The sequence below is a fragment of the Lycium barbarum genome, chromosome 7 (assembly GCF_019175385.1).
Source record: "Lycium barbarum isolate Lr01 chromosome 7, ASM1917538v2, whole genome shotgun sequence".
Taxonomy (NCBI): domain Eukaryota; kingdom Viridiplantae; phylum Streptophyta; class Magnoliopsida; order Solanales; family Solanaceae; genus Lycium; species Lycium barbarum.
In genome coordinates, this window is record NC_083343.1 from 124,629,383 (window position 1) to 124,701,471 (window position 72,089).

The 72,089-nt window shown below is 34.0% G+C and overlaps 3 protein-coding genes and 1 pseudogene across 4 annotated transcripts; 1 reads left to right on the plus strand and 3 right to left on the minus strand.

Annotated features, from left to right (window-relative positions):
- Positions 1-3,282: 3,282 nt before the first annotated feature.
- On the minus strand, positions 3,283-9,330 carry LOC132604172 (enoyl-CoA hydratase 2, peroxisomal). Of its 2 annotated transcripts, XM_060317543.1 has the most exons (12): positions 9,220-9,303; positions 9,012-9,079; positions 8,899-8,921; positions 7,679-7,784; positions 6,919-6,989; positions 6,613-6,685; positions 5,787-5,826; positions 5,376-5,448; positions 5,150-5,300; positions 4,878-4,948; positions 3,642-3,815; positions 3,283-3,559 (listed from the first exon to the last, which is right to left on the minus strand). In XM_060317543.1, exons 2-12 carry the CDS (start codon positions 9,072-9,074, stop codon positions 3,472-3,474), a joined length of 933 nt encoding a protein of 310 aa, XP_060173526.1. In that variant the 5' UTR covers positions 9,075-9,079; positions 9,220-9,303; the 3' UTR covers positions 3,283-3,471. The 2 variants fall into 2 exon arrangements, with proteins under 2 accessions (XP_060173526.1, XP_060173525.1); XM_060317542.1 differs by having other exon boundaries at positions 9,012-9,330.
- Positions 9,331-12,904: 3,574 nt separating this feature from the next.
- Positions 12,905-18,127, minus strand: LOC132604173 (L-ascorbate oxidase homolog). The gene is made up of 8 exons (XM_060317544.1): positions 17,721-18,127; positions 17,475-17,584; positions 15,299-15,569; positions 14,643-14,754; positions 14,183-14,528; positions 13,715-14,077; positions 13,397-13,475; positions 12,905-13,299 (listed from the first exon to the last, which is right to left on the minus strand). Exons 1-8 carry the CDS (start codon positions 17,853-17,855, stop codon positions 13,087-13,089), a joined length of 1,629 nt encoding a protein of 542 aa, XP_060173527.1. The 5' UTR covers positions 17,856-18,127; the 3' UTR covers positions 12,905-13,086.
- A 19,920-nt stretch (positions 18,128-38,047) lies between these two features.
- On the plus strand, positions 38,048-44,383 carry LOC132602579 (L-ascorbate oxidase homolog). The gene is made up of 8 exons (XM_060315399.1): positions 38,048-38,206; positions 38,487-38,596; positions 40,350-40,620; positions 42,453-42,555; positions 42,658-43,003; positions 43,095-43,457; positions 43,558-43,636; positions 43,956-44,383. The coding sequence occupies exons 1-8, from the start codon at positions 38,075-38,077 to the stop codon at positions 44,166-44,168; spliced, it is 1,617 nt and encodes a 538-aa protein (XP_060171382.1). The 5' UTR covers positions 38,048-38,074; the 3' UTR covers positions 44,169-44,383.
- A 2,435-nt stretch (positions 44,384-46,818) lies between these two features.
- LOC132601889 (L-ascorbate oxidase homolog) lies at positions 46,819-50,277 on the minus strand (annotated as a pseudogene).
- Positions 50,278-72,089: the final 21,812 nt, after the last annotated feature.

A 72,089-nucleotide genomic window follows, 5' to 3' on the forward strand; every position in this document is an offset into this window, starting at 1 on the left:
GTAATTCATTTAAAGCGATGATGGGTGGTAGCTGAGAAAAATAAAATATGCATGATTTCGCAAAGTTTAGGAGCATGGATCATTTCACAAAGTTTAAGGGCAAATTTGAAACCTTTTCTCTTTAAAAATGAGCCACGTGTTTGGAAAAATTTTCACCCTTAGTAAATAAAGACATATTTGAACCAATCTTGTAATGGGAGCATATTTTTTACCCCAATAATTGACTCTCAGAGTTCAGTTACATATTTAGACCCTTTTCCTTGGTTTTAATAACAATAACTAATAAAATGATCTCAACCATTAAAATAACTTGGACACATCGCATAAACTACACTTAGGATTCCAGAATATTGGACATACTATTAGTACTGGAACATAACCTCACCCTATGGGTCAAGCCCCGTTTTTGGAAGTGCAAGACTTTGAGCACACTTGCCGCAGGTGAGTGATTTCACATTACACACAGTATATGAAGATTGCAGAGAGTGTAAGTGAAAAAAAAGTAGGCTCATGATTGATATTTGTCATTTCCAATAAAGTATAATGGCTTTTGTTCTTGGTCTACGTTCCCATTAAAGCAGACCAGATTAAATGCATTACTAGTAGTAGTAGTAGTCATGCTATGTGATGATTAGTATGAGAAGAGACGAGTTATAATACTTCTTCTGTTTTAATTTATTTGAATTTATTTTCTTTTTAGTTCGTGTCAAAATAATAATCTCTTTTCTAGTTTGGACTACATAAATTTTTAAAGCTTATTTTGAACTACAAGTTTTAAAAATCTTTTTTTTTTTTAAATGTCATGTCCAGTCAAATAAATTCGTATAAATTAAAACGGAGGGAGTAACTAATAAGGGCCTGCCTACCAAATTGTACCCAACATTCTTAATGCATATAACATGAGAAAAGGTTGAAAAATTCAAGTTAAAGGACTGGTTGGTATCTCCCTATGACCTGTCTCGTTGATTTTTAGGTTGGTATCTCGTTGGTTTTTCTGATGAGATGAATATTACTTTAATATTTTCTTATAGTACATAACTACCAGCACAACCACCTGCTCTAGACAAAGCTTGAACCTTGGTATTTATACCTTTCTGTCCCTACAATGTTTATTATTTTTATATTTGACTTTAAGTTGTACGTCTGGCAGTATAAATGTTACATTAGTGTAGTTTAAATTATTGTAATAGGTCAGTTACCATTTTTATCAAATTACCAATGTAATTAACTAAAGCTTATTGTAGAAATTTAGATGTAATTACATAATTACTAGTAGTAGTGAATTGTGCAAATGTTTTTTTTTTTTTTTAATCTATTGAGTACTTTAGTGTACGTAAGCTACTATTGAGTAGTACTCTAGTAAATATATAATCTACAGCTTTTTATCTATTTTATGGTTGTTGCTCAAACGATGGCTTAAAATATGATTGAAATCCAAATGAAATTTCAACAACTCCGGAGGCCATACATTGAAGATTCTATATGTATGAACTGAATGAAGTAATGCCTCTTTGATTTCAGTCAAATTCTTTTTTCCTTGTTATTATAGAAGATTTTGTTTTCAAACTTCAAATCAGTTTTAATGAAATTCAAGTTCCCTAAGTCATGACGACCCACCTGGTCAAATGATGCAACTGTTACATGTTCGAACGTTTTTACTCTGCCCAACATATGGTAATGATGCTTATCTAACCTCCTTCTTGGTCTCCAACTCAAGACTTAAAAAGATTTAAGTATTTAGTAGGTGTTTGGACATGCGATGTTATCTCATGAGATGAAATCCCAAATCATCCAAAAAGGCATGATTTGGGATTTAAAATCATGATTTCAAAAAATATAAATGTAAAAGTTGACTTATAAGTTTATATTTTGTAAAAATAAATTCATAAGTTGATAGATATATTTATCAATCATTTTTGTCAACCATTTATATCAAATATTAAAAGATCTACAAGTTGGTAGTATAGTTATAACAAATTTACTCTTATCAATCATGTGGGAGGATTATATTAAAGATTAGTTACACTATAACTCATGTTCAAATTTTCATTTTATTAAACTAAAGTTTGATCGATTAATGTGTATTTTTTAAAAAGGCTTTCTAGTAGCGCATTAATTTGTTATGAACTATGATTTGTTCATTTGGTAAGATTGTATACGAATTGGAAAAATTTTGATGGCTTTCACAACTTGGTGGGATTTTTATGTCCACAAGAAAAAATACAACTTCAAAAATTCAAATTGCATGTCCAAATATGATTTCATCTCGTGATTTCATCTCATGATTTCAAATCATGTCCAAACGGCTCCTTAAAATCAAGGCCCTTTTTCTATTGGTTGCAAATAAAGAGTCATTATTAAGTAGAAGTTGTAAATTTGATAAAGTAGTATAAATGTAAATTACAAAGTCAAGCCAATTGAGTGAATTAAATATCAAAGACCTTTAGATACGGAAGTACTAGAACTTTGAGAATTTTAGGAATTTGAATTCCGATAATTTTAAGGTTTTGCATTTTATTTTTTATTTCGGAGAAATCTTCTGGCCTTTTGACAGACTCCAGTTAAGAAGAATATGGACTCCTCCTATCTTCCCTCCCACTTGAACAGCAAACTTTATTTATTGTAGTGTTTGTGCCTCCCCACTTGAATAAAACAAATTTTATTTATGGCAGGGTTTGAATCCATAAAAGCGAGAGTGCATGGTCAAACACACACCTAAGACGCCACCTAAAGCACCTCCATTCCACTTGCAGCCAATACAATGACAACCTAAGTTGGGTATTGGGCTCACCTACTATGAAAAGCTCCTTCGTTTTTATGAATTGGCACCTTAGGAACTGAGCTGCTATCCAATACGTCAAACTTCAGCCCCTTCGAGTTGGATACGAGGTAACAAACTCTGACGCCCCACACCATTGTGACAAGAGGGGGCTCGCCCTACTTTGCCAGGAAGTGGCAGGAGGGCAACGACCTTAGCCCAAACCTGTGTTTAACTCACACATCACAAGGATGCGCCCAAACTTCTTACCTCCTTATCATGCAACTTTTGACTATTGTAGATTCTATCACTAAAATGCATACTTATTGGGCAATTCATGAGGTGTGTGTAACTAATGATGATGTATTATCTCATTCTTGACATTCTGGACACAATTTCTAGACAAATAACCGTGTCCTTTAGGCAGACGGATGTATGCCTGCCCAAAAGAGCTTTTACCAACATCACATTTGTCGAATGATATTGAAGGTCAAAGTTACTGAGAAAGATAGAACACAGGAATAGAAATTTAAACTTTTAGCATAAGGGAATGGTAATTTAGATTATTGCACAATAAGCTCTCTCCTTAGTAATGTACCAGGAGAACTCAGCAATGATCAAGATTTAAAGATCCAGAATGTATAAATAGATATAAAGTACGAATAAAAGTTATTATACAAAACATTATTTCCTGGTGAGCGCACCATGAACAATCACAGAGATGAACTTAAACGATCAAGATCCACAAATCCAGAAAGCACTGCCCTGTTACGTTCCTTAACCTTCACTTGATATATGACTCTGTGCATGACAAACACCTTTTAGTCCGCTAAACACCAAATAGACAGATTGAATTCCGTAATAAAAGACTAATTCAACATACCTCAACCCTTCCAACCACATTTCTGTAATTAAAGTTTCTCCTGGATAGACATGAAGCAGAAATCTACCAGATATGCTCTTTATTATGTTCTGATCACCTCCGCAAATACATTTAATGATAGCCCTAACTGCAAAGCCCAGTGAGCACAACCCGTGCAGTATTGGACGAGAAAATCTAGGCAATGTACATCGAAAGAAATTAGATTGCTGTGAGATATTGGTAAATGCATGACAACAGATTAATTAAAAAAGGATATTAAAGTGATATTGCTCCGCTAGAACTAGGAATATAATGAAGGTAACACAAATTCAACTTCAGCACTGAAGAAGCAAATCAATCCTTCAGCTGATGCGCTTAACAAAGAGTTAATTGACGCTTCAAGTAAGACACAAAAGTTTAAATAAAAGAAACACCTTTCTGGATCAGGGTATAGCCTTAAAGTTACACAGACTATTCCAACCAAGGGCATTGTACAAACTCCACTTGATAAAACGATGAATATTAGGGGATGGACGGTAATATGGTTGTTGAAATTAATAAGCCATGTACAATTATGTATAAGCATCATGTCCAAGTTCAAATTTCAAATTCTTACAAAGTTTTTAGTTTCTGCACTTATTTTCCGACATGCATTTCAGTGATAGGACTCATCTTCCAGGGGTATGTCCCAGAAGAAAAACAAACTCAAAAGATGGTGAGGAGGAAATCAGGAGTACGTTCTTTTACCCTCTACAGTTGTAAGAAGAAATTGTTATTGGGGCAAGGGGCGTCAGGCCTAAGACATTGGGGAACAACATTATCATGAAATATAGCAGTTGGAAACTCCTAAATCTTTCCTTTACATGGGCAAAGTCGAAGGGCCGAAAATCTTACTTGCCTTAAACAATTTACCAACTGTAAAACTTAATCAATACTGCCAGTTAAGAAAACTTGTTTAAGTTGATATTTCTTTCAAAAAGTGTGGGGAAAATAGGAAAACCAGAACATTTCCCACATGATATCTTCACACCCTCTAGTTTGCCAAATGAATTCTTCCTATTTTGTGCAAACAATGGGTTTTCCATGTCTACATCACACAATTTTCACAAGCATCAACAACTGGCAAACATTGACTACGAAGTAGCCCAAGGATAACAGAACATAAAAGTTAATTGGAAAATAGTAGAACAAGTTACTCATAAGATATAGTTACAACAATATATAGAGAGTTACGTAGAGTTGCTCTTAGTAGATTACCCTGCAATTTCTGCAACCATCGGATCTGAATGCAATGGATTGTAATCACCAGATAGCCTATACAGCAAAGCCTGCATTACCACATTAGAAAAAGTTCAAAAATCCAACAAAAACAAGTATGACAAAATTTTAAGCCCTCAAAAGAGGATGTAAGTAGGAGAAATAACATGCCTTTGAGATGTATGGTATTACACAACTCAAATAAATACAAGCACGCTTATATTTGTGTAATAACTGACCATAAAAAACACTAGAAAACTCATGTGGCCTACCTGTGATGCATGCGTACATTCTTCAAATACAGCAAAAGGTTGACTTTTGGGAATTTTAGGAAAGGCAGACTGATTACTATGATTGCTCGAGTAAGAGTAAGGCTGAGATGACTTCGAGAATCCACCAGCACCCCTCAAGTAAACGGCCAACCTGCAATCAATATGTGGTGTTTACTGTTAGCTTCAGCATAATAGCTCTAGGCATATCAGTTAAACTAAAACTTACCGGTTCATGCATAGCCGATCACCAGATTCTTTCTCGTAACTCACAATTTCTATTTCAAGAACAGTTGCTTTACCTGTTACAAATCAAAAATTCATTACTTACATGTCATCTCTTCTCAATGCTGCATCTCAAGCAAGCAATGACAGAACATCATTTTGATTTCTGTTAATCTGTTTCCAACCCTAGCTATCAAAATGAAGTTTTAAAATTATATCCACTCAACTATTCCCACCAACTACCTAACTGAGAAATGTTTCTGCACAACAATGGGAGACTTGCTATAAACCATTTGCCTCAAACTCAGATGCCTTCAAATGTAGCTGTCCAAATTTTTCTTCAATTGTCCAATTTGATATTATACAACTTATTTAAGTTGCTTAACTTATCTCTCATTACTATTTGAAATCATACCTTTATCATGCAATCCAGCAATACTCGCTTTATTTAGTATCTGCAACAATAAGATCAAGGAAATAACTTATACCGCATTCGTAAAGACAAGGGGAAAAAGATGATAAGAGTCCATATTCTTTCAACACAATTATAAAATGGTTTTGGTGTATGTATAAATATACAAGAAGTGAACTAAACGCCGCCATTGCAAAGTTGGGCATGAAAGCAGAGGATATAAGATATGTATAAGCTCAATAAACATACAAACATATGAACTTTGGGAATGAAAGCAGAGGTTTGTAGAACGAATTTTGGTATTACATATAGAACATCAATGCAAGAAAAATCGCTATGTCCAACCAGGGGCGAATTTATGTAGAGAAAATGGGTCACGTGAACCCATGGTCACCCGACTAAACTCGGTATATTATGTATATAATTCTTAAAATATATCTAATATTAACTGAATGAACACATAGTCAAACAAGACCGTGTGGAGCACTGGTTAAGTGTTGGGTTTAATACCTTAAGGTCAGGGGATCGAATCCTACTAAATGCACTTTTGTGTCCTTTTTTTCTTTTAAATTTCTAAGCAACTTTTAACGTTTTGCTCGCCAAGTTGATGTCACTATAAAATTTATATCTTATCTTAAAAGCAATGGTGAACCCATCCTCTTGAAATCCTGCACTCGCCTCTCTGTGCAACTACATGTTATAACTAGTTGCGTGAGAAAAAATTACTCCCATATTACTTCATTCATTGCAGAACACCTTCTGCACGTAAATTTAAGAGATAAATAAACGTTGTTGCTAGATAATTTAAGGCACGTAGCCAGGCACTTACGCAGCCATGTGAAGGAAGTGGCTTATAGATTTCAATGTATTGTTGGCCGTGCAGTAGAAGACGTGGATCAAATCTAGCAAAACGAAAGCAGAAACAATTTTCTTAAGATAATATTTAGCAGTGTAGATAAATTACATTCTATTCTAGTCATAAGAACAAGCAACTTTTCTTTCTTTATCACTTCATCAAATATATGGAGAAACAAAAGCAACAGTATTGCATCTTTAAGGAAAACTGGATACACATAGAAAAGGAAATGACCCCTGTGCCCCCAACAAAAACTAGTAAAGGATGTGTTCTACTCACTGCAAGCCTGGAAGCTGGTCAATTTGCGGCAAAACTCCAAGAGAGAACAAAGTAGAAAAAGTTGGCAAGACCTACAAAGATAAAAGGCCACAAGCAAAAAATGCAAATCAATTACAGTAACGAATTACATCTCAATTCTCATCTCTTAAAACCTTTGCAGTTCTGGAAAGTATAGTCTAGTGATTAATTTTTCACTTTTCCCGGAATAGTTTTTCACTTCATTTCAAAATTAGTGTTTGGTTATAAAATTTCCATATCCAAATTGAAGTTAGATTCCAAATTTGAAAAAGTACTCCAAATTTGTTTTCCCACTCCATCTTCACAAAATCCAAATAAAGTGCTCTCTTATCACCTTTGCAAAAAGTATAACCAAACACAACTCCAGCTTCATAAATTCCAAACAAAGTGAAAAATATTTGGAATCTATGGCCAAACGCCTACTAATTATTAGGCCAATAAGATGAGCACGTTCCTTTCTTTTATGTGCAAGTACAGCAAGGGCATTAAGGATGAAGAACTACTCAAAGTATGCCCTTTCGATGTTGACTACACATAGTAAATCGTTTAGCAACAGACACATTCGAGTTAAATGTACCTAAGCCTTTCCAGAGATTTAAAAAAAAATTAAAAAAATCACCTTTGCCATCACTAAATCTAACAGGAGAAAATACAACTGAAGAAGATAAAACTGCAGATAGGACTACGACGTAAATCATATTCTACTAAACGAAAATTCATTACTTCCTGTCATTAACAATACCTGGATGAATTCCTGACCATCTTGATGATAAACATATTTAAGCTCTTTATCATCAATAGCATCTTTTGCACATGCTCCTACACCAAGAGCATAAAGAGCAGCATCCCTATATCATAATTAACGAAGAACATCATAGAAAAAAAAAATCCAAAATTGATCAACACAACCTGAATTCAAGTACACCCATTTGCATGAATCAATGAAATTAACACGAATCGAGCTAAATTAATATATACTCCCTCTGTTTCAATTTGTTTGTCTGGTTTTGACTTGGCACGGAGAGAGTACTTTTGAATCTTGTGGTATTAAACTAAAGATAGGTAAAATATACCAAAATGTCATTTAGAGCCTGTTTGGATTGGCTTATTTTAGGTGTTTTTAAGCCAAAATAGTTTTAAGCATTTTTGTAGTGTTTGGATAAGATTAAAAAAAAAAAATTTAAGCTATGTTACTCGGACTCTCCGAAAATGCTGCTTCACCCGTGTCCGATTCTCCAAAAAACACTTTTTTTGGATATGCATCCGACAAACACCCGTTGGTATTTTTGAAAAGTCCGAGCAACATAGAGCCTGTTTGGATGGACTTATGCCTATAAGCTGTTTGCAGCTTATAAGCTAAAAAAAATAAGTTGGGGTAGTCTAACTTATTTTTTTTGGCTTATAAGTTGTTTTCAGCTTATAAGATGCTTTAGATAAGCTAAGTCAAATGGGCCCAATTATTTTTTTGAGCTTATTTTAAGCACAAAATGACTTTAAGCTGGCCAGCCAAACACTCAAAAAAACTGAAAACAGCTTATAAGCAACTTTATAAGCCAATCCAAACGGGCTCATAGCTTTTAAACACTTGTTTTTAAGCTAAAATAACAAAAATAAGCCAAAGTCATAAGCCCATCCAAATGAGCTCTTAGTCTTATGGTCTTAAACTAAATATATGTGCAATTTACCAAAATACCCTTTAATCTTATGATCTTAAATGATGCGAAAAGTCGAAAATAAAGAGTTTCAAAAAAAGCAAATATACATTCTTTTTCAAACCGACTAAAAAGGAACCTACAAATTTAAACAGACGGAATATAAAAGATTCATACAGCTTATCCCAATTAGTATACTATTGAATTATAGCTGATTGATGATATAAAAGATTCATCAATCATTAAACAAAAAAGAACACCCAAGAAATAAAAATCCACCTAGCCTAATTTTACCAGTATGTAGTTGTACCTTTCAGTGTAAGTATATAAACTCTGCAAATACCAAATAAACCAAGATTAATAACAGATTAAGCAAAATTGAAACAAATTAAAGAACCCCAAAAAGAAAAAAGAATAAAATACCTCAGGGAATTTGTGTGAAATGACTAATTCAGGATTAAAGTCAGAATTTCCATAGCTTGCCATTAAATCTTTTATGGAAAAAAAAAAAAAAGAGAAGAGAATTCTTAATTTATATGTGACAAGACAAACTTTTTAAAGTTGTTTTTTTAAGGACAAAAAATTGGTCATGGGTTTGGCACGAAGATCGAGGTGGATAGATAATGCTTACAGAATCAGATTATTGAGTACTTTCAAGACTTTGATTTTTCAACTGAATCAGATTATGACGATTCTTGTTTGAGGAAATGACAAAAATGATACTTTATGGTTGAAGGTAGATTCAAAATAGTACCTTTTAAGTATGTATTGAATAAGTTTTGGTCCTTTTAAGTTTGTTAGAAGTTGACACTTTAGTCTTTATTAAATATTTATCGAACTTTTTGAGTTAGATTTGAGGGAAATTATGAAGAAAAAAGAAATAAGCGGGAACTCATATTTAGAGGTATAATTTTGTAATTTCTGCTATTTTTAACTCACTTTTAGAATTCGATGCAGTTTTTTTTAGGTGTAATTACTATTTTTTGTTATATATTTTTAGCGTCTAGTAAAACTTTTTAATATTGCAGTCGAAAAGAAAAGCCTACATTTTTATTTTATTAATAAGGTATAGATTGGTTGGGAAAAACTCCAAAATTGTGGTTCCAAAAAGCTTACGTCATTGAAAAGTTTGAGAATGTCATAAAGGAACTGTTTGACAACCTTACTACTCCACCCATTCAAATTATTTATCGCTTTTTTATTTTACACGCCCTTTACGAAATACTCTTTCCGTTCCAAATTAAGTATCACCTTAGCAAAAATCACGTCCATTAAGAAATCAATAAATATAATATAGAGTTTACTAAACTACTCTTATTTATTAGATGATTTTTAGAATTGCATAATATTAAAGAGGATTACTTCTTTAATGCTAAAGGCATAATTGGAATCATATGTCAGTTTTTGTCTTGAATTCCTAAGATTATACTTATTTTGCGACAATTTTTTTTGCTAAGGTAACACTTATTTTGGGACGGAGGGAGTACTAATTTTTCTCAAAATTAGTACTCCCTCCGTCCCAAAATAAGTGTTACCTTAGGATGGGGGGAGTACTAATTAGGATGGATATTTGACCTACTTCACCCTTATTTATGTCTAAGTTATAATCTCCCGTCATTAAATGTATACTCTATTTATTTGTCATCTCCATTAATGACAAAACTCTACTAAGGGAAAAATGAAGAAAAATAATAATTAATTGTGTCTTGAACTTCTAAATCGATAAATAATTTGAGATAACTATTTCTAGTAATCACGACAAATAATTTAAGATAACTATTTTTAGTAACCACAACAAATAGTTTGAGACGGAGGGAGTAATAGAAAGGGATGTGAAGAAAGCTCAAAGCTTAAAAATAACCTTAGAACATGAGTTCAAGGGGTTCAGAAGGAAATTTGCTTTGCATTTTAAGCATTGCTTGGGATGAGTCAAGTATGGGTATCTAGTGATTTATAAGCACCCTTACTGCACACTTTCTATTTCTACTATTATAGAAGAGTAGGTTGGGCATGAGATCATCGTCCACCCACTCTTCTATAATAGTTAATAAATAAAAAATAAAATAAGATGGGGTCCAGGTGAAGAAGTAGGAGACAATTACAAAAAAAAAAATGAAAAGAACATTTAAATAATGATAATAAGTCCAGAAAATGGTAAAGGTACCCTTAAAGAAAATTCAAAGAAGATAAATTCGAGAAAAAAGAAATAACGATTTAAATTGAACACAAAAACCGCTAAAGAAGTCATAAAACCAAAAGATTTAAAACTTATACCTTTGGATAAGGATAAAAACGTACTAATTTTAGACACATACATCTCACACAAATAATGAAGAATAATATCAAGAAGACGAAATATAAACGGTCAAGAAACGTGTACACATATTTTCTTAAAATGATGAAGTTGGTTTATACTTAAAAATTTAAGACTACAACAGATGCTAACGCATGAAAGCACCTTTTCAGTGTTGTTGAGTAGAAAGAGATGATGGCATGAAACTCGGTAGGAGAAGGTGTATTACAAATCTTTCAATTGAAGAACCAAACCAGGAAAGTCATATATGAAAGAAGCGGACTACATATATGAAAGAAGCAGACTAAGTAAAATAATTTATTGATATTTTCAATTAATTGAATTATATTACTTTCTATCAAAAAAAGAAAAAAGAAAAAAAAGGACATTCAAAGTAATGATAATAAGTTCAGAAAATGGTAAAGGTGCGCTTAGAGAAAATTTAAAGAAGAGAAATTCAGGAAAAAAAATAACGATTTAAATTGAACACAAAAAACCGCTAAAGAAGTCATAAAACCAAAAGATTTAAAACTTATACCTTTGGGTAAGGATAAAAATGCACTAATTTTAGACACATACGTCTCACACAAATGAGGAATAACATCAAGAAGACGAAATATAAACGTCAAGAAACGTATACACATATTTTCCTAAAATGATGAAGTTGGTCTATACTTAAAAATTTAAGACTACAACAAATGCTAACGCATGAAAGCGCTTTTCAGTGTTGTTGAGTAGAAAGAGATGATGGCATGAAACTCGGTAGAAGAAGGTGTATTTCAAATCTTTCAATTGGAGAACCAAACCAGGAAAGTCATCTATGGAAGAAACAGACTACGTAAAATAATTTATTGATATTTTCAATTAATTGAATTATAATACTTTCTATAATAAAAATTCCATTATTATATTACTAAAAGGTACTCTCTCTGTCCAAATTTTATGTGACATAGTTTGATTAGGCACGAAGTTTAAAAAAGAAAGGAAAAATCTTTGAAACTTGTGGTCTAAAACAAGTCATAAATATTTGTGTGGATTTAAATCATTTCAACAAAGGTAAAAGGGAAAGTTTCAAGTTAAATGATTTCTAAACATAACAATATATCATTCTTTTTTAGACAGACTAAAAAAAAAGTGTGATACTATTTTTTGTGTTGGGCCCATGCTTGCACGGGCTTTCATCATCTAGTATATATGGAAAAACCGGTTCGACAATAACGAAACAATGGACTATGCTCCATGGGTTTTTCCCGTGGTTGCTATTATAAGATAAGCAAGGGGACTTAAAACTACAATACAAAGTTACAAACACCCTGCATTTGGTTTCAAAACAAAAATGTTATAGAGTCGTGTGATTCGTTGCAGCCATTTGAGTTCGCTGAAGTTCTGCAGTTTGCATTGCTGTTATCGCAAAATAGTTTTCCAATATATCCTTGGAGGAATTAATCCATTAACCTTGACAACTGTGAGGGAATTAGATCTTAAGGACATACAAGAAACTTGTGGGCTCGAAAATTTCTGTTCCATCTACTTTTTGTCCTTAACATTTTTCCTGTCTTTTAGATTCTTAAAATAGAAACTGGTTTTGTTAAAATACTGCTTTGAACACAGAAAGATAACATATATGAAGTCAGATGTGGACATGTCTCATATTTTCATTCTTTTTATGACTACATTTTATCAGTTTCCAATCTAGGACTTATAGGAAGTGAAAATTACTTTGTGATGTAAAAAAGCATAAATTTTCTGTTCATATATATCTCTTAGTATGTTTTATTACGTACCCTCAATTTTCTGACTCTAATAACTCTGTGAACGATATGTTAGCATAACTTCTGGTCATAAAAATAAAGGTGGTAAATGTAAAAAAGAATGCAGGGTGCAGGGAAACAAAGAACATAAGAAAGCATGAATTTGTGCTCATAGATATGATCATTGATGTGAAAATATCAATGCAATTATCGTTATTTAAGACAATTAAAACAATGAAGATAGAACCGAATACAATGTTTTGTGAAACGAAGAAAAAATTAATGGGACCTTGAGTTAAGGTCATTCAAACTAGCTTGTGGTAAACTAATAGTAGCAGTAATAAGCTATTACTTCAATCCTAATAACTTTGCTCTTTGAGGCTGTGTATGTAAGTCAAACTCTTCTCGTAATTTTCACTTTGGCCTATGATTTTCATGAGTATTGCAGCTTAGCTTACAGCGGTCTTTTATGCCTACCAGCCACTTTGCCACATAAAAGAGCATTAATTGGAATGGGATATTCGTCGCGCCAAGAGGTCGATGTCGTGAATACCCTCATGTATAACTGCTGTCCGAGATACTGTCGTGCCCAAAACTCAGTCCTTAGGTTCCACATTCCCACATTGTCCAATGCAATGTATATTGCTGTCCATGACTTGGGATACACCTGCATTTTCCAACATTTTTCTCGTGTTAATTTTTGTTTTCATTAGTGTTGGAACAGAGTAACATCAAAATTTGTTCCTCCGTTCTTTCAATCTAACCTGAGTTGTGATTCTTGAAACTGCATCGCGGAGATTGTATTGGTCCCTACTAGCCGGAGTCCATTTTCCTCCATCCATGCTGCATTAACAATATCAATAGAAGTGAATTAAGAATGAATACATAATTACATACAACTGCATAACATTAGGAACGACTTGTGTAATTTTTTTTTTTAACGAGCGCTAGCCAAAATATACAAAATCTATACATTGATTGTGTATATTATATGTATATTTATACTTAAGATATAAACTATATGCATTTGCGGGCTATTATGATTCCGAAAATGAAAAAGCCCTTTTTCTTCATAGACTTACCCTACTACCCAGAAGGCATAGCCGTTAAGATGCCAACTTTGCATGATTCCCTCCTTGTTCTCGAATACAATCTCAATGAATGTCCTGTAATCAGTTTGCAAAACAGACGTGTCGAGGTGAATTCCTCCGCCGGGTGGGGCATCAGGAATGTTTCCGGGGGTGAATCCACCAATCTTGAAGTAGTCAGCAAGCTTGAGGGGAGTATCAGTGGGCACAAAGGACACACTGTTGATAGCATATCTCTGTTTGCCATTGACTTGTCCAGCGGAGTTTGCGAGCCTGATGGTTCTAGTCGTGTTGATCATACCATAATGGTATGATCCTTGTGGGTTTGGCCTTGGTCCACTTGCGGACAAGTTGGTCCTAAAAATGAGTACTGAGTTAGAAGCATATACAATATGATCGACGTACTAAAAAATGATTGTTTTGATATAAAAAACGATCAAATATCAAGTGCAACTGTCTTACCTAATAGAACGGGCCTGGTTAAGAGACCAACCAATTTCAGTGGTTGGACCACCAGGGGGCGGGCCAGTGAATTCCTGGTTAGAGTTGCTGTAGCGAAGTACACCGGTAGTAGTAAGGAGAATAGACGAGAAACGATTCGAAACAACAATGTAGTAATCCTTAGGAGCTTGGTCAGCTGTGATGAGGACAGAGTAGGTTTGTCCAACATGAACATCAAGAGAGGAATATGTCTCTTGCATTGTGTGTGTCCCCTCTACTTCCACCAATGTCATTTTGTGTCCTTCAATACGGAAGTTGAGTGAATGTTCCAATCCAACATTGGATATCCTTAGTCTATAAGTTTTCCCTGTACTCATATATAAAGATACTCATTGTTAGATTATCAGAATGAGCTACTTGTCAAGAGTAAAATGTGTCTTTTCAGATTTGTTATAATAATAAAAAATGTTGTTGTTTTTACCTTGATCAACTGTGAAAGAAGCACGATTAGGGCCTTGAGGCCCATGACCATTGATATGAATGGCATCAACAAAAGGCAACTTGTGGTTTCTGTCAAGAATTGATTTCAGGTACTGCATAGATGGAAGTTTAAATCTAGTAAGTATTAGAACAAATCATCAACAAATATAAATCTCATGGTGTTTATAGGTTCTATTTCATATTATTGATGACCTATTAGATTTTCCACAATTAAGCATCTCGTTTTCTTGTTAGTCAATCTCAAAATAACAACTCTTTAATCTGAAGTATATAAGCTCATTTAACATGAGACCTATTTTCACCTTTGTCCTAAAAAATATTTGGTAAAGTTTGTTTAGTTAATGTTTTTCCAGATATTCAAAGATTTTCTCCACAAATGATTTTCTCTAAAATGTGCAAAAATATTTGTACTAAAACTTTTCCCCGGTAGTCCAGTATTATAAAAGTGTAGGGACACAGGGTCAAGAGGCTGGAATACATACAAGGGGATTCAAATAAATACTAGAACATCACACGTAGAATTTGAACCCACTAACCTGAAACGATTTGGAACCTTTTACAACTACACTAGAATTTTACCTTATTTCGAGAAGATTCAACAGTTTATATATAACAAAAAAAGTTAAGTAATAGTACCGTGTGATTGCTCTTGTACCAATCTCCAATAAGGACGGTATGATCGCCAGCCGGTTCATCGAAAGGAACAGGAATGCCGGGCCTGCTGAGGATCCTGAAGCCTCCAAAACCACCAGCAGCTTTGTGGAAAGCAGTAGAAGGGAAATAGTAGAAGCTCCCTATTTGATCCTTCACTTGCAAAATGTATGTGAAATTCTTCCCCGGTGGTATCGGGCATGTCGTTCCCCAAACTCCGTCTTCGAATGAGTTTCTCCTATTTTGTATTCCATTCCTATATACATATTTTACAACATATTAAGTAGCAGTTATGTTTGACTAATCAATTTGAAAAACACTTTCGTCAATACTATAACAGCAAACTGTTCAATCCTGAATTTTACCATTGTAAATGTCATCATGAGAGAATAGGTATTTGGGGTAGAAAGAAAATAACTAGCATAGGATAAGAAATCCTTGTAAATCGTTCTGTCCCTTGCTCGACGAACCAACTTCAAGCATTGATTCATTCTCCGAAAGGAAGGAATGAGTTAATTCCCGATTTGTGTTTGATCAAGGTTTCTAAAAGTGCTTTTGGTAGAAGCTACTAGTTTTACCTTTAAAAAAACAGCTTCGGCTACTTCTTGAAATACACTTATATTTTTTCTAAAAGCTTGGTCAAACACCTCAATTCTCTAAAATAAGTATTTTTTGAAAAAGTATTTTTGACTTCTCAAAAGTTTGGTCAACCACGCCATAAGCATCAAACGTATTCTCCAAAAATATGAGCGAAACAAGAAAAAAAAAGAAAGAAATTAAATGAAGGGAAAATGCCTAAATTTATGTTTTGATTATTCGAAATTGCTTATTTTTACTCTGCGTTGTACTTTTAATTTGTTTATGTACGTGTTGTTAGCAAATTATTTCATATTTGTCCTTATCATTAATAGATCTAGAATGAAATGAGTGACATCTATATATCCGAATTCTTCGATAAATAAGATTTATATTTACTCTTCTACTTTGCTTTTATTTAATAATATATTAACTATCATTGAGGAAAAATATGTCGAGGGACATTGGTAGTGCTATTAGCTAAATTTAAAACTAAATATTGTGGACTAAAAAGGGCATACTGAAAATGTCGACACTTTTTGCCTTCGGCTCTTCTAATTATGTTGTTCACATGCCCTTCACATGATCACCTACTCTTGTCTAGTTTTTCACATTTAAACATTCGTACAACAGACTAAGAGGAACCACGTGACTTGCACAAATTAGAAATGATTCAAGTATTGTTCAACTTTTCCTATCATGTGATCCGAGGCGGATGTAGTTAATATTCTACGGGTTTAAGTGAACTATTTTCGACATAGAATATGTTTAAAAGTTACTAGAATTTCAACTAATATTAAATTTGAACCTATAATTTAAAGTAAAATGGGTTTAATACAACAAAATTTAAAAATTGAACTCATCAAGTTCAAATTTTGAACCCTTTATATGTGGAATCAAAAGAATACTCTTGATTAAATGTTATCTATGCGAGTAATTGGAAAATAAGTTGATATATAGGCTCAAAACTAGTCAAAAAAATACTCCCTCCGTCTCATAATAAGTGTGACCTTAGACAAAAACATTCATATTAAGAAATCAATCAAGCAATGTAAATTTTACTAAGCTAACCCTATATAATAAAAATAAATTACTTTTACCTTTTGATTAGAGCATGCACAAGAAGTAAAATTTTTGACATTGAGAATCCAACAATACCAAGTTACTATGTAGCTTTTCCAATCATCATTTAGATGTTACTTTATTGTCTAAGGGTAGAATTAGAAAAAATTATTCAATTTATATCTTGGTTTCCTAAGGTGACACTTACTATAGAATAAAAAAAATTGGCTAAGGTGACACTTGTTATGAGACGGAAGGAGTAATAGATAAGCGAGCTTAAGTTAATTAACCTGACGTAAAAAAGCTCTAACTTGTGTGTAGCGTATAAAGTGAATGTCACTTTTATCAAATTATCAATTACAACAAACTTATGTTGGCTGTGACATCAATGTCTCACGGAGCCCAACCGAAACATGGCAATTCATGTTCATGTTTTTGCGAGACATCGTGACATTAGTGATGTCACAGCCAAATGAGGAACAGAGAAAGGAAAGAGAGAGAGAAAGTCGAAGAGGCAAATTACCAGGAAAGAAGAAAAGGCTCATCCAAATTGTTGAAGACGTTGATAATAACATTGTCATTGGTGACAGATACAATGTCAGGACCAGGGAATTGCCCATTGATAAGAATTCCCTATACATACAAAAACGCTGAGTACTATAAGATCATCACAAATACAAAAACCCAACAAAGCGAAATCTCAAAATAATTACAAGGACATTTTTTTTCCACATATTACTTGAAATAACATGTAGTCAAAGAAACCAACCTCTTGAGGAAGACCTAGAGGCCAAATGGTGCCATAAGTAACATTCCATTCAAAGAATCTGTAAGGACTCTCTGCAACTACGTTCACAACTAGTAGTGCCACTAAAAACACTACTACCGCTTGTTTTAGCGGCATTTTTTCCTGTTTTAGTTCTACAGGAAAAAATCCTCGATTTTTGAAAGGAAATGATATTGCTAGTGGGTTAAGAGTAGGAGGGCATTAAAGTGAACATGAAGATGAAGGCACATGTGTATTTATAAGTGGTGTACAAACTAGTAAAAGTTAAGTGGGTAACTAGTGAGCAAGTGGCCCTCAGTTACAGTTAGTCATTTAGCTGTGAAAAAAATTAAGGGAGGGAAAGATTTTTGAGAGGTGTTAAATTTTAAAATGGAGAAGTAGAAGTGGCAAAGAGAATAAAGAAAAAGGAGTTGGCCCTTGGGACTTGTCAGTGGGTATATAGCGGATCTAGTCTAGAAAGAAAACAAAGATTATTCAAATGTTGTGTTCATACCAAATTAAATTAACCTAACCCTAAGAAGAAAACATCAATTAGAAAATGAGACATTACTAAGTAGTCTAAATCATATGGTGAATGTACTTTTTTTCTCTTTTTATGTTTAATCATTTGGTATCTGAAATTCACTGGTTCACGTAATTTAAATTCGCGCAGTACTAAGAAGCTCGTTGAAGGACTTTTAACATTCCCTATAAAAAAAAAATTCATTCTCTTGAACTCAAACTTTTAATCAAGGATAAAGAAATATTTACCATTCCGCCACATCCGTTGATGATAATAAGTTCATATGTTAACATTGATATTTAACTAAGGTTAGTTATTTTTCAGAATTCATAGTTTCAACTAATACACAAACGTCTAAATCTTGACTTCGTTCACTAATCATGTGGCTTCCTCACATGCCTGTTGTTTTCTTCTGCTTGATTGGTGTCTTTGGCGCATTACCTAAAAGAAAACACAGGAGAAGTGGCGCTAATATTGCAAATTAATCATCTCTCTCAACCAATTTATGTGACGGTATTTGATTTTGGAGTGAAATTTAAGAAAAAATAATACTTGAAATTTATGGTCTAAAACAAGATATAAATATTTATGTGGCGATAAATCATCTGATTAAGAATAAAATAAAAAAATCTAAAATTAAAGTATTGAAATAGACTTAAAAAAAAAGGTGTATCAACATAAATATTGGAACATATACAGGGTATACAGATTATGTGATGACCATGGGATAGGAGAGTGCATGTGATTAAACCCCTAATACCATTTTCCTTGATGGTGATTGGTAATTCCCAAAGCTCAAAGCTTAGAGTTGAGTCAACAATTATATATCAAATCCAAACCAACTTGAATGGCAACTAGGATTTTAAAATTCGTATTTTCTTGAAAAGTCTTCCCTGTGTAGATCTGATTTGCATTCTCATTGTGATGTCTGTTAATGTGTATTATTCAATAATATTTTCTTTCACTAAATAATATTTCTATTTTTTTCCATATAATATATTATTATCACACTTCCCTGATAAAACTTAATTAATATTTATTTGATAATTAATTTATTAACCAAATAAAAGATACAAACTTTAGTACTAATACAAGAATGGCCCCCGAATTTATGATAAATCTCTCTTTCGAATTCCTATAGTGGGATTAGGGTGTTTAATACGGAGTATATGCTTCCCTTTCAAAGTTAATTGCATATGATGTTGGTAGAATATGTTAATATATAGTAGTACTATAAGAGTCAGAGCCTGAAAGAGGAATTTGATAATTCCATTCACGTGCTGGATGTATCTGAAGATCACATGAAAATGGATTTATCTTTATATACATTCAGCCAAATCACATGACACACACAGGTACGTACCCCTCCCCCTCCAAAGTACCCCTAAATAAGATATTAAAAAAGTCATAGTCTAAACTTGAATTGCAGCTTAAGAAAAGTTTTAAATTATATACATATTAAATCATCTTTGCTTGTTGCACTTGTAACAGACAATATGTCTTATTTCAAGATTATAAATCTCATACCATTTTAAAGGAACTTACCTATGAATATCTTGCGAGTGACTAATGGTATAGAAAAAAAAATTATACTGACAATGTATATAACTTAAACTCTTAAAATAAAATAACTTAAACTCTTAAAATAAAATACTTAAAAGTGCACGTCTTATTGCTCGTTCGTTGCACAACTACTTTACTTTAGCCAAGTTTTAGTACCATAATAGGACAAGTGGACTAAAAGTTCAAGTCTTACAAATAGAAAGGGAATCGAGGAGTGGGGGGAGAATTTTTTACATAAAAAGAAAAAATCATTTAATTTAAGATAAACTCTAACCAACAAAAACACCTAAGGAGATGCGGGGATCATAATCCACATCATTTGTCACTAATTTAGCATACAAAGTGGAAAATTAGTTTATGATTTGAATTTAAATTAAAGGAGGCACTTTGTTTCTTTTCTTTAATTTTCTTTTAGTGGCGGGGAAGATGAGAGTTAAAAGAACATTGTGGCATATTGATCATGATCAGATTGTCTCCTTGGGTACAAGCACTCCATTTGAGACTGGGAAATTAGGAAGTTTGTGATAGAAATACATGCATCAAATACTTAATATTATGGAGAAGGCATAAGTGGCATTCTCTTCTTGATGATTCGAAGCACAAAGACATGCAAGGGAAAAGAATGTCTAAGTTTCTTTAATTGCAAGAGGAAGAACATGACATGTTTGGGAAATCGATTTTATGGCTCTTTACAAAATATTAATTTAGTTATACGTCTTTGTCATGTGAGATCGATAAAACGTAGTAGCAGAGGAGATAGGTAAAACACATAAGATGTTTATAAGTTCATTTCTTCTATTCATCTGTAACTGATCATAGGAGATCATTTCTTTGAACGTTCTATTTTTTAAATAACGTCCGAGGTACGGAAGCATCCTAGATGGATCTCAAGCCTACGTAAAGTAGTGTCCCTTCATAAATTGTACAATAGCCTCCCAATTGCATGTGCCATAATTGTAGACACAATCATATGATATATTTTTTTATTGATTTTTTAGTTATCCCATCTGGAACGTGGACTTTGATGCATTTACATCGATGATCCAGAAATAACTTCAACAACACTGCAAAACAATTCCAAAATGAGTTTTAAAAAAGTATGGTTTTAACGCGGTTCAAACTAATACCATGAGAGCTACCAGAATAACTAAAGAATAAATTAAAGGGTTATAACATGTTCACTTTGCGGTTACGCCAACAAGTAGGACATAGTCCTGAACGCAAAAAACAACTAGGACATAGAAATTGTAACACATTAAAGCCACAGCTATCAAGTCCAATCCAACATGGCGCAATCAGTGGCAATTTAATGGCATTTGCGTATGAAAATGAACTGGAAAGTGATGTATTATTCTGTTATCTGCAAATTAATGATTTGCAGTATTAAGTCAAATATCAAAATTTACATTATGGAAACTACATCAGAAGTACAATATATTACTCTCTCAGTATGTTTTCACTTGTCTATGTTTGACTTGACACACTCTTAAAAACCATTATAATTAAATGATAAGTTTATTATATAACCCTTTGAATATAAATTCAATTTGTTGGTGGGACGCCATATTAGATATATGAAGTCAAGGAGTTATAAGTCTTTCCTGACTATATTGAAAAATGCATTAGGAAATAATTATAGTTAATAATAAGGGTATATTAGAAACTAAGTGATAAATTCTGTCTTGGTTTTTCAAACTGGACAAGTAAAGTCGACATGTATTTTTAGTATAGTGAACAAGTAAAAATGGACGGAGAGAGTATTAGATTTCATGGTAAAAGAAATTGAGAGTTGCTAAATGACCACACCAATTTGACCCAAATTTGGCCACACTTATCACCACAATCTCTATTGTACAATTTTAAATTAAGATAAACTTTGAGAAAAAAAATATAGAAATGACATAAGTAAGCATAAATTATTAAATTTGTCCTAGATAATCATATGAATTTACCTCATTTGGATCATTGTGACCAAAATAGTGTGGCCAAAAGACCTTTTCGAAAGAAATTAACTGATCAAATAGTTATTCTGCCATATGATTGGTATCCAAATTCACATGCTGGCATTGGCATTTGAACTAGAAAGAGAGAGAACAAAATAGTTCTTGGAATTGACTTTTTCTCGTTAACTGCTCCAAAGCCAAGATCTAAACCATCTGACAGTAAACTAAAAGAATTCTGCAGGGAGTAATCAGTAAAGGACAAGTGACGCAAAGTTATATTCATCCCTGTACTTTATTCCACTTAAATACCTAACTTTTATCTACAGAAAAATCCGGACCTGTGACATGTACATACTCAAGCTCTTACCACTAGATCAAGAGAGTAAATGACAGTTGTTATTCTGTTCCTGCATCGAAGTTGTTCTATATCCTTCGAATCTCGAAATCCTTTTTTCTGATTTCGATCTTTCCAAATATGAATGTGCAACCATAACTTCGCTTAACAATTTGAAGAAAACAAAAGTAGGGGAAGGGGAGTGGCGTTCACAAAATTACGAAATATAATCAAACTCAATGAAAACAGGAAAGTGGCAGGTTATTGTCAAGTAGATGAAGTACATGTCAAGATCTCGTGATTGGGAATTGATGGTCAATTCTGCCTGTGATAAAGATAGAACGTGCATCCAGACAGGAATTCAACCAAGTTCGAGTTCAAATTAGTTATAATTAATACAGCTGTAATAAGTTCATAGAGTAAAAAAAGGCAACTTAAAAAGGATTGTACAATAACAATTTCATAGTAAAAACCAACAGAGAAGTGGAATATAGAGGCCAGCACCGAGTGAAAGAAACTTGAAACATAACAGAAACTTAAGTTTGAACTGTTATTCACCTAGCAATAATGTAATACATCATCTCGAGAACCGAATATTTCAGCTCAGTCAGCTATATGTAAATTGTTTCAACTTTTTAGCAAAGCATTGTCTGCATCCTCTCTATCCAGGTACGCCCTTAAAATGTTTAGTTCATTTGACAAAAAGAAACACAATGTTCTTTTAATGTCCTTCAAGAGACTTGCAACAAAATTGAGCATACCAAATTGCAAATATCATGGACCCCTATCACTCATTCACTGGTCCTTTACTAAGAATACCTCCAAAGAATATCCCAGATCATTTTTATAGACAATTTCCTGCATATCGAGCTTCAACTGGGTTTTCAGGCAAAGCTACTTTTGAACTCCCAATACTCTGTGCAGTGTTGTCAAAAGCAAAAAAGCGCAACATAACTCAAGGTCAGTTGGGGCTTTAAGCGCAAATCTTCTTCAATGAACAAAGGCACAAATGGAGAAAGAATACAAATATATGTACAGTCCAAGACAAATAATTATAAGTACGAATAACGCATGTATGGACGAAGAAATGGAAAAAAATTAGGATAAGGTGAAATATAAATATCAATTGTTTAATGTCGCATCTTCATCTTTATGATTACGCTCATTGGCAAGTGACATCAAAGCGCCAAGTAAGCGAGGAGAAATACTCAACATGTTTTACACCTCGCTTCAGGGCTTAAGCACAATTCAAGCACGCCTTTGACAATACTAACTCTGAGACACATACATCCTCTACCCACTCAAAGTAACTGGTAAAAAGTATATTCAAATGGTTCTTCTAGACATTAGGCAAGTGGCATAAATCCAGCAAGCTTAAGGGGCCGCTTGTGCCTTCAAACTACTAATGTTTCATTATCCAGCCACTGAGTATGTAAAAGCCCAGCTCTTTTCAAAACAAACTTAGGCCCATCTATGTTTCAAACCCAGATATGGGCATCATAGGCTTTAAGTAATTAAGTAACAGTACGGAACAGACCATAGCAACTCCAAGTCCAAAAATATCATAGCTTCTTACTTTCTGATACCTATTTCATTTGTGCAGAAAATAACCGATTCCACGCATACAAGATAACCTAAAAGGCAACATCATCTACATTCAATTATTGTATGGAACGAGACAGTACATCAGGATAATCGTAAGCTAACGGTACTTCATCCAAGAAAGAAAAAAAGATAGTCGTAAAGCTAATGGTTGAGCTAAGAGAAGATATATTACTCAAGCTCTTCATGGTTTACATAAGAGGAACTCTCACACTATAAAGCATGCCTTCTCTTTTCTTTTTCATTTTGGGATTTATAAGCAATTTTTTTTTTTTTTGGTAAATAAAGGATTTTATTAATACCAAAAGTGAATAGTTACAATGCGCTGTTTAACCAAAATCATCTCGTCAGCTTTTAGAGTCATCCCGGGATCTTTGGCTTAACAGGGCTGACCACCTATTTCTCAAAACAAAAGACAATGCAGACTTACAAAGGAGCCTAAAGCTCATTTACTAGGGACTAAGTAAAAACAGACCACTCTACACTAGCACTAAACTAAACTCTTCAACAAAAACAGCAAAACACCTCTAACACAGGAGTACAGACAACCAGCTAAAATTCCAGTAACAAGACACAGTCTTCAGCAGCAGCATCAAGGATAGTGCAGTAGCTGGGAGCAAAAATATTTCATTACTATTAATGAAACAAGCACTAAGATGGTGCTGGGAATTTCAATTACCTTTCTCTCAAAAAAGATGATGCTGGGCATTAAAAACAGCTATTCATAGATTACAATGTCTCAATCTTCTGTAAGCTGCTAATGAACTCAATCACCTTTTCAACATTGAATGCATCAGTCAAATTACACCAGAATGCTAAATTACATAAACTTCTATGTTTTAAAACACTACAAAGCATGACTAGTTTTTCACATCAGGGTGTTGGGACCAGTTACAGTGACATAACTTTAATATAATTATGGCAGATATATAACATAAGCTTTTTGATCAGAACTATAAATTGTTAAATAAGCTTGATGTCTTAGAACTTATGAAGTTGCACCACAGAAGTGCTCTGAAACTTCCTCAAACATTCTAAAAGTGGAAATTTGCCACACATATTAGGGTGCAGGTGAAAATATTCTTTCCTTTTATAAGATGTTCCAAAAAATGGGAAAGCTTCATATTATGATAATACTAGTTGGAAATTTGTTACATAGAAATGGAGAGGTGGAAATAGAAATGGGAAGCATTAAGAGATTTGCACTTATAGCTTCTGCAACCGCTAAAAAACACTTATTGTTTTCCAAAAAGCTAGGCCAAACACCTTAATTTTCTAAAATAAGCACATTTGGCTTCTCATAAGCTTGGGCAAACATGCTATTTGTCCATGAACCAAACGACCCCTAAGTTCCTAACAACTTGTTTGGATGGTTGTTACGTACTCTATTGTATCATATCGTTAAATCCATCGTATGTAACGACGAAAAATCTCATTTTATGTAACGATCGATTTGGTGTGATCGCGTCGTCACCTTAATTTTTTTTTTCTCATCTTCTCTTTGCTTATTATTTAGTAATCCTATTTTATCCTTTATCTTACCTTTTTATAATAGCTCTATCCGTACCCTACTTTCTTGTAGGTTTATCCTTCAAGTTGTTGATTTGTGACATAAGATTTATGATATTATGTCACAACACGGAAAAAAAAATTCTTGTTAGGTTTATCCTAACAACTTGTTTGGATGGTTGTTACGTACTGTATTGTATCATATCGTTAAATCCATCGTATGTAACAACGAAAAATCTCATTTTATGTAACGACCGATTTGGTGTGATCGCGTCGTCACCTTAATTTTTTTTTCTCATCTTCTCTTTGCTTATTATTTAGTAATCCTATTTTATCCTTTATCTTACCTTTTTATAATAGCTCTATCCGTACCCTACTTTTCTTGTTGGTTTATCCTTCAGGTTTTTGATTTGTGACATTATGTCACAACACGAAACGATACAATCTATCCAAACCTTGTATTATCAAAACAATATAATACAATAAAATACAATATAATATGATATATTATGAAACGATATGTAACAAGCATCGAAACAAGGTGTAAATCACTAAATTCATTAACACTGAATAAAAATGCGGGGAAATAACTCACAGAGAGCAACACATATCGAACTTTGTCTTCACTGTATGGATTCCGACCGGGTCTAAGTGGTTAATGATGAGTGCTTATGGGGAGAAAATTGGAATTTTAGGTTCTTAAATTTTGGGTTTTGGCACCGCATCAATAGCTTATTTGGTCCCAAGAGTGACGCTTTGTATCACTTTAGTCCCAATGTAAAATATCTATATTACTCCGGATCCTACTTTTATTTATGATTTATGATGATTTGGAAAACATAAAATTAAAAAAATGTCCCTAACTTATTGAAAATGACTTAAATTTTTTATTTTTTTTATTTATTGGACCGCAATATAGAATTGTGTTTAATGTTAACATTTGGATTAAAATCGGGATAAGGCATAAACACACACTTAAACTAGTCAACTACACACTTAAAATATGCGAGAGTCATATAATCCCTTGAACTTATTTTTCATACTCCCTCCGTCCCAATTTATATGGCACTTTTCGCTTTTCGAGAGTCAATTTAACTAAATTTTGAAGCTAAATTGGATTATACAACAACAACAACATACCCAGTGAAATCCCACACTGTGGGGTCTGAGGAGGGTAAAGTGTACGCAGACCTTACCCCTATTGTTACACCTTGAGAATTTCCGCGTCGATTACGTCGTAAGCAAACTAATGTAAGTCCAGAGAGGCTATGATACCCCTATCGGGTTAAAGAAAGACTTTTGACAATCATTAAGCATGTACCCTAAAGGTTCCGAGGCTAAGATAATCGAAGAAAGTACTTTTCGTGAAAGTTAGTTGACTGGGCAGAGATACGACCAAACATAAGGACCGTAAAAGTGACATACGGACTGTCTGTCATGTCTGAGAGGCGTAAAACAACGTCAGAGAGTTGTGCAGAATTTTGGCCAAAATACGGTCAAACATACGGACCGTAAGTATAACATACGAACCGTATGTCCACCGTAAGTTGGTGTCGGTGGAAAAGTTCCAAGTTATGTATATATTTGGCCCACTTCATTTTTTCTCATTTTTCATCAGCAACATACCCTAAATACTCCCAAAAACCCTCTCCACCCCTCTAGAACCTTCTCCACACTCCATTTACATAAATCCAAGGCAAATCAAAGATTAACATCATTAATCCAAGGAAATCAAGTGCAAGGAAGCTCTTTAGGATTGCTAGAAGTCAAGAATTTCTTTGGAAGTGGAGCTAGGGTTTTCTTCAAGTGAAGCATTTCCATCCAAAACCCATTTCTACACAATCAAAGGTGAGTTTTATGACCATTTCATGTTATTTAGAATATTGAAGGGTTGAAAGACTTGGATTATGGAAGAAAGTAGAAAATGGGTTACAAATATAAGAATAGTGGTATTCTTGAACAGTAGTTTGACATGGATAATGATTCTTGAGGTATATTATGAGTGAAATCTTGTTGTAAATGATACAAATGATGTTAATGAGGTATTATATGAGAACGTATACGATGTTATGCCATAACTATGGTCATGAATCATTTTGGTAAGGAATTGTGGGAATTGAATAATGTCGAACTTGACAAAGTTATTGATGATGATATTATGAATGCTGTTATTGATGTTGGGAGTTGTTATAGCATATGGAGGAAGTTGTAGAAACAAAGGAGATGCTGCCTAATTTTCGTTAGCTTTAGCTTAAGCCTATGTATGTTCCAATTATCTAATCTTAGTACTAATTCTCTTGAAGGTAGAATCGTGAACTTTGGAGAAAAGCATTTAATTGATAAAGTTGGAGAGACGTAAAGGTATGTGAGGCTAGTCCCTTCTTTTTCTAAGGCATAATTTCTATAATATGACCTTCTTTATCTTTTCATGACTTTCTTATATTCCGGAAACTATGAGTCTATGATTATTAAGAGCTTTTCATGAAACAAAGATAAGAGATGCGTTGTGAATATGAAGATGATGATGAGTCTAAGTCTAGAGATTCTAAAGCTTATGATACGATAGTCTTACGAAGCCAATGATCCTTATATGATTCCTTGATGTTGCTCATTGTTGTTGTACTCACCTTATAATGCTAGTTCCTCCAAGGTGAGGCATGATGATCATGACTACTCCATAATGGAAATCGGGGGTCGTCACCCCGGTAGAGTTGTAGCGTTTAATTGATTTTAATGCATGCTTTGTGATTAGGAAAAAAATAATGATGAGATTACACCATGCCTAGATGGCCGGGCATGACACCGCTAAGGCGGGCGGCTTATGATTACACCGCACCTAGATGGTCGGGCATGACCCCGCTAAGGCGGGTGGCTTAAGATAACACCGTTCCTGGATAGCCGGACATGACACCATAGTGGGTGGCGTGTGATAGTTACCCGAACGCGGGTTAATGGTGATGGTATATTTGATATGAATAACATGTGTTTTCCTTTAAAAGCTAAGCAGGTTATGTCTCCGCCTCATGTTTCATCATTTCTTTATTATGTTAGTATTATTCATGCCTTACATACTCAGTACACTTTTCGTACTGACGTCCTTTTCCTTTTGGATGTTGTGTTCATGCCCACAGGTAGACAAGGAGATGGTGCAGACCCGTAGGAGCTCACCTTATCAGCGGATTCACAGGAGCACTCCACTACTCCGGAGGTGCTACTTATGGTCATATTATTTTGTGTATATATTTGGGTATGATGGGGTCCTGCCCCATCCTTATGTCACAGTACTCTAGTAGAGGCTCGTAAATACGGATGCGTGGGTAGTTGATGTCTTATGGATACATCAATGTATATTTTTGTATATCGTTTTTGCAGTCATGAGGGCTTATGTATATTTATGTATTACCTTGGAGATTATATGTGTCCAGAATGAGTATGATGGTTAGTGTAGTGAGTGGTGCTCGATAGTCAGCTCCGGGTACCCGGCATGGCCCCTAGTCGGGTCGTGACACCTATCTCGGAAGATAGGGAGGCTGTTTCCGAAAGAGCCTCAGCTCAAGAGAAAACATGACGAAAAAAGGTCAGATAAGCACAAGCAGTTCAAAGCAAAATGAAAATGAAACTAACGAAAGCGAAAAAGTCATGATAAAGCACTATGAGAAAAAGAAGCAGTAGCTATCACAGATAAATAAGATAATCGAAGTACAAGAAACAACATATAGTAGCAAGACTCAAAGGACAATGGACTATGGATCAAAACTGCGACTACTTGTACGAAGGGATACGTGGGACTACCTACTAGCCTTCTACCCTAATCTGAGTCCTCCATAACCTCCTATCTAAGGTCATGTCCTCGGTAAGCTGGAACTGCGCCATGTCCTGTCTAAGCACCTTTCCTCAATACTTATTCGGCCTACCTCTACCTTTTCTGAAACCGTCCACAGCTAACCTCTCACCTTTCCGCACTGGGGCATCTGTGTCTCTCCTTCTTACATGCCTAAACCATCTCAGCCTCGCTTCTTGCATCTTATCCTCCACTGATGCCACTCTCACCTTATCCCGAATATCTTCATTCCTAATCCTATCTCTCCTGGTGTGCCCACACATCCATCGCAATATTCTCATTTTCGCAACTTTCATCTTTTGGACGTGAGAGTTCTTGACTGCCCAACACTCTGCCCCGTACAACAAAGTCGGTCTCACAACCACTTTGTACAACCTGCCTTTAAGTATTGGTGGCACCTTCTTATCACACAACACTACTGAAGTGAGCCTCCATTTCATCCACCCTGCAATAATACGATATGAGACATCATCGTCAATATCCTCATTTCCTTGTATAATAGACCCAAGATATTTGAAACTTCTTTTCTTTTGGATGGCTTGGGTTATATCATCACTAAATTGGATTATATTAACTTAATATTTTAAGATTAAAATTTATATTTTAGAAAACTACATGAAAAATGCTACTATAATTTGCAACTTTTCTCATATCAATTTGGTGAAAATATACATCTTAAAATGTTGGTCAAAGTTCATGCAGCTTGAATCTCGAGAAATGAAAAGTGTCACATAAATTGGGACAGAGGGAGTATTATTTACCCTCTAAAATTTATTTTTTCGTATTTACCCCTTCACTAATTACCTAATAAAAAAAGAAGTTAAAATAAAGTATGTGCAAAAACCCTCTTATTCAAAATGGAAAAGGGCCAAAATTACCCCTGAACTTTGGGAAATAGTTCATCCATATCCTTCGTTATACTATTGAGCCAATTATATCCTTACCATTATACTATGGAGTCAATTATACCCTTATGGTTAAACGGCTGCCACGTGACATCATCCTAGACGTCCAGCCCATTTTTCCCCCAAATAATTTTTTATCTACCAATTTAACACAACCCGATCCGGATATAATATTTTCCCCCAAAATTATAAGGACCCAACCCGTATACTTCTAGCTAACAAACTAGCTTACGGACCCGGATATAATATTTTCCTAGAGTACTTTTGGTCTCTGTCTCCTTGACTCCCCAGCTGATCAACTACTCAAATTCTCTGTTGTTGCATGAACCTGCAAAAGTAGAATGTCAACTGTGCTATACTTCAAAGTCTCCAGGCAAATTTATGCAAATGGTATTGCTTTAGATAGGTGTTTTCTCAATTTCACCAACTCTCAGCACTACTGTTTTGAAGCGTGAATAACTTATATGGTCTTCAAGTATAGCAAATTACTCACTAAAGTGACTCAAGATACCTGTGGGCGTTTATCATCGTTAAAGCTCTTGCTCCTAATCTTGAATTCCCCTCTTCTGGTTGTAAGCTAGTTTGTAAGCTAGGAGTATATGGGTTGGGTCCGTTATTTTGGGGGAAAATATTATATCCGGGTCGGGTTAGGTTAAATTGATGGGTAAATAATTATTTGGGGGAAAAATGGGTTGAACGTCTAGGATGATGCCACATGGCAGCCGTTTAACCATAAGGGTATAATTGACTCTATAGTATAATGGTAAGGGTATAATTGGCCCTATAGTATAGCGAAAGGTATGAATGAACTATTTCCCAAAGTTCAACGGTAATTTTGGCCCTTTTCCGTATTCAAAATTAAAAAAAGGGGTCTTGATGTTTTGAGTTTTGCAGACCCAAACGACTCGACCCTCATCCTTTCTCATACCCATCATCCTTCTTTCATTGTTACGAGTAAAGAATAATTGGGGTCCAATAGGTGAAAAAATAAGATCAAGGGTTCATAGGACTCTCGCATAGTTTAGTTATGTAGTTGACAATTTCGCCGTGTTCAGGTGTGTTTCTATGGCTTATCCCTTGATATCGCCCATCCTTTCACCTATTGGACCTCAATTGTCCTTTACTCTTAAAAATTTCCCTCCTTTTAATGATATTATGAAATGACACATATGGAGCTTTATTGGTCCATGGAGATATAATTAGACACAATTCATAAATAACCCGACACATTCCAATTTGTTTGTTCGGTAATTATTAGGGTTGGTTTCTAAGAATCCACCATTTATTAAAGGATGAAGAAGTTGAGTTGAACCTAGATTTGATACCGATCTTAAACAAACAACTTTTGGTGGATAGAGTTACCCGGTACCTAGCAGTGCAGGGGGTGAACTGAACTCTTTTTGTTTTTTCTAGTCGACTGACTATGTTTAGTAGTCGACTGTTAAAATAAGTAGTAATGAAAACTTAAGTAATACATAAAGTAATTGCTGAAAGTAAAAGTGACACCAGATGATTTTATACTGGTTGAGATCCAATGTGGATCTCAGTCTAGTCCCCTTGGATTGTAAGGGTTCTCTGTAAGCTCTTTGTAAGTTGTTTTTTCGTGCAGTGGTGATTAAGTCTAACTCCTTCGTCTAGACTCAATCTCTCTTCTTTTTTACTTTTTATACAATGTTTCACCATTATCAAAGGATGAAGAAGCTAAACTGAATGATCATCAGAACTTATTGAGTTGAGTTTTAAACTCAAAAGTTTATTGCGAGATCAATTGGTGTTCTCGAATCTGGGATCTTGATGTATTTCTAATTTCGGGAACTTCATTTCTATAAAGAACTCAACAAGAAATTCGAATTATAGTCATCGAGTTTTCCTAAATTCTTAAGTTATTATATAGACTAGTTATAACTCTTGAGTTATTTTCATTTAAAGTTTGTTAATTGCTGAACTAGATGGTGTTTAGCTTACTATGTTGACTCTACCATTGGTGAACTCAAATTGGTACTAGTTGTTTTGGGATAACCCTCAATCTAAGACCCACTAAGATTATTACTCAGAAAGTTTTTCTCATACAAGAAAACATTTTTCAAAAGCTAAATGAGTTGGGTTACTTATGATTGGGCCATGTGGATGAATAAATGAGGCGAGAATGATCAAAATGGTCGTTAATGTATGAAGGTTGGAATATTTTAGTCCTTCATATATATCATGTTATAGAAATAGTCCTTAATGTCTGGAAAAAAGTGATCATTTTAGTCCTTTATATATACTATTTAACAGAAGTAGTCCTTAATGTATGAAAAAATGATTACTTTAGTCCCTCATTTGTACCATGTAATAGAAATAGTCCTTAATCACATATGAAAACATTATCATTTTTGTAGGAGGGAAAGGTTAATTTTTGCTTCCTTCACGCAAGTTGCAGGTTAAATTTAACAGATTTTTAACTTGCACCGTTACTTTTAAGATTTAGGATTAAACTTATAGCTTTTTTCAAACATTAAGGACTATTTCTGTTACGTGCTACGTGTTATATATGAAAGATTAAAATGATCACTTTTTCTTAACATTAAGGATTATTTCATTTACGTAGTATATATGAAAGACTGAAATGATCACTTTTCATAAATTATGTAATACTTGTATTACGTGTATAAATGAGAGTAAATTTCTCAAAAGATTACTCAAGTATGTATAAATTTCTCAAAAGGTTACTCAAGTATGTCGAATTATCTAGTAAGGTTACTTAACTTAGTTTTATATCAATAAAATCACTCAACTTATGGATTTTCTCTTATAAAGTCGCTTAACTTAGTTTTGTATCAATAAAATCACACAACTTATAATTTTTTTCTCTTACAAAGTCACGTAAGTTAGATTGGTTTTCCCATAAAGTCATTATAACAAAAAGATAAAAGAGATTTACATAAACATCCCCTCAATTTTGGTTATGTAATACTTACTTCCTTTGGGGTTTATAGTATTATGGTTTCCTCTCTTATTTTAATTTTCTCAACTAATTTGTTTGTTATCATATATTATTTTGCTTAATAAATTTTGTAAACATTCTTTCTTAAGGTCATCGAAACAATTTGACTTGACAAACTCGACTAAGTTTTTATGCCAAGTAGACATGAATTGTATACTAAATAATAATATCATATTAAAGAACGCATATCGATTTCTAAATAAATTTATTCAAATTGTGAGGATGATAGCAAAGGCCTCTATTTTTTTTAATTTTCACAGTTTCAGCATCATCTTATTATTTATCTCATTGTGTTTATTTAAAACATGAAAGCAGGAAAAAAAAAACTCTATATAATAGTATGTTGAAAGAAATTTCTGAAGAGCACTTTTCTATGACATTTTTAAAGATAAAAGTATGCTTTAGGTAAATATAGATTCGTGTAACATTAACTGTGATGTGTTTGAGAAAAATTTAAGTCTACCTTTTAGTTCTTAAAGTTCAAAATGAGAGAAAAAAGGAGTTTATTTCCAAGCATTTTATCAATTCAACAGTGCACGTAGTTTTATTTGTAGCATAAAAAAACTATGTTACAAAATATAATACTTACAGTTAATGACACAAAGATTAATTCTGCAACATTATGTAAATTTTACCACTTTAATTAGTTATGTTACGAGAAAATAAAAATATTGCAGGTAAACCACAAGGGAGGGATGTGTGATAGAGACAAACCTAGGGGTGTTCAAATAAGACCGAAAAATCGATCTAAACAGGTAAACCGAGTCAAACCGACTTAATGAACCGAAAACCGGCTCGGTTTGCTTTGATTTGGTTTTAAATTTTGAAAAACCGATTAACATTTGGTTTCGTTTGGTGTTACACAAAAAAAAAAAAAAAATTGAATCAAACCGATAAATACATGCATATTAAAAATATTGTGTTATATATATATTTAAAATATTGTCTAGCCGATTTTCTTGGGTGGTGTTCTTATTCTGTTTCTCCCACTTTCTTAGGGGAATGAAGCTAAGAGTTTTTTTTTTCTTACAAAGAAATGATGAGACAAATTTGTGTAGTATTTGCTTGCATTTTTGGTTATGTCTTTGCTGCTGGGAGAGGGAATAAAACAAAATGGATAAGTGTAGGAGTAGGTTTAAATATTTGATCCAATCTGGAATTACTAGTCCCTCAAGCCTGGGGTCATATCTAGTTCATGACTATCCAGTAATTCAAGGTTAACAACAAAACCTTTGTGCGTAACTTGAAATCTTTAAACAAAAAAAGAAGTCCTTAAAGAAAAATGATAGGGAATGTGATATTGTTTTCACCATAGTTGTTGTATCTCATTTTCATTTTTTGCACCTTACTTGTATCAATTTCTTTGCATTATAAAATACTTCCTTAAAAATCGCAAAATCCTAACCAACCCGACAAAACCGAAACCGATTGAATTTATACTATAATGGTTTGGTTTGGTTCGAATATCAAAAAACCTGATTTAATTGGTTTGTTGGGTTTTAACCAAAACGCACTACAAGAAAGTATAGAAATGACAACAACTTAGTTTCATTGTTGGCAAATGAAATTTTTTGTTGCCAAAGAATTTAATTTTATTGTCATAGTATTGGTTATTGTTGCAAATAGTACTTTTGGTAAAAACAAAAAAAGTTGTTGCGCGTTGTTGCAATAACAGCCGTTGGAAAAAGTCTATGCAATAATTTTTTTTTTGTTCCCAAAAGTACTTTTTGCAACAATAATCAATCAATGACAATAAAAAAAAAATTGTTGCCAAATATATTTTTTCTTGTAGTGACCGAGTCAAACCGGACCATGAACACCCCTGGAGAAACCTGATGAGAGGTCTTTGAAATTGCCCCAAAGAATTATTACAAAAATATTAAAATAAGAGAGATAAGCATAATATTATAAATCACAAAGGAAGCAAATATCACATAACCAAACTTGAGGGGAGGTTTGTGTAATTATCTCTTTTAGTTTTTGGTTATAATGACTTTGCGGGAAAACCAATTTAACTTGAGTGACTTTGTTAGAGAAAATTTATAAAGGACTACAATAGTCCAACCCCCATACATTAAGGACCATTTTGATCATTTCTCAATAAATTAGCGTCATTTATTTTAATAAAGCCCTACACGTTCCATTTCATAATTTCATTAAAAGGATGTGTATTTTTAATCCGAAAATAAATACTAAGGTAATTGAAGACCAAATGGCGGAAGGACGGACATTTTTAATCCGAAAATTAACGTTAAGGGCGATTATGATCCAATTGGTGGAACGATGACAAACTTAAATCATTTTCATTACGTTAGGGACATTTTTTTTTACCATTTTCCATTAAAAAAATAATACCAATAAATCCACTTATTTGTCGAAAATTAATGTTAAGGGCAATTATGATCCAATTGGTGGAAGGAAGACAAACAAACTTAAATCATTTTCATTACGTTAGCGACATTTTTTTTTTTTTTACCATTTTCCATTTAAAAAATAATACTAATAACTCCACTTATTTCTTAGGAGAATATTTTACCGTGGAAAATATTTTTGTTCGTACCCAACGGCCAACCCACCCCATTTTGCTCTAGTTTTCTGACAAGGAATGTAAATTGTGTGGACAATGATTATCACACGGGTTAGGTGTTTTTTAATTCTCATATCACTTGAGCGATTTTGTGATTAAGGTAAATCATGAAGTAGTTGATTTTATTTATGTCAAACTCTCCCCCTTCCCCCAAAAACGCTTGCTTCCATCCCAATACCTTTTTTTTTAGGTTTAGATTTTTTTTATTATTATAAGGGTTTAGGCTTTATGATTAACTTGAACTTAGTCCAGTTGACTTTTTATTGCATTAAAACAACTTATTTTATTAATTATTACTCCCTCCGGATCACAAAAAGTGTTCACTTAATCCTTTTTTTTGGATAAAAAAGAGTATCCGCTTATCAAATCAAGATTTTTTTTTTCCAGAGTTGCTCCTATTAAGTGTTCAATTATTAGGGGCAATTTTGTCAATTTTTTTTTTTTTTTTTAGAAATTAGTATTTTTTTAAGGATGTACAAAAGTATAAGTCAACTTGTCTGCTAATTAACACATGGTGTAAACAATTTATTTGTGCAACAACTCAGCATGACGTGCACTTCAAGTCTTAAACTCTTAATTGCTCCCAGTTTTATGCCACATAAAAAGAGTACTTCCAAAGATCTCTTTTCATAGATTTGCTCACCCAGTTGGCAGTAGGCTTGGATCTGATAGTAATTGATAAGTCAAAATTGAGCTTTGAACTTTGTATATATCCAGATCTACTTTATCTATAGTTGGTAAATTACTGAGCGCATTCTTAGTATCGTCTGAGTCAAACCTAGCCGAACCTTCAATGCTCATGTCAATTCACTTTATCATGAAGTAGTTTCTTAACGGCATAAAAACTCATTTTATTTAAATATTAAATAGGGTAAATTTAGAAGAAAACAATTAATATCTTCTTAATTATGTTAATAAAACACTTATTTTGAACTAAAATTAAAAGGCAACACGATACTTATTATGGACCGTAGAGAGTAATGTGCAACAATTATAGGAGGTTCGTTCCTACTCGTATACTAAATTCATGAGTAATTTAATTTAATTTGAACTGACTCTTTGCTAAACTATGGTGCATAAACTCTTTAAAAATGTCGATGAATGTGTGTCGGATCCTTCAAAAGTAGTACATGTTTGGAGGATTCGACACGGATGCAACAACGTTTTTAAAGAGTCCGAACAACAAAGAGCCTAAATATTAAACAATCTATAATAGAATAAATATACTAGATTTTAAGTTAAGGGATAATTCCAAAAACCTTCCTCCAAATTTAACCTCATAACATCGATCAACATAGTTTGTGGTTTACGATATTAGCTTATGTTCCTTAATTTTGTAACAATTAGTTCAAACTGTTTATCATTAATATGAATTAGTTATAAATTGACCAATTTGTCCTTGGTAATATTTTAATGTATTAACTAATTGCAGCGAAAAAAATATCTACTTGGTTATCGTTCTTCCAAATCGATGGGCAAATCTATAGCAATATTTCCTTAACTATGGCCAGATAGTGTGTATCAATTAATTTCTATTCCTCCCAGACCACGTGAAATTTGACTTCTACAAATGAAATCATGACAATAGCTTATACAGAAAAAATACCCCACAAATAAAAACTTTCATTTACGAGCTTTTGGTGTCACAATTCCATTCAAACAAAACTTCGGCTACAAAACTACTCGATTAATTATTAGTACTAGTTTTTGCTTCTTATCGAATCTCTAACTGAGGAATTCAGGGAATTAGTTGCGGTTTAAACCCCAACTTTTTTATTTAATTTAAAAAGTATAATACTGTTAAAAAGGGAAAATTGTTCATATTATAATTATTTTTACTTAATAATAATAATTAAGTTAAATGAATGTTACAAAGAAGTCATAACAAGGGAGGGAAGCGTAATATAGCTAACCACAAAGGATGTTGATATTATGAAGCCAAACCTGAAGGGTGATATTTGATATAAAAATATAAAAATTAAGTTCATACACCGTATTATATTTATTAATTAAAAAAAAGTTATAAGGATTATGTGAATTATTAAATACAGAATATTTATTGTATATCCAAAAGAATAAATCAAAAATAAAATAAAAGTTGTACTAAATTTAACCTCATTAATAGTTTGAATTCTCAATTTTAAAAAAAAAAATTTAGTCACCCACAAAGTAAGCTTAAACTACACGGTGATAAAAGTTGAATTCTCTTTCTATATTTGTTAACTCTCCAATTCTAACGTTTTCTATATTTGTTAACTCTCCAATTCTAACGTTCTACATGGACCATTTAAAGCCCCTTTAAAAGGGTATTGTGGTACATTATACATAAAATGAAATGGAGAGAGTAAAAAATTTATGTAACTTAATACAATAACTAAATTAATATAATATATTAAAGATAAGGAATGAATTTATTTTTTAACGATTAGTGGCAATCTAGCTGAGAGTCCACAGCTTTTAGGAATCTGTACACACCTTAAATATCCTATGCTGTGTTCACAGTATCACTCTCCTTAAAACGTGAAATTCAAGAACTTTAAAGAACAAGTCAACAGGAAAAAAAGATGCAGCTAAAAAAAGCCATAGCATTTTTAGTTTCCCTACTAGTTGTGAACGCAGTAGCAGAGAGTCCTTACAGATTCTTTGAATGGAATGTTACATATGGAACCATTTCTCCTCTAGGTGTTCCCCAACAGGTTGGTTTCTTTAATTTCCCTGTTATTTCCGGTAATATATGCAGCCCAGTGCACAAAGCAAAGCATCATGCATTCATGCAAGGTTTGGGAAGGGCCACAACCCAAGGGGTGAAAGCATGAGTTGACTGATTTCATTGTTCGAACTCATGACCTATAGGTTCCGGGGGACAAATTTACTAATATGTGAATATATTGTCCTTTAACAATTTTGGGATTTGGTGTTCGTGGGGTTTATATTTGTGTGATGATCTTATAATACTCCGTGTTTTTGTCTGTATAGGGAATTCTGATCAATGGCCAATTCCCTGGTCCTGACATTATCTCTGTCACCAATGACAATGTTATTGTCAATGTCTTCAACAGCTTGGATGAGCCTTTTCTAATTTCCTGGTAAATTTGCCTCAGTTATCCCATTCATTTATTTTCGACATAATTAAATCAATAAAAGTGTACCCTTGCAAAGCGCTTAAATTTGTTAGATGAGATGGTTACACACTTCAACATGCTTCATACTGTTCTCAGTTAATATCAACAAGATCACACGTAAATAAGAAAAATAACCTTTTGGAATGACAATGTCATCATACGAGAGTGGTACAAGTTGGACCTTGATAGGGTTTTATTATGTTTGTCATATCGAGGTTATGGTATTTTTTTTAATCTTTCGGTCTTCTTCTCATTCTCCTTTGGCTAGGAAAGAAGTCCAAGTTTACTTTTTGCGAAAGGGAAAATGGCTTTTTGTTAGAGAGGTTGAGAGAAATTTTCAGTTGGGAGCCATTCTTTTGAAGCTAGGAGACATTGTTATTATTTACTCAAAAAATTTCCATATATATAAAAAATAAAAAAAATAAAAAAAGGAGACGTTGTTGTTATGTTTTCTAGTTACGGGCCATCAGTGTGCGGTCTCTTTCGAGCGGTTCCTTCTTTTATTTTTCCGGTGATTTAAAGGTGATAGATTTTTTCACCAAGGAATTGAGGCTTAAAGCTATGAGATATAACGGTGGAGGTAGAGACAAATCTAAGATTTTACGTCAGTAAATGCAATGTACTCACTTTGTGACTTTGTGGGACTTAGAACTAATTAATATAGTAGTATATTTTTTTCAAAATTCATCTTTCGCTTACTTTCATCCGAGTCTTCAAGGAAGTACTGGCATTAGGAAAAAATGTCTTTCCCCTGCCATTGCAACTTCTCGAGTTGTTACTCTGTGCACAAAGTCATGGTTAATCATGTACGCTTTGCATAGTTCACGACGTAGCTGCGAACAATGAGCATTTTGGTCCTCCATTTGTCCTGGTATAATGATAAAGATAAATGCTTTAGTGCAACAAAATTTACTGCTAGTAGTTATTGTTTGGTTAAAAGGTTGAAAAGTTTCTAGGCTTCTTGTATCATAGGTATTGATGTATCAACCTTGTATATACAGTATAATCATAATCATGTAGACAGAAAAATTATTTGTAGCCAACTTTGTTGTGCAACTGATTTATTTTCCTCTTCTGCACCGTATAAATAGAAGGGATCTCAAGTATTGCACTGAAAATCACTCTGTTACCTTTGCCTCCCAAATTATATATAGTCAGATGAATTGAAAGTGTAGTTATACCTCCTGCATCCTAATTTAGATGACGGAGTTCTATTTCGAGGTGTGCCAAAAATATACTTCAATGCCTCACTTCTTTCAAGAATTAAAATTTATTTAAATAGTTATAATTTAATATGAAGTGCTTCTCCTGATCACTCTTAAGTTATCAACTCATGTTTGATATGTTTTTCTACTCTTATCAATGTATTACACATGTTAAATTATCTGATTAAGCTTTGCCTTCTTAAAATGCATCACATTTAATGAGACAGAGGAAGTCCTATTTTTAGTTTAATTGCCAATACTAGTATCCGTTTATTCAAACACTAACTAGGGATACAAATAGTATACATATTCCAAGCAACTCAAATAACTCCTTGCGGACTATATCCTTCGTTATAACTTAGATCAGCATATGGTTTGTACATTATCTTTTTTGGGTATTAAGTGGTATTCTAGTTGCCATTGTTATCACTGGTTTAGTTTCAACTCTTTTCTCTTTTGTTTTCTCAGTTTATTGGAAATATGTTTCATAACGTTTTGTGAAATATATGCAGGAATGGAGTGCAAAATAGGAGAAACTCATACGAAGACGGGGTATGGGGAACGACGTGCCCAATACCACCAGGGAAGAATTTCACATACACTTTACAAATGAAGGATCAAATAGGGAGCTTTTACTACTTCCCTTCCCTTGGATTCCACAAAGCTGCAGGTGGTTTTGGTAGCATCAGGATCTTCAGCGGGCCTTTTGTCCCTGTTCCTCTCCCTGCTTATTCTGGCGATTTCGCCGTCCTTATTGGTGATTGGTACAAGAGGAATCACACGGTACTGTTACTTTCACTACTAATTTAAGTTTTATCCATCTAACAATATAAATGAATTTTATGCGCTCAGTGTCCTTGATTAAATCTTGCAAGTCGTTAAAGTGAGAGCGACATGAATATACTCTTATTCATCTCAAGGTAAACATCATCATCATATTATATTAAAAGTGGGAACACCCAAGTGTGAAAATTGAAATACTAAAATGCCCTTATAATGTTTAATGACATTATTGCCCTTCTATTAGACACAATTGTCATACTCTATTACTTTTGGACAAAGATGTAAATACACATTATAATAAATATATACTACCCTTTATAGAAAAGGCTTTATTTATAACATAGCTTTAACAACTATGAAATGTATCAGCCAACATGAAATGGCTGTAACATAAAATGCCTACTTAAACTTATTGCAGTTAAATCCTCAATATAATCACACATTAATGAAAGAATAATTACTAAAGGTTACAAGAATGTCTGTTGGTATTCTAACCTAAAAATGTTCATTTTTTCTTTTGGAGTATTCTCTTTCACTTTGAGAAATGGTGACAAGAATAGGAAAGAACATAAAAGAAGAGAAACAACACCAAAACCTGTAGTTGTGATCCAATAAAATTAGTTAGAGAAACAGAAGTTGTCACAAAGGTTCCTTCTTTTTCTGGTAAGCATTCTTCTCCGCTTTTGTTTATTTGTATTTATGAGAAGGGACGTATTCAAAATTACAATTTTGTAATCCATTTTATTTATAGGTTAAAGAGTCCATTACTTGAAAGATGATGAAACAAATAAGAGAAATAACATGCACACACAGAGCGGAAGCACATAACACTCTCTTATAGATTTCTATTGCTTTTGAGAATTAAATACGAAAAGAAAAAGAGTGCATAAAGTATTGAGTTACATTATTTACTCAAAAGGAACCCCAAAATTGAGTTCTTGTAGCCATAGCTAGAAGAAAAAGAAGAAATTCGATATCATAAGTCCTCTAAGTTTCTGCTTCGTGAAGTTCAATTTGTATTTTTTGCTTCTACTCTTTTTATCGTTTCTCTAATTTAAACTGATTCAAAATGATCCGAGTTGTACTATTGTAAATGATATTAACTGAATTTCTAATTTATATTTTGTTTATTTTAAGATAACTTGATGTGATTGTTCCATTCGTGCAAATGTATGGTTATTTCTTGCTTTCCATGCCTTAATACTATTTGATGCATACAGTTTAATGTAGCATATTGCTATGAAGTTTTCATTCTCAATGTTTAGTATAATATTATCAGATATGCATAACGAAAAGGAGAAACAATAGAGGAAAGCATTAAAATTAGAGATTTAGCAAATAAGTTCATTTTCTCTTTCTTACTTTCCAATTTCCGTGAGCATCTACTAAATTCTATATTATTGTTTCAGCAAATTTTTATTAACAATCACCATCTACTGTTTTTTGGTATAAAATAGTGTCCAATTTATTTTTTCCCTTCAAAATAATATACAGTCAGCATTACAGTTCTCTTCCTCCAACTTTCATTTTCTCTTTGAATTTTCTATTCATTTATACTGGTTAGCATGGAATACACATGCAACGCACGTGTTCTTGAACTTGTGTTTGAATAGTGGAAGACTGTGCAGTGTTTCGTGAGTGTTTTAATGAAAAAAATGTTCTTATCCGAGAAGTGTAATAGTGTGTTTCTCCACACGAAACATTATTAGGATTTTTGAAGAACATTAACCAACAACTTTACCAAGTGAAAAATCTAAACACCATGGCATTTATATTTGTCAATAATTTGCTCTGACGCTTACCAGTTACTATTTAAATGTCCATTTTTACAGAACCTTAGAGCTATTCTTGACAGAGGCCACAAGTTGCCTTTTCCGGATGGCATTCTTATCAATGGTCGTGGTCCTAATGGTGCTTCCTTCACAGTTGATCAAGGTAAATACAATTTTTCTTGAAAAAAAAAAATCATAGGAAATATTTTTGACGAAGAGTGTTTTCTGTTAATCTAACAATGATTATTTCTATGTATGAATACAGGGAAAACTTATAGACTGAGGATATCCAATGTTGGATTGGAAAACTCACTCAACTTCCGAATCCAAGGACACAACATGACGTTGGTTGAAGTAGAGGGTACACACACAATGCAAGAGACATATTCCTCACTTGATGTTCATGTTGGACAGTCCTACTCTGTCCTAATCACGGCTGATAAAGCTCCCAAGGACTACTACATTGTGGTTTCGTCCCGTTTCACGTCTAAGATTCTTACTACCACTAGTGTACTTCACTATAGTAACTCTAACAGCCCGGTCTCTGGCCCGCTCCCCAGTGGTCCAACCATCGAAGTTGGTTGGTCCCTTTACCAGGCCCGTTCTATCAGGTGTGTACTTGCTTTCACCTTTTTACTAGTTATATTTCTCTTTTTGTCAAGATCATCTTAACTTGGTACTCATTTTTCGTGTCTTAATTAGGACCAATTTGACCGCTAATGGACCAAGGCCTAACCCACAAGGTGCGTACCATTATGGTATGATTAATACAACTAGAACTATCAGACTTGCAACTTCTGCTGGTCTAGTGAATGGCGAGCAGAGATATGCTGTCAACAGTGTGTCCTTTGTGCCCACTGATACTCCGCTCAAGCTTGCTGACTACTTCATGATTGGAGGGTTCCACCCCGGAAACATACCTGATGCCCCACCCGGTGGAGGAATTCACCTCGACACATCTGTTTTGCAAACTGACTATAGGACATTCATTGAGATTATATTCGAGAACAAGGAGAGGATTGTCCAAAGCTGGCATACTGCCGGCTACTCCTTCTGGGTAGTAGGGTAAGTTTATGAAGAGAACACAAATCACTCCTAGTTTCTAGCTATTACTATGCACTTATGTTTGACTTCGAATGTTAATTACTCTTGATGTTAAATGCAGCATGGACGGAGGACGATGGAGTCCTGCAAGAAGGAATCAATACAATCTTCGCGATGCAGTTTCACGTTGCACAACTCAGGTGATCAGATTAATTCATGCTCCATCCATCTCAATTTATATATGAAGGTGTTTCGGAGATTGAGAAAGAAAGGATGACTATTGAAACTCGTGATCTAAAATAAGCCATAAATATCAGTTTGGCCATAAATTATCTCATTACGGGTATGGGAAGTCTGAAGTTAAATTGTTACCAAATATAGAAAGTTTTCTTCTTTTTGGGACTGACTAAAAGGGAAAAAGTGTCACATAAATTGGGACGGACGGAGTACAATTTGAAATTATTTTTCCCAACATTAAAGAGAACGAAAATTAACACGAGAAAATGTGGGAAAATGCAGGTATATCCCAGGTCATGGACAGCAATATACATTGCATTGGACAATGTGGGAATGTGGAACATAAGATCTGAGTTTTGGGCTCGACGGTATCTCGGACAACAGTTATACATGAGGGTCTACACAACATCAACCTCTTACAGAGATGAATTACCGATTCCAGTTAATGCTCTTTTATGTGGCAAGGTGGCTGACCGCAACACAAGCCGTTTTTAAGCTAAGCTGCAAATGAAATAGAGAAAACACTTGATTTACGTATGATTGTCGTGTGCTGTTATACAGATAGCCTCAGATAGGAAGGTTAGGATTAAGTAATAGCTCATTAGTGCTAGAATTAGTTTACCACTTCTAGTTTGATTGGACTTAACATAAGGTCCATTCTCTGTTTACACTAAAAATTGCATTCAGTTCTATTCTCGTTGTTTTAGTTGTCTTGATTTTTAGAATAAAAAGAATATTTGTTTTCCTATCTATGAGCAGAAATTCGTTCTTTTTTATGTTTACTTCCTTGGACTAAAACAACTCAAAGACTCTATAATATTGCTTACCTCCTGTAAGTTCGAGACTGGTTACACATAAAAGAGAGTGGAAATATGAGAAGTCCCTCCAACGGCTATGATCCTCCGTTTAAGCCCAATTTACCACTTCCAAAAGCGCTATAGAGAACTAAATCTGAACTACTAGTAGGTGCCTAATTTTATCGGATGTCCCGAAGAGAGAACTACAACTACAAGACGTTTCTACTCAAGCAGTGGACTCAAAGATAATGTTAACAAAATAGTTCATCTGTGAAAGAAGATTATAGAAATGCACCAAGTATTTTCATGCTGTTATTGATAACACTACAAGATATGAGGTTTGGTGGCAACTCCACTGGTCGCTGCAAAAGTTAGAGATTTCATGCAAAAAGTTATCGCTTTTGTGGCTACCATCATCGGCGCAGCTAGGGGACAATCTGAAACCCTCCTTCATAGGAAAATTACATTGTATGTATAGAAGATCAAAATTATTTTCTATGTATATATGGTAGATGTTAAATCGTCTTACTCCTTCATGTGTTTACTTTTTTTATATTTTGAATTCCCTTACAGAAAATCCTGGCGGCTCCGCCACTGGCTACCGTGAGAGCTGCCACCATAAATTTTTTGATCCATCGACTTTGTGAAGCATATATTTGACCATAACTTCTGGTCATGAAAAGAATTGAAGTAAACATAAAACAAAATAAAAAAGCATAAATTTCGCGCCATCCAAATGCTCCTGCTACCTGAGATCTGAGCAAGAAAGTGAAGAACACCTATATCACAACAGTGAAATCAGTAAAGATATATGGAGCCATTTCTGCAATATATTTGGAGTAAACAACCAAACTGCTTTCATCAGACAAAAACTCATCAACTGGTGGATCAAGAAAAACAATAAACCTGTGATGAAATTTACTCTTCAAGTACTTCCTCACATCATTATATGGCAAATATGGAAGGCAAGATGTAAGAGTAGATTGGACAACAAGAAAATGAATCTCCACATCTTGATTAACCAAATTTTCCAACGGCTGAATATCATTATTCATAAGCAGTTCAAGATGATCTATCCCTTTATGCAATGGAAACACCTCTATGACATTATTTTTCACTCAGAACCCACCATCAAAGTACTACCTGTTAGTTGGAAAAAACCTGCTGTGGGATATGTCAAGTTTAACTCCGATGGTAGCTCATGGGGTAATCCTGGCCCATGTGGTGGAGGAGGAATTATTAGAAATGAGGAAGGTAAGATGATTACTGCTTATGCTACTGCCTATGGTGAAGATTCTAACAACTCTGCTGAAGCTTTTGCCTTATTGACTGGTGTAATATGGTGCTGGAATAATGGGATAAAACTTGTGGAATTAGAATGTGACTTTGAATTACTCATACACTGGATATCTGGGAAATCAAAACCTCCATGGAATATTTTGGATACTATCCAGCAAATCAAAAGCTTGATGGAAAAGTTTGATCACTTCTTAACTTTGCACATATATAGAGAAGGGAACAAAGTTGCAGACAGACTTGCTAACTATGGTGTTGAATGCAATCCGGTTTGGTTCCACACACCACAACAACTGCCAATAGAAGCCCGGGGAGTATGCAATATGGACAGACTACAACTCCCATCTTTCAGAAGAAGATACAATCATAAAGCCATTCAAAGGAATAGGGATATAGATAGACTTTATACTTTTGATGTTCCTTGATGGATCTGATGTACATAGGGATACCCCAACTCTTTTGTGAGCTTATTTGGAAATCCTACCAACTATGTAATGAATGGAGCTTGTTCCATTCAGGTAGGTGAGGGCTGTTTCTGTACATCTTCTCTTGGATATGTACTTTAATGTTTATTCAATAAAGTGCATTGAAAATTAAAAAAAAAAAAAAAAAAAGATAGGAAATAGGAAAACAGCAATTCATTTGTTATAGATTCAAGATAATGCAATGGTACGTGGGAACAGAGAATGAATAGGACCTTGAGCAAAGTGATTTGAGCTAGAAGGTTGTAAACTAATAGGAGCATTAATAAGCAAGTACTATTACTTAATCCTAATATTGCTCTGTGAGGCTGTATATATATAACAGCACACCAGAACCTTACTATAAATCAAAACCTAATCCATAACTTTTTTCACTTTGCTTGATCTACGATGGCCAAAATCGATAACAACAACAACAACTTACTACGAAACGTTTTGATTTTCCGTTTATGTTAAAACCTAAGTTACTCGTCTAAAGTGTTGTCGGGTGCGTGTCGGATCCTTCAAAAGTAGTGTATTTTTGGAGGATCCGACACGGGTACGGAAACACTTTCGAAGAGTTCGAGTAACTTAGGTTAAAACAGGACGTGTGCTCCTGCCAGCCACCTTGCCACATAGAAGAGCGTTCCTCATAACGGGATATTCATCTCGTAAAGAGGTCGATGTGGTGTAAACTCTCATGTATAACTGTTGTCCCAGATACTGTCGAGCCCAAAACTCAGACCTTAGATTCCACATTCCCACATTGTCAAGTGCCACATAAACTGCGGTCCATGACATAGGATACACCTGCATTTTCCAAAATTTTCTCATGTTAATTTTGCCTTATCATAAATGTTGGAGTAGAGTAAGATCAAAGATTCTTCCTCTTATTTTTTCTTTGCTTAGAATCTTACCTAAGTTGTGCAACGTGAAACCGCATCACGAAGATTGTATTGGTCCCTACTAGCAGGACTCCATTCTCCTTCGTCCATACTGCATCACGATAAATAATTTATTCAAAACCCAGTAAAATACATTTACTAGAATCCAGAATTCATAAACATAAAATTATGGATCTGCCTCTGAATTTAATAACAACTTGGTTTTTTACTTCATAAACATACCCTACTACCCAGAAAGCATAGCCATCAAGGTGCCAACTCTGAATGATTCTCTCATGGTTCTCGAATACAATCTCAATGAATGCCCTATAGTCGGTGCCCAACACAGATGAGCCGAGGTAAATTTCTCCACCGGTCGGGGCATCGGCTATGCTTCCCACACTGAATCCACCAACTTTGAAGTAGTCAGTGAGTTTCAACGGAGTATCATTAGTGGGCACAAAGGCCACGCTATTGACAACATATCTCTGCTTGCCGTTTACCTGACCAGCAGAGTTTGCAAGCCTTATAGTTCTAGTTATGTTGATCATACCATAGTGGTATACACCTTGTAGGTTTGGCCTTAGTCCATTAGTTGACAAGTTGGTCCTAGAGACAAAAAATGAGTACCATGTTAGAAACATACAATATGATCAACCCATAAAAATTTAGGGGCGGATGCAGCCTTTGAGCTAAGGGTTGAACCGAACCCTGATATCACTAAAATTTCAACAAACGTCAAATTTGAACCTTTAATTTCAAAAGTACAACGAGTTCAGTGCTAAAAACATTCAACAACGAACTCATCAAACTTAAATTATGGATTCATCTCTGTAAGAAATGATTCATTCTTTAACAAAAGCAAATATAAATTGTTAAGAGGTGAAATCAATTAAGTCACACCTGATAGAACGGGCCTGGTTAAGTGACCAATCGTTTTCGATGGTTGGACCACAAGGGAGCGGGCCGGAGACCATGCTGTTAGAGTTGCTATAGTGAAGTACACCGGTGGTAGTAAGAACTGTAGATGTGAAACGGGATGAAACAACAATGTAGTAGTCCTTAGGAGCTTGATCAGCTGTAATGAGGACAGAGTAGGATTGTCCAACATGAACATCAAGGGAGGAATATGTGGCTTGCATAGTATGAGTCCCTTCTACTTCCACCAATGTCATATTGTGTCCTTCGATCCGAAAGTTGAGTGAACTTTCCAATCCAACATTTGATATCCTCATTCTGTAAGTTTTCCCTAATACATAGATACTCGATCATTATTAGATTATTATAGAGAGCTCTCGGTCAAGAATATTTGTATGATGCTCTTTTTAAACTTTGTTACTCAGAAAAAATACAGTGGCTTGTACCTTGCTCAACTGTGAAGGAAGCACCATTAGGGCCACGACCATTGATAAGAACGCCATCGGGAAAAGGTAACTCATAGCCTCTGTCAAGAATTGCTCTCAAATCCTGTATAAATGGACGTTTAACTAGTACTTAGTAGCTATCAGAGCAAATCATGAACTAGTACATATAAGACTTAAAAGTGGCTATCAGAGCAAATCATGAACTAGTACATATAAGACTTAAAAGTTTATTCTTGTCACCCTCACTCAACCAGTTTTCGTGATTTGTACTAAAGCATTCTAGCTCCTATAGCTCACTATGATAAAAGGTAAAGTAAGATATATGCGAGTTCAGAATTTAGAGTTCAGAAAAAGTCTTTATTTTTTTTATTTTTTTTGCGTATGCACGTCTAGTTGAGCTTAAACAATAGTTCAGTTGAACCTGCAAAAACCCCTTCTAAATGTTGTTAGTATCGACACTCTACTCACTTGTCTATTAGTAAACTCAAGTCCATCAAATGCATTAGAATAGTTAAAGTTTTATTCACTTTGTATTCAATTGCAGGAAAATGTATGTTTACGTTAAACATGTCTTCGTAACGTGAAAAAAAAAAAAGGAACCGGTAACTTATTAGTATCAAACGACACTGAGTGTGTGAAATTCTTTTATATTGTCGGTGAATAAAACTTAATTGTCAGTGAGAGTAACAGTACCGTGTGATTCTTCTTATACCAATCTCCAATAAGGACGGTGAAATCGCCGGCAGGTTCAGGGAAAGGAACAGGAATTTGGGGCCTGCTGAGGATCCTAATGCCACCAAAACCACCACCAGCTTTGTGGAATGCAAGAGAAGGGAAGTAGTAAAAGCTCCCTATTTGATCCTTCATTTGGAGAATGTATGTGAAATTCTTCCCTGGTGGTATTGGGCATGTCGTTCCCCATACCCCGTCTTCGTATGAGTTTCTCCTATTTTGCACTCCATTCCTGTACATATTTCACAACATATTACATAATTCATGAAAACTGAGTACGTTGCATTTATTCTAAAGGGCATATAAACATATAATACCATATCCAGATCCTAACTTTTACAACTTTGGTACGATGACCGTGGCGGAGCCAGGATTTCCGCCGAGGGGGTTCAAAATATAAAACAGTAAACATACGAAGAAGCCTAAGGGGGTTCAACATCTAATATATATGCATAAAAATAATTTTAACCTTAGAAAAACAGTATTTTTTTCCGCCGAGGGGGTTCGGATGAACACCCTCGGCATAGTGTGGCTCCGCCACTGATGTCGATGACATTGTCATTCCAAAAGGAATTTTTTTTTAAATCAATTTATGCGTGATCTAGTTGAGATTAACCGAGAACTGTGTGAAGCGTGTTGAAGTGTGTGATCATCTTAACCAAAAAAGCCTAAACTCTTAGAAAGAGTACACTTTTATTCATTTAATTAATCAAAGTTGCGAGAGGCAAATTACCAGGAAAGTAGAAAAGGCTCATCCAAGCCGTTGAAGACGTTGATAATAACATTGTCGTTGGTGAGAGAGTACATGTCAGGACCAGGAAATTGGCCATTGATCAGAATTCCCTATACTTCCAGGAAAAAAGACTACTTTAAGATCATCACAAAAAAGGACAATCTTTTCGAATTACTGAAAATAAAAAAGAAAAGAAACCAACTTGTTGTGCAACTCCAAGAGGATAAATGGTGCCATAAGTAACATTCCATTCAAAGAATTTGTAAGGATCCTCTGCTCCTGTGTTCACAACTAGTAGTGCCACTAAAAACATAGGTAATCCTAATTTTAGCCTCATTTTTTCTTGTTCAGATTGCTATATCAAGAAGCACAAGAGAAATATGGTAGGACTGCAACTGGCTTGGGAGTTGGAAGGAACTGCAGTGAACATGAAGAGGAAGCCATGCATATTTAAACTGTTTTGGTATCCCTCCACCTTGCCACAAGTAGTGTCGCGTGATATTGTTTCATCAATTTTTTATTTTTTTTGCTAGATATGTCTATAGACAATAAGTATAATTGAAAAATATTGAGTATATATAAATATTATAACAAATGACACCGCTTCTCGTTGTAGTGATTTATTTATTTTTCACCTTTTCAACTGTTGACACCGCCTTAGTAAGTCTAGCCGATACAAATCCGAATTAATTGAGCTGCGGCCTAGTAAAATTTATTGGGTAACTAGTGAGCAAGCGGCCCTCAGTAACTCGTAGCCGTAAAAGTAGAGAGGGAGATATCTTGCAGTTAAAAATTTACGCGCAACGGCCGGTGCTTATACTAATTAAATAAATAGATGCATGATATCATGTCTTTGCACATAGAGTTCTCTCACTTAATCATGGTTAATTAAAATACATTTTCTCTTCCAAAGGAGGATGCAACAATGGAGCATTGGGTCATTTGAACTCAATACTTTTAACATAGAGCAGAAATTTATGACTTAAACATTTACTAAAATTGTAATTAATAATAGGTCTGAACTCATAGTCTTAAAAATACAAATGAGTTCGATGTTAAAAATATTTGTTGAACCCAGAAAAGCTTAATTCTTGAATTCGCCTCTACTAGCTTAATATAATCATTTAACCATGATAATTAAGTTGATATAGAGCCAGTTTGGACGGACTTATTTTAGGTACTTCTAAGCCAAAATAACTTTTAAGCACTTTTGTAGTGTTTGAATAAAATAAAAAAGTGTTTTTGAGCCAAAATAATAAAAATAAGTTACTCTCTCCGTTCACTTTTACTTGTCCGGTATTCTAAAAATAGATTTTCACTTTTACTTGTCACTTTTAGCATATCAAGAAAAGACAAATTTTTTTTCCTGTTTTACCCATAGTATTAATTACTCACTTCAAATCATTTTTCAAATCCCAATAAAAATATGCACCAATTAATATGGGTACATTGATAAATTATGCCCTTTATTTATTATTTCTTAAGGAATGTGTAAAGTCAAAAGTGCACATGTAAAAGTGAACGGAGAGAGTAAAAGCCATAAGTTAGGAATCCTAACTTATGGCTTTTGGCGTATAAGCCCTAAGTCAAACAGGCTCATAATTTGATAGAAGTAACTGATGTGGATAATTTTTTACTTTCATGAAATTATGGGAATATGAGATGGGATGGAAGAGAACGTGTGATTAGTGAACACCTGAACTTGTTTTTCCTTATTTGATGATCGGTGATAGGTGATATATAAGTAGGTAATAGTGACAAAGTTCAAAGTTCAAAGTTCAAAGCTCAGAGTTAAGAGTTGACTTATCAGATCTGACTAGTACTGGTGAATGTATCTCCAAACTAAGATCTTGGAACTCTTTCTTATGTATGTCCCAACTGTTTTTGCATCCTCAATTTTACTGTGCTAGTGTGCTGTGATTACTAAGAGCCTGTTTGGATGGGCTTATGCCTATAAGCTGCAAACAGCCTATAAGCTAAAAAAAATAAGTTGGGGTAGTCTAACTTATTTTTTTTGGCTTATAAGCTGTTTTCAGCTTATAAACTGCTTTAGATAAGCTAAGTCAAATAGGCCCAATTATTTTTTTGAGCTTATTTTAAGCACAAAATAACTTTAAGCTGGCCAGCCAAACACTCAAAAAGGCTGAAAACAGCTTATAAGCAACTTATAAGCCAATCCAAACGGGCTCTAAGTTTACCTGAAATTTGTTGCAATTAAGACTTAACAGCTTGTTTGCATGATTGTTACCTATTTTATTGTAATGTGTTATATTAATACTTTAAATATAATGTTTGTTTTGCTTATTATTTAAATATAATTGTAGTGTATTTTCAATTTCGTTGTAATTACATAACGATGAAAATTGTTGTCATTTTATGTAACGACCAATTTGGTGTACAATCGCATCGTTACCTTTTTTTTTTTTTTCTCATTTTGTCTTTACTTATTATTTTATAATCTTATTTTATCCTTTGCCTTACATTTTTTGCATGATAACTCTAGCTTCTACCTTACTTTTTTCTTTGTAATATTGTATTGTAATTCTTCGAATTGTTGGTGCATGGCGTTGTGAAATAGCAGAAAAAGATATAGGGTGCTGCTATTTGACACAACCCAAAATAGCACAACTTGACACAACCCTATTAAAAAGTCCTAATTACCCTTAATGAAGATTTTGGCTCCAATAAGTGGTATTTCCCTCCAAATTTCTTTCCTTCAAGGCAAAGCAATTATTACACATAACATGCTTAAGCTTTTCATTCTTCCAATACCTAGAACCCATAAATTTATCTCCCTCTAATATTTTTATATAATTTATACATACATAGCATGGACCTAGAAAGCTTTTTTGGTAGGCTTCTTAGCTGACATTTGTTTTTTTTTTTTTTTGTTTTTTTTAAGACTCTTTTGTTTTACGTTTCTCTTTGTTTCGTTTCTAATAAAATATCCACTAAGTCTACTTAGTGGTTTGTTTAAAAAAATAAAAAATAATTTGTACATGCACCTAATTTAGTTATTTGGTCAACTTATATATACGGTGTATCAATACAAACTACAGGTTAATGTACCCTATAAATATCGTTTAAACAATATAAAAAAAAAAGTCCTAAATTACATACAAAAATTGTCTAATTTTTTGACGAAATTGCATTTATTTTATATAAAAAATGATTGAATTGAATCAAAATTTAGTAAAAATATTTACTCAATCCTATATAATATTTAGCTAAATTGAAGTAATTCAACATTTCAATTACAGTCAATCATAGTGTTGATTGCTTGTTTCATCCAGTTTTTGTCATTTTTTTAAAAATTGATTGAATTAAATTAAACTTGCTAATTGTTCCTCAATTATATCTAATACTTATCTAAATTCTTGCTAGAATAAATATTTAATTCAAAGTCAACAATAGTGTGACTACTTGTTAAACCCGCTATTTTAAAAAAAATGATTGAAGTAAAACGAAATTTGCTAATTGTTATTCAATTCTATCTAATACTTAGCTAAATTGAGATAATTCAATGTTTCCATTAAAGTCAACTCGGTGTTGACTAATTGTTACATTCACTATTTTTTTATTTTCTTAAATTAATTTAATTAAATCAGCACTTACAAAATATTTATTCGATCCAATCCTATCTAATGCTCAACAAATTGAGATAATTCAATGTTTTAATTAAAGCCAATCACAATGTCAACTACTTGTTACATTCATTATTTTTTGTTTAAAAAGTTGATTGAATTAAATTAAAAGCCGATTACTATTACTCAATCATATCTAACACTTAGCTAATTTGATATAATTTAATATTTCAATTAGAGTCAACCATAGTGTTGACTGCTTGTTACATCCTTTTAAAAAAAATGATGGAATTAAATCAAAACTTGCTAATTGGTACTCAAATTTATCTAACTCTCAGAAAAACTAAGATAATTCAACATTTCAATTAAAGTCAATCATATTTGACTACTTGTTATATCCGCTTAATATGACTGAATTGAATCAACACTTGGGAAAGCTTTACTTAATAATGGTTGATGCTTAGCTAAATTGAGAAAATTTAACTTCAATCAAAGTCAACCATAGTGTTGACTACTTGTTACGTCTCTTTGTATCGTTTCAGTTTTATCGAATGTCTACGAAGAGACACCACTTGTTACATCGTCTATTTAAAAAAAATGAATTAAATCAAAACTTGCTAATTGTTATTCAACCCTATCTAATGCTTAACTAAACTGAGATAATTTAATATTGCAATTAATGTCAACCATAGTATTGACTACTTGTTACATCCATATTTTTAAAAAATAATTGACATAAATCAAAATTTGTTACTCAATCATATCTAATACTTTCCTAAATTGAGATAATTAAATATTCCAATCAAAGTCAACCATTATCATAGTGTTAACTTTCGTAACATCCACTATTTTTGTTTAAATTGAATGAATTAGATATGAACTTGCTAATTGTCACTCAATTCTATTTAATAATTAACTAATTGAGATCATTCATATTTCAATTAAAGCCAACGATAGTATTTACCACTTGTTACATCTACTTTTTTTTTAATTGATTGAATTAAATCAAAAGTTGACAATTGTTACTCAATCCTATACTTAGCTAAATTGAAGCAATTCAATGTTTCAATTAAAATCAACCATAGTGTTGACTACTTGTTACAACCACTATTTTATTGATTGAATTAGATCTAAACTTACTAATTGCTACTCAATTCTATCGAACTTAGTTAAATTGAGATAATTTTTATGTTTTAATTAAAGTTAATCATAGTGTTGATGACTTGTTACATTCATTATTTTTTAGAGTGATTAAATTAGATCAAAACTTGTCAATTGTTACTCAATTTTATTTAATACTTGACTAATTGAGATAATTCAATTTTTCAATTAAAGTCAACCATATATTGACTACTTGTTGCGTCTACTTTTTTATTAAAAAAAAATTATTGAATTAAACCAAGAGTTGCTAATTGTTACTCAATCCTATATAATGCTTAGCTAAATTAAAGCAATTCAATATTTCAATTAAAATCAACCATAGTGTTGACTACTTGATATATCTACATTTTTTGTTTAAATTGATTGAATTATATCTAAACTTGGTCATTGTTACTCAATTCTATTTTATACTTATCTAATTGAGATAATTTAATGTTCCAATTAAAGTCAACTAGTATTGACTATTTGTTACATCCACTTTTTTTAAAAAAATTGATTGAATTAAATTAGAAGTTGCAAATTGTTATTCAATCCTATATAATACTTAGCTAATTTGAAGGAATTCAATGTTTCAATGAAAGTGGACCACAATGTTGACTACTTGTTACATCCTTTATTTTTGTTTAAAACTTTAAATTGATTGATTCAGATCTAAACTTGTTAATTGCTACTCAGTTCTATTTAATACTTAACTAATTGAGATAATTCTATGTTTCAATCAAAATCAGCCATAGTATTGACTACTTGCTATATCTACTTTTAAAAAATGATTGAATTAAATCAAAAGTTGTTAATTGTTATTCAATCTTATATAATACTTAGCTAAATTGAAGCAATTCAATATTTCAATTAAAGTTAATCATGATATTGACTACTTGTTACATCCACTATTTTATTGATTAAATTAGATATAAACTTACTAATTGCTACTCAATTTTATCTAATACTCAGCTAAATTAAGATAATTCATTGTTTCAATTAAAGTCAACCGTAGTGTTGACTACTTTTTACATCCACTTTTTTTTTTAAATAAAAAAAAATTGATTGAATTAGATCTAAAGTTGCTCATTGTTACTTTTTTCCATTTAATACATAACTAATCGAGATAATTCAATGTTTCGGTTAAAGTCAACCATAGTACTGACTACTAATTACATTTTCTTTTTTCTTTTAAAATTGATAGAATTAAATCAAAAACTGCTAATTGTTACTCAATCTTATATAATACTTAGGTGAATTGAAGCAATTCAATGTTCCAATCAAAGTCAATCATAGTGTTGAGTACTTGTTACATCCACTGTTTTATTGATTAAATTAGATCTAAATTTACTAATTGCTACTTAATTATATCTAATACTCAGCTAAGTTGAGATAATTTAATGTTTTAATTAAAGTCAACCATAATTTTGACAAACTCTTACATCCACTTTTTTTTTTTTAAACTGATGAAATTGAATCAATAGTTATCAACTTGTTTTACGTAATCTTATATAATACTTAGCTAACTTGAATCAATCTTATATTCTAATTAAAGTCAACCATAGTATTGAACACTAAGTTCATTTTTTTTTAAGTTATTGAATTAAATCAAAACTTGCTAATTATTACTCAATTATAGCTAATCTTAGCTAAATTGCGATAATTTCATGTTTCAGTTAAAGTCAACTAGCTTTGGCAGCAATGGCTACGCCCCCAGGCCTCCGTGTATAGAGAGAAGAGAACGTTAGGTTTTAGATTAGATTATATTTTAGTTGATTCATTTTTTCGTCCCAACCATAGTGTTGACTACTTGTTACATACATTTTTTTTTAAAATTGACGAAATTAAATCAACTCTTAGCAATTTTTTTTACTCAATCCTAATCTAATCTTAGTTAATTTGCACTAATTCAATTTTGAATTGGCCCATAAAACAAAACAGGCAAAAACATCAATTTCCCAAAAAAAAAAATAACAAAGAATTTTAATCAGAATAAAAAAAAATGTATACCCTTCTATTATATTGAAAACCATCAGTCTTATTAGCCGGTACAAAGTTAGTGAGAAGCATCTGATCACCGCCACGATTATTATAAGAAGGAAGAAAAAATTCCTTAGCCATTGGATTGAGCTTGAATTTTTTCAACATGTCAACAATATGTTGCATATGATAATTATCTGATTTATCCAATGAAGATATTTTTAGAGTCGTATTTAAAAAAAAAAAAGATAGGCATGTAAATATGTATTTTTTTTATTCCTCTTACTTTTTATTACTATAACTATACCATCCATAAGAAATATGGAAAATAAAAAACTACTCCACTGTTGCGAGCTTCAATAGTTTATTCTTTTAATTTGCTTCACAATGAAGCAATACAATAGGTAAAGGAATGTACTTGGAATAGGTGTATTGCACGTTTTTTCTTGTTGAGTGTTATTGGAAAGAAAAAGTAATTATGGTCTTAAAGAAAGAGAGACTAAAATTGAATTATTTTGACTTTTCCCTCTAACTTTCAGGAAGGGTATCAATGGAATAGAAAAAAGAGGAATTTACTGATACACCCTCAAATGCCATGTGGAATTACATTAATACCCCTAAAAAGGTGGAATTGTGCCAAGTTGTGCTATTTGTGGTTGTGCCAAATATATTTACCCAAAGATATAACCTAACCAAACATTGCATTCGTCAAAATAATACACTACGATATATACAATACGACACAACACTTTTTGAAACGATATGTAGCAACCATCATAAAGTAACTTAGTAAAAATGACAAAGTTGTATGCACTAATAATGTATACAATGAGATCATTTTAAGATAATTAGAAAATAAATTTATATGGTAAACAACATAGTGTAACTTAGTAAAAAATGACAATTAATTACTACTACTTAGTAAAAATGACAATTAATTACTACTACTTGCTACTATTATTATAGGTAAAATTACACTTTAGCTAGCGTAGAAATCTCACACCATTAATATATTATAACTTAAATCCTAACTTAATAGTACATTGCATGACTATAAATATATCTAAATGAGCAAATGCACAATGGATATACTCTGTAACATTCTAATGACCATAGACTTTTTCCCCTTTAGTGGTATTATTATCTTGCTTTGTGTTCTCATCTCAAGTTCATGACATACAATGTTGTTACAATTTGTTACTTTCTTCTATCTCAAAATAAGTGTTACCTTAGCAAAAAAATATTGTCCCAAAATAAGTGTCATTTTAGGAATTCAAGAAGAAAAATTAGCAAGTATTTCCAGTTCTGCCTTAGCATTAAAGAAGTAATCCTTTTTAATATTGCTCAATTCTCAAAAAATTTAATAAATAGGATAATTTAGTAAACTCCACATGGTATTTATTGATTTCTTAATAAGCGTGATTTTTACTAAGATGACACATATTTTGAGACGAAAGTATTAGCTAGCAATTAATATTGTAAGAAAATATTATCACAGCGTCAGGAGATTCGATTGATCTAATTAATTTCATCTGCATATGGCAGGCAAAGTTTATGACAAAACGAGGCACCGTACGTAGTGAGTTCACACTTTGGACTGAAAGTGAAAGTGATGCTTCGTTTTGTTGGACAAACACTTCATTTATACCAAGTGTTAATACAAAAATAATTAAGATAAGTTGTGTTAATATAGGGATTAGGAAGGTTATCCCATTTTCCCATGTGTATAAGGAGCATAGATTTTGATGTGTTCACATTAGTGGCAGTGATCCAGAAATTACACAGCAACTTCTCACTCCTTTTCTCAAGAATTAATCTCATCAAATGCTCTCCTCTCTTAGTCTCTTTCATCTTATTCTTCTCTAACACAATCCTGGATCGAGAATCAATATGATTAATCTCATGACCTATATGTATTAGATTAATAAAATATTCTTTAAGAAAATTTAGATATTCGAAAAATCCTACACCCTCCATTTCAAATTATTTATCGTTTTCTTTTTTACACGCCTCTTAAGAAATATTAATTAGGAGCGATATTTGTCTAATTTTACTCTTATTTATGTTTAAGTTATAATCTATCCATTAAATGTTTACTCTATTTATGTGTCATCTTCATTAATGGCAAAATTTTACTAAGGGTAAAATTTGAAAAAATAATTAATTGTGAACTTCTAAAACGACAATCATCGAGATAACCATTTTTAATAACCACAACATATACCGAGGGAGTATAAGTTGCAATTCTTTTCATATCAATACAACAACATTAACATACCCAGTGTAATCTCACAAGTGAGTTTGGGGACGTATAGAGTGCATATACGCATACCTTACCCCAACCTTTGTGGGAACTAGGGGTAGAGAGCCTGTTTCCGATAGATCATCGGCTTAAAAGAGGTGTAATTCTTCTCATATCAATATGGTGATAAAATACCACTTGAAATAATAGTCAAAATTTATGCACAGTTTGAATCTCGAGATATAAAAAATGAAAAATATTCTGGGACAAAAGAGTATAACGTTAATACTCTTCAAGCTATAACAATTAGGACTGTCCATAACATGTTAGCATTGCTATAACGCCTACAAGTAGGATATTATAGAAATAGGAGAAATTCTAAATCCACATTAAAGCCATAACTATTAGATTCATGAATATGGACGAAAGTAGTTGAATCCGAGGTGCCGCCAATAAAAGGGGGATCTAATGTCATGTGATAATTTAGGAAAATGAAAGTATGTTGTTGTTGTGTGTAACGGTAGATACTTACATGAATTGTACCAAAAAAAGGGATAAACATTTACCTGCACCTCATATTTACGTCAAATCAATTTAAATTATCATGATTAAGATATTTAATGAAGCGAAAACATATATTAATTAGTTACGTTAAATGGTAATTGTGTTATGTGTATATTCAAACGCATATCATGTATCTATTGCTTTGATATAAACACTTAAGGCCTCATTTTTTTCTATTAAGATTAAGACGTCTGAATCTGAATACACATCTGAATATTAAGATGTGCATTAAGATCTAGATTTTTAAATCTGAATGCACATCTAAAAATTAAGATGTTGTCTTTGAATCTGAACACTGAATGATTAAGACTATTTGTTTTCAATATCTAAACGTGTTGGATTTCATGGTATTTCTGAGAAAGAAATGGAGGTAAAGAAGACGATGGAGACAAAGGAATTCTCTGATTTTCCTCGTAATGGTCGAAATGAAACAGGAGACATTTTTATATGTCATAAAGTCAATGAAAACAAAGGTGGACAAATCAAGACCATTGATCATTATCATGATGGATTTAATCTGGACCATGCAATTATTTCTTGTAAAGAGCATCACCAGAAGTTTCCAAGCACATGCCTGGCACATGAGAATATTATTGTTAGCTAGTTGGTTATACATCAATCAATAGGAAATAGACAAATTGTATAGGAAATACTTTATTCTTATTTATTTATTTTCTTAGTTGATATAATAGACTTGTATAAATATAGAGGTGTACAGTGACTGAAATCATCAAGGAAATATATGGAAAATTCCCAAATATTTTTTTCTCGTTTCTTTTTAGTTTTCAATATGGTATCAGAGCTCCTATACATCCTTCAAGTTTTTTTTTTTTTTTTTGCTTTGTTTTCCTTATTTCCTTGATTTTTATCTTGTTTTCTCTCAATGGCAATTGATGAAATTGTTGTTGACGTTAGAGAGAGTACGGGTTCTGGGTCAATTAATTCTAGCAATCCTTACTTTCTTCATCCTTCAGATGCCCCTGGCATGAGCTTAGTCAATTCCATCTTTGATGGAAAGGGGTATGGAGGTTAGAGACGATCAATCTTGATTGCTCTTTCAGCCAAAAATAAACTTGGCTTCATTAATGGGACTTGTCTAGCCCCAGCTTCTACTGCTGTTGATTACTGTGCTTGGAGTAGAGCCAATGGCATAGTAATATCATGGCTGCTCAATTCTCTTTCTAGAGAGATTGGGGCCAGTGTTATCTACTCCAAAACTGCTAAAGAACATTGGACTGATCTTGAGGATAGATTTGGACAAACCAATGGTGCTCAATTATATCACCTGCAAAAAGAACTTAATGACTTAGTACAAGGGTCAAGTAACATAGCAGGGTACTTTACAAAAATAAGATGTTATGGGATGAACTTGACTCTTTGAACAACAATGTTATTTGCTCACGTAACTGTACCTGTGATGGAAAGGCTAAACTAACTAAATCTAAGCAAGATGAGAGGTTAATCCAGTTCTTAATGAGTTTGAATGAAACTTATGGACCTGCTAAGAGTAACTTGTTAATGCTTTCACCTCTACCTAGTGTGCACCATGCCTATTCGTTGATTATTCAGGATGAACAACAAGGAGAAGCTTACGTTACCTTTCCTGTTCATTCCTCTTCTTTTTTTGGCTGCTAATCAGTTTGCTATGCCTCGCAATTTTAACACTACTGATACTAAAGTGAAGAAGAACAACTTAATTTGTTCTAACTGTAAGAAGCCAGGACATTCAGTGGATAAGTGCTACAGAATAATAGGTTTTCTAGCTGATTTTAAATTTACCAAACCTAGGAAATTTCAGGGAATTGTGCGAGGGAATAATGTTGTGACCCGTGCTGAAGAATATGCACATCAATTTGGGCCAACTGGTGAAGAGACTCACAGGGCACCTCAGCTTACATCAGATCAGTTTACTCAATTGGTTCATCTTCTTGAAAGGACCAAGATGGATAGTTCAGGTCCTTCAAGTTCAGATGCCCATGCTCTTGCTGCTATCAGTTCTGGTAAAATTACAAATAAATCATTCTCTTGTATGACATATGTTAATTCTACTTCCTGGATTCTTGATACAGGAGCCACTCAATATATGTCTTCAAATTCTAGCTTATTTTCCTCTCTTAAACTTTTACCCTCACCTATTGATGTCAATCTTCCTAACTCTTTTAAGGTTAAAGCTACTCACTCAGGCAATGTGCATCTCTTTCCTAAGCTAGTTGTGCATGATGTTCTTTTTGTTCCCTCTTTTCATATGAATCTACTTTCAGTTCACAGATTATGCAAGCAATTCAATTGCTTATTAATTTTCTCAACCATTGGTTGTATCATGCAGGTCCCTTTAGTGAAGAACCCACTGGATTTTGGTGAAGCCACTGATGGTCTTTACTTGCTACCCTATGCATCTTCCCAGTCTACAAGCCCTGTCAAGAAGTCTTTAGACATTGTTCCAGTATCTTCCCAGTCTACAAGTCCTATCAAGAATTCCTTAGACATTATTCCTAGCAATAGAGTTTCTCAATGTATTTCAGTTTCTAGTTCAGTACCTACTACTGTTTCCTTTTCTAGTTCTAATCAAACCAATGTAACGCTTTGGCACAAGAGATTGGGGCATTTGCCAATTCCTACTATGAAATATATAAGTTCTATTCCTTTTTCCATTTTTTCTAATTGTTCATGTGATGTTTGTCCATTAGCAAAACAGTCCAGATTGCCCTTTCCCATCAATGAAGTGAAAACTACTTCCATTTTTGAATTAATACACATAGACACCTGGGACCCTATAAAACACCTACTCATAATGGTTACAAGTATTTTCTTACCATAGTTGATGATTTTAGCAGAGCAACATGGACATATTTACTTAGTGCAAAAAGTAATGCCTTCACCCTTTTAAAATATTTCTTGGCCATGGTTGATAGACAGTTTCATTCCAAAGTTAAGAAGATTAGGTCTGACAATGCCTTGGAATTAGGTGGGGGTGCTACTGCTTCTCAATTTCTTGCTTCTCAGGGTATTATCCATCCAACCTCATGTATTGCCACACCTCAACAAAATGGGATTGTTGAGAGAAAGCATAGGCATCTACTAGAAGTTTCAAGGGCTCTACTTTTTCAATCCAAACTACCTATTTGTTATTGGGGAGAGTGTGTGTTGACTGCTACCTTTTTAATTAACAGACTTCCATCTAGAATTCTTAAGGGACTTACTCCTTTTCACATTCTTTTTAAAACTGCCCCTACTTACCACTTCCTAAAGTTCTTTGGCTGTTTATGCTATGCTTCAACTATTTCACATAATAGATCTAAATTTGACCCTAGAGCTACCCCTTGTGTATTCATTGGTTATCCCCATGGGAAGAAGGGGTATAAGTTATTAAATTTAGACAGTATGAAATCATCATTTCTAGGGATGTGGTTTTTCATGAAACCATTTTCCCTTTTTCAATTCAAACCAATCCTCCTCCTATATTTCCTATTACTAATCTTCCATTTGACATTTCTATCATCCACTATTCCTCCATCATCCAGTTCTACTCCCATTCCTCCACCTGTTCCCACTTCACCTACAATTCCTCCTAGTCCTCCTCTTAGTCCACCTCATCTTGCTAGTCCTACTTCTTGTCCAGATTCTGTCCCTATTCCTACTGATCAAACCAGAAAATCAGAGAGAATTCACAAGCCACCCACTTATTTGTCTGACTATGATTGTAATTTTGTGATTGTTACTGACCTGACAAATTCATGTTTCATTCCTCCTGTTAACCCTTCTATCTTTCCCTTTGCTGCTTTGTCTACTTGCAATCAATCAGTTTTGAATTCTATTTCTCACATTAGTGAACCTCTCACTTTCTCTCAAGCTAACCTTAATCCTGGATGGCAGCAGGCTATGGCTTCTGAAATTAATGCTTTGGAAACTAATGAAACTTGGGATGTTGTTTTGTTACCAACAGGAAAGAGAGCACTACCTTGCAAATGGGTGTATAAAGTGAAACATAAATCTGATGGTTCCCTAGAAAGGCTAAAGGCTAGGTTGGTATTCCGAGGTGATATACAAAGGGAAGGAATAGATTTCAATGAGGCTTTCTCACCGGTTGTCAAAATGACAACCATCAGATGTTTATTAGCTGTCAAGAAAGGTTGGCCAGTTTCACAATTGGATGTGAATAATGCCTTTTTACATGGCACTTTGGATGAGGAGGTGTACATGAAATTTCCCCTTGGTATGACACCTCCAAGTCCTAATCATGTTTGTCGACTTAAGAAATCCCTATATGGTTTGCGCCAAGCATCAAGGCAGTGGTATGCCCGTCTTGCTGGTGCTTTGAATTTTAAAGGTTTCTCATCTTCATTCAACGACTATTCTTTGTTTTTCAAAAAGACACGTGATTCAATTTCAATTGTCGCGGTTTATGTTGATGATATTTTGCTCACTGGCAACAATCCTACTGAACTACATGATCTCAAAAAAATTCTAGATGCAGAATTTAAGGTAAAAGATCTAGGTGACTTACATTATTTCTTGGGTCTTGAAATTGTGCGAGAACAACAAGGGTTCATCATTTGCCAACGCAAATTTGCCCTCGAATTGCTTGCTGAGTTTAATTGTGACCATTTGCGCTTGGTAACCTCTCCTCTTGACCCTTCTCACAAGCTCAGTGCTCATACGGGGAAACTCCTTACTGATCCAACTGCATTCAGACGATTAATAGGTAAACTCAATTACCTAATACATACAAAACCGGATCTTTGCTATGCTGTTGGCCATTTAAGCCAGTTTATGCAGGAGCCTCGTTTACCCTATTATTCAGCTTCCCTTCGAATTGTGCGTTATCTCAGAACAGACCCAGGGCAAGGCTTATTCATGCCTTCTGATTCATCTTTATCTCTTTTGGCTTTCTGTGACTCCGATTGGGGTGCGTGTCCCGACACCCGAAGATCTACTCCAATTAATTTCATCTGCATATGGCAGGCAAAGTTTATGACAAAACGAGACATCGTACGTAGTGAGTTCACACTTTGGACTGAAACTGCAAGTGATGCTTCGTCTTGTTGCACAAACACTTTGTTTATACCAAGTGTTACTACAAAAATAATTAAGATAAGTTGTGTTAACATAGGGATTAGGAAGGGTTATCCCATTTTCCCATGTGTAAGGAGCATAGATTTTGATGTGTTCATATTAGTGGAAATGATCAAAAAATTACACAGCAACTTCTCACTCCTTTTCTCAAGAATTAATCTCATCAAATGCTCTCCTCTTTTTCATCTTATTCTTCTCTCACACAATCATGGATCGAGAATCAATATGATTAATCTTAGGAACTACTCCCTCCGTTCCATAATAAGTGATGTTTTTAGCTTATGCACACCCTTTAAGAAAGTACTCACTCTGAGAAAATTATGAGTGTTTTTACTAACTTACAATGCTTAGAAAAAAAAAAGCTACTTAATGATTCTTGTATCTAAAGAAGTGTAATTTTGGAAGAATAAGATTAATTTCTTCTTGAAATCCTAAAGCATCACTTATTTTGAAATAAAATGAAAAGTCTAAAACATCACTTATTATGGAACGGAGTGAGTATATTGCACTAGATTAATTAAAAAATAATTAATTTTTTTTTAAAAGATTTTCAAAAAATAAACCAAAAATACTACTCCCTCCATCTCAAATTATTTGCCCTTTTTTTTGTTTCACACGCCCCTTAAGAAATATTAATTAGGAGGAGTATTTAATTAACTTTACCCTTATTTATATCTAAATAATAATTTTCCTTCATTAAATGTGTCATCTTCACTAATGAAAAAAAAATTATTCAGGGTAAAATAGGAAAAAGGTGATTAATTTTGTCTTGAACTTCTAAAACGACAAATAATTTGAGGACAACTATTTTTATTAACCACGACAGATAATTTGAGACGGAGAGAGTATAAGTTGCAATTTTTTTTTATATCAATACAGCAACAACAACATATCTAGTGTAATCCCACAAGTGGGGTCTGGGGAAGGTAGAATGCATGTACGCAGACCTTACCCCTACCTTTGTGGGAACTAGAGGTAAAGAGGTTATTTCCGATAGACCCTTGGCTTAAAAGAGGTGCAATTCTTCTCGCATTAATATGGTGATAAAATACCTCTTAATATAATAGTCAAAGTTTATGTAGTTTGAATTTCGAGAAGTAAAAAATGAAAAATATTCTGGGACAGAAGAGTATAACGTATTAATACTCTTCAAGCTATAACAATCAGTACTGCCCATAATATGTTACTAGCATTGCTATTACGCCTACAAGTAGGGTATTACTCCCCCCGTCCCATATTACTTGGCCACTTTCCCTCTATCTTACCCCTATCTCTCTCTAATAAATACAGTCTAATCAATATTGATTATTTTCAAGAACATTTAATACTAAGGGTAAGATGAGAAAGACTTAATTAATTTTATCTTGATTTTGTAAATGAATAAGTAATTTGGGACATATATTTTTAGTAATGTGACCAATAATATAAGATTGAGGGAGTATAGAAATAGGAGAAATTTTTAATCCACATTAAAGCCATAACTATCAAGCATTAGATTCATGAATAAAGACGAACGTAGTTGAATCGGAGGTGCCGCAACAAGAGGGGGATTTAATGTCATGTGATAATTTAGGGAAGTGAAAGTATGCTGCTGTTGTGTTGTAATGGTAAATACTTACGTGATTTATACTTTCTCTCCGTTCACTTTTACTTGTCCAGTTTGCTAAAAATAAATTTTCACTTTTACTTGTCCACTTTAGCATATTAAGTGTCACGACCCATGTGAGGACCTCGCGTCCTTGGCCATCCACAGGTGTAACCCATCCACAATTGAGCTGCAGCTCAATTGGTAAGAGTCGATTCCCTCAGGGGAATGTAAAGGGCATGGAGGTCGCGTGTTCGATACCCGTAGCGCTGCAGCGTGAAGATGGTTTATCGTGCGGACACGTGTATCCTTGCTACAATACCTGAGTATGTCATGTCATGCAAGCATGTTCATGGGCCCCCACAGCATGCATGGGTTACACCTGTGGATGGCCAAGGACGCGAGGTCCTAACAAAAAAGGCGACTTGTGTTTGAGGATCTGTAGGTGTTAACACATACATGCTACAGGTTGCCCTCCATGACTTGTCATGTACACTGCATTATTGTAGGCAGGAAATCACACCAGTTCGCTGCGTGCTGCAGCACTTCGAACCCGTGACCTCAAGCTCTTTGTCCCCCGAAGGAGCGCCTCTTACCAGTTGAGCTGAAGCTGTGCTATGGTTCACCTCTGTACCCAATCCTTTCTGAAAGGATTTTCAGAAGTTCGGTGTGAACTGAGCACCATAATCTGAAATAATGGACTCTAGGGTCCCATACAATCCAGCATTCAATTATCTCAGTATTCAGTCATCCCAGTCTTCAGTCAGTACAATAGACATTCAGTTTAGTATCTCAGCAGTTTAGTAATCTTGTATTCATTCAGTTCAGTAACCGTGTGTCCTTGATTTCAATGGTAATTGGGATGACCACCCGTCTCTTATTGAGTTTACTTACAACAAAAAAAAAGGGAATTACCATGCTAGTATTGGTATGGCACTGTTTGAAACCCTTTTTGAGTGAAGGTGTAGATTACCAAATGGCTGGTTCGAAGTTGGTGAAGCAGAGTTGTTAGGACCAGATTTGGTTTATCAGGCTATGGAGAAAGTCAAGTTAATACAGGAGCGTTTGAAAACGGCTCAGAGTCGCCAGAAGTCTTATACAGATGTGAGACGAAGGGATTTAGAATTTTCAGTTGATGATTGGGTGTTCCTTAAAGTCTCACCCATGAAAGGTGTTATGAGATTTGGCAAGAAAGGGAAGCTAAGTCCCAGATATATTGGACCTTACAGAATTCTACGGAAGGTCGGTCTAGTGGCTTATGAACTTGAGTTGCCACAAGACTTAGCTGCTGTACATCCCGTATTTCATGTGTCCATGTTGAGGAAGTGTGTAGGAGACCCATCGTTAGTTGTTTCTACTGATACTATAACAGTTAAGGATGGGTTAACTTATGAGGAGATCCCCGTAGCCATTCTTGATCGTCAAGTTCGCAAGTTGAGAACTAAGGAAGTAGCCTCAGTAAAAGTCCTGTGGAGGAGTCAGAAAGTTGAGGAAGCTACATGGGAAGCCGAGGAGGATATGAAATCCAAGTACCCGCAATTGTTTCAGCCCGCAGAAGAGATTTATGATGAAGCACCCAGATTTTGAGGTATGTAAGCTTTCTTTTCATGTTTTTGGTCTTGTATGGCCAATTTATAGTGCTATTGTGATGTAGCCCTGTGAGGCAATGATATTATGGGCTGTTGTGACAGGTTGGTGGTGCCATATTACAGGGGAAACTCTGGCAAAATTTTTGTAGAATCCCGAATGTTTAACATTCGAGGACGAATGCTCCAAAAAGGGGGAGAATGTTACACCTTGGAAATTTCCCCGTTAGCGTACCGCGAATAGAACCACAAATGGTATGAAGTATACGATATGTTGACGAGTAAGAAGTAATATTTAATGATTCTAAATGATATTTCAAGGACATTTGAGGTAAGAGACGAAAGTTGTTAAGGAAAGCAAGGTATATGTTGTGTGTCGGGCAATAGTTACAAGTATCGAATTAATGATGACTTAATGACATTTTGGAGAAGAGTTATAATGTCCCTTATGTATTCATGCCTCACGTTTCACGTTCAAGTTCATGTATTCTCTATTCATGTCTCAAGTTTTAGCACTCATGTTTTCATGAAACTATGTCATGTCAGCTTTCCATGTTCCATGTCATGTTTCTTCACGTTCATGTATTCAAGCCATGCCCAGCCATATCCTTAACCATGACCCATCATTCGAGGACGAATGATCCCAAGGGGGAGATATTGTAACACCCCGTGCCTTTAACGAAAGTTTTGACCACGATCCTAAACTTAGAAAATCAGATAAAGAATGTGGGAATTGAATGTTTTCCGTTCAGTTGTGATATGGTGGTTTACGCCCATGAACAGTGGTCGTATTTCACTTTACGGGCCGTAAACCAAGTCGTGAACTGAAACCAAGAATTTCTGAACATTCTGGAATTTGACATTTTGAGGTCATAGGGTTAAATAAGGACCGTATTTCACTTTACGGCCCGTATTTCAAACCGTGTTTGGAATTTGGGAAAACTTCCTTGATGAAAGTTGTAGAGCATTGAAATACCTTTCCAACGGTATCTTACGGGGGTCAAACGGACATCTGTACAAAGAGTTATGACCATTTTACTGAAGAGATGCAGTGCAGTCCATGGGGCAAAATACGGCCCGTAAAGTCAGTTTACGACCCGTAAACTGAAATACGGCCAGTATTTTGCTGGACGTAAATTGCAATGTTCCAGAACACTATATATTCGTCCATATCAGTTCACCCTTATATTTTTCACTCCCTCAAACCCTAAAACGACTTCCTACTCTTCTCCAACATCAAGAACACCAAGGTAAGTCCATTCTAATTATTCCAACTCAATTCTAACATATATCCTTGTAATCTAAACAAGAAATCATCATTCCTAATCTAGGGTTTTCAAGAAAACCCATCTCAAGATTTAGGAAATCTTCTTCAAAATCCAAGTCTTTAATTCAAGTTTTGGAACAACTAAGGTATGTAGAACTTCCATCCACATGTGGGAATCTCTACGTTCTTCCCCATGATCCGTTTTCGTAAAATCTATAAAGTTCAAATCCTAGGGCATTAAACCCAACATATTGGTAGCCCGTAATTATGTATGTATGTACATGAATTTTGTATCTATGTTCGTTATTGTATTCTTAATCTTCCATTACGGATATTAGGCATCCTAGCTTAATCCATGAATCATGAATTCTTCCTCATGTGTTCTCATTATGTTTATATGAAACTTTATGATTTCATCCAGCAAGTTACAAGCATGTTTTCAAGACAAGTATATATATATGATTTCGAACTATTGTTATTACTCATGAACCAAAAACATATTTTGCAAGACTATGACAAGTTATCTTATGAAACTATGCAAGCAAGTTATGATTCATGAAAACCATGTACAAGCAAGTTATGATTCATGAACACTATGTACAAGCAAGTTATGATTCATGATATACCATGGGCAGCAAGTGCCACTATTTTACATGTTCATGTTTTGGGAGTTGCATTAATTACCGAGGAGGGCTTCAGATAGCCTGAAACTACGTAGTCACCGTAGGATGAGGATCGCTCCACCCATGTCCCGGACGATCTCTCATAATGACTGGATCCTTTCATATTTTATCAAATCTCATGTTCCCTGGCAAGGACTGAGTGTTCTGCTAGCGGGACGCAAGCACCAGACCATGGATCGGTTATAAGTTATTGCTCTCCCTACTTATCATGTTTTTACTAATGTTATATATATACATATGTACTCATGCTCATGTTCATGTCCAGGTTTTCAGTTTCAGTTCTTATCATGTTATTCCCTGTCCCATGTTATTTCTTTCAGTTGCTTTACATACCAGTACATTCAATGTGCTGACGTCCCCTTTTATTGCCCGGGGGCCTGCATTTCACGATGCAGGTACAGATTTACAGGACGACGCTTCTGCTCATTAGGATTTGCACGTACCAGCTTATTGGTGAGCCCCATCTCATTCGGGGTTTAGACATTGTATTTCCTTATTTAATTTTACGTCTAAAGGTATGCTGGGGGCCTTGTCCCAGTAAGTATGTTTTCCAGTCAGACTCATGATAGAGGTTTCATAGACTAGACAAGTTAGTTATATTATGTCAGACATTCGGAGTCGTATAGCCATTTTTGGCTCATTCATGTTATTTCCGCACTCATGTTTAAACAAGTACTCTATTAAGTATTATGACTTACCACGTTTTATAAAGGCTCATCATGCATTCACGTTATATTTCCGCTCATGTATGCCTCATGATAGTTCAGCAAGCCATGTGGTTCGCTCGGTCACATGCAGTCAGGCACCAAGTGCCGTGTTACGTCCAGGCCATGGTTCGGGGCGTGACAACCCAACCAGAGGCCATGACGGGTACCCGGAGCTGACCTACCGAGCATCACTTAACCTGCTTCATATACTCATATCTGGATGGACCACTTTGCTAACTCATAGTTATCATAATATGTACAGGCATGACTTCTCAAATGAAAACTCATTTACAAGCTAACCTTCGACTTCGCCCCATAGACATATATACAAGCTCGTAAGGCTACAAAAACGGTATACAAAATATACACTAATGAGGTCATGAAACTTCTAACTATCCACACATGTCTACGAGTCTCTATCTGGAGTACTGGAAATTGTAAAGACGGGACAGGATCCCGCCATGCCCAAAATATATACACAAAAGGAGAATACCAATAGACTGCAGCTCCGAAATAAGTGGAGCGCCCCTGAGACTCCGCTGATGAGCTCCTAAGAATCTAGACCATCTCCATGTCTACCTGCGGGCATGAACGCAGCGTCCACAAGAAAGGATATCAGTACGAGCAATGTACTGAGTATGTAAGGCATGAATAGTAACATGATAAAAACATAGTGAATAACACAAGATAAAGGAAGCGCTTATACCTCATAGTACTTCGTAAGATATTCCTCGTGCTTACTTACCCTTTTTCTAGGAGAACCATTTCATATATCCACATACATACCTATGCAATACCATACCCGGCCATATAGACTCGATATTATCCGTACCCGACCATAGTAAGGTTCGGTTATATCCGTATCCGACCATAATAAGGCTCGGAAGCATCCGTATCTAGCCATATCAAGGCTCGGCAGTATCTGTATCCGGCCATATCAAGGCTCGACATCACAATATAGTTACATACAAATATGATCTACATGAATATCGAAGAGAAAAATTATAACACTATCGGGGTGACATAAAGTCGGTAAACCCCAATTCTATTATGGAATCGTCATCATCATTATCTTCATTGTCATCATCACTATTATCATTTCTATGAAGGGCTTTTATCGATGACATCTTAAGAATCTTGAAAGTCATAAGTTCTAGCATTTATAGGAATAAAACATATCAGACATCTCAAATGAATTCGCAGTTATGGAGTTATGCCTTTATCTCTCCTTGAAGAAACAACTATCATGAGGTGAGATCAACAATAATGGATAAAATTGGTAATCATGTGACAAGCACAATAGTATCATGAAAACATTAAGAACCTTAAACTTCGGCTTCTCTAGAATGGAAGTCATCATCATAATCATCATCACTATCCTATCTCACGTTGCCGAAACTATAGCATAAGATAAGGCCAATTATAATGAACGAAATCAAGAATCATATGATAAGCTCAATCATATCATGAGGTTATCTCAACTTTAGGCTTTGGTACCACTAAACATGGAGTCATCATAAGAGTCTTGAGAACTAAGGACCTCTAACATTTCTAGGAGTAAGGGTAACATGGATAGCTTATATGGGATCATAATATAGGAATCATGCCTTTTGAAAGAAAGGGTTGGCCTTACATACCTTGTATCCTTAGTATACAGATCCCATGAGTCCTCGTACACTCTATGAATGATTATCTACAGTAAACGAAGTATCCGTATCAACGATGGGTTCATAACTTA

Bases quoted from the DNA above. Each gene is read 5' to 3' on its own strand.
- LOC132604172 (XM_060317542.1), bottom strand. From the start codon at position 9,074: ATGGCAAGCTATGGAAATTCTGACTTTAATCCTGAATTAGTCATTTCA. The intron at 5,827-6,612 runs GTAAGTGCCTGG...TTATTGTTGCAG, and splicing joins CACTTCCTTCACATGGCTGC to ATACTAAATAAAGCGAGTAT. The intron at 5,301-5,375 runs GTAAGTTTTAGT...TATTGATTGCAG, and splicing joins GATCGGCTATGCATGAACCG to GTTGGCCGTTTACTTGAGGG.
- LOC132604173 (XM_060317544.1), bottom strand. From the start codon at position 17,855: ATGCCGCTAAAACAAGCGGTAGTAGTGTTTTTAGTGGCACTACTAGTT. The intron at 15,570-17,474 runs GTAATTTGCCTC...ATATGTATATAG, and splicing joins GAGCCTTTTCTTCTTTCCTG to GAATGGAATACAAAATAGGA. The intron at 14,529-14,642 runs GTAAAAACAACA...ATATGAGTACAG, and splicing joins TTCTTTCACAGTTGATCAAG to GGAAAACTTATAGACTAAGG.
- LOC132602579 (XM_060315399.1), top strand. From the start codon at position 38,075: ATGCAGCTAAAAAAAGCCATAGCATTTTTAGTTTCCCTACTAGTTGTG. The intron at 38,207-38,486 runs GTTGGTTTCTTT...TTGTCTGTATAG, and splicing joins CTCTAGGTGTTCCCCAACAG to GGAATTCTGATCAATGGCCA. The intron at 43,637-43,955 runs GTGATCAGATTA...GGGAAAATGCAG, and splicing joins TTTCACGTTGCACAACTCAG to GTATATCCCAGGTCATGGAC.